At 33.3% G+C, this 72,089-nt stretch overlaps 2 protein-coding genes and 2 pseudogenes across 2 annotated transcripts; 1 reads left to right on the forward strand and 3 right to left on the reverse strand.

Moving 5' to 3' along the window:
- Positions 1 to 15,332: 15,332 nt before the first annotated feature.
- LOC21387013 lies at positions 15,333 to 19,697 on the forward strand. The gene is made up of 6 exons (XM_010095987.2): positions 15,333 to 16,484; positions 16,583 to 16,803; positions 16,951 to 17,206; positions 17,914 to 17,999; positions 18,330 to 18,421; positions 19,394 to 19,697. The coding sequence occupies exons 1-6, from the start codon at positions 16,395 to 16,397 to the stop codon at positions 19,633 to 19,635; spliced, it is 987 nt and encodes a 328-aa protein (XP_010094289.1). The 5' UTR covers positions 15,333 to 16,394; the 3' UTR covers positions 19,636 to 19,697.
- Positions 19,698 to 36,700: 17,003 nt separating this feature from the next.
- On the reverse strand, positions 36,701 to 38,342 carry LOC21387014 (xanthohumol 4'-O-methyltransferase). The gene is made up of 2 exons (XM_024164201.1): positions 37,549 to 38,342; positions 36,701 to 37,181 (listed from the first exon to the last, which is right to left on the reverse strand). The coding sequence occupies exons 1-2, from the start codon at positions 38,323 to 38,325 to the stop codon at positions 36,882 to 36,884; spliced, it is 1,077 nt and encodes a 358-aa protein (XP_024019969.1). The 5' UTR covers positions 38,326 to 38,342; the 3' UTR covers positions 36,701 to 36,881.
- Positions 38,343 to 49,263: 10,921 nt separating this feature from the next.
- Positions 49,264 to 50,808, reverse strand: LOC21387015 (annotated as a pseudogene).
- Positions 50,809 to 64,027: 13,219 nt separating this feature from the next.
- Positions 64,028 to 65,605, reverse strand: LOC21411090 (annotated as a pseudogene).
- Positions 65,606 to 72,089: the final 6,484 nt, after the last annotated feature.

Raw genomic sequence — 72,089 nt, forward strand, 5'->3', positions numbered from 1 at the left:
CCGTCAATCTGATTATGACCCAAATCCATTTATAGTAATCCTAAACTCGCTAACTTTATACATGTTTCGAATTGTGTCATCGTATTGTTACTTAGATTGTTAACCTTAGAAACAGTCATCTAACAAGGTGCTCTTTAAAAATAATAAAAATAATAATAATAATAAAAAAGAACAGATTCGATTGCTTTTATGGATAATTGATAAAACTCGGGCTTTAACAGCGGAAATTATTAGGAGCTGGAGTTTCTTTAGTCAGCAATTATAAATGAGTAAATCATGGGTTAGAGACATGACATGGAAAGAATTGACCACTACTGTTCTTGGAAATGTCTTGCAATGCCCTTTTGCCCACAGATTTTGTCGAAATTAAAGGAAGGAAACGGAGAAGTTGTGGAAAAAACAACGTGGGTTTCGTCTTTTTGACTCTCAAAATTTGATCTAATCCGCAACACAAATTACGTAGTGCATTGTAAAAATTCAAAATGATAACCTTGATTGACTTCTATACATATATTTTATCATCATAATTGTCATAATCTAGTTATCCAAAATGATCCATTTCCGAAACTACTCGAAAATGTCCGAATCTACTTCAAGGACTAAGTCGGCCTAACTTTGTGAGTTACCAATTTCTCTTTCATGGAAGGAAATTCGCGAACCATTAATATGATTAGGCCTCCTTATCCAAAAGTGGACTTCTATGCCAAAATTTTGTGTGTATGTATGTATGTGTATATATAAATATAAATATATATATATATATATAAGATGTAGATGGTGAAATCTACAATTAAATTTCTTAAGAGGTCAATGAATTCAGATAATTAAAGCGTTAGTATCTTGATCGCAGAAAAAATAAACGAATAAACAGAAAATAAAAATAGCGAGACACAAAAATTTATAATAGTTCTATTGATAACCCATAGTACGTCTATTGTAGGGTACTCAGGATATTCCTCTATGATATTGATGAAGAATACAATGAAGATCTTCATAAATGTTAGGAGAATATGTGGTAAATACAACATAATGTCTAGAAAATTGCTGAAAAGCTTCTAGGAAAATATTATTTCTAGCAGCCGATTTCGTGATTTAGTCTCAATCTCCGAGACATATGAGGATACGTGTATGATGAAAAATGAGGAATGAAATTTGACCTTAGATGAAAACTTTTATGCTTTGGTTGTGTATTTGAAGTAAATCCAACATGGAATCAAGTAACATAGAGACATAGCCATAAGGAATATGTGTACAAACTTTATTGATTTTATTTCCTTTGATTTTATTTCCTTTTTCTCCAAGTGTATTGACTAACCAAGAAAGAATTCCATAAATCAAGGAACCTTCAAAGTCTTTTCTTTCCTTCCGCAATAACTTGGTTTAAATTTCATGTTTCCTTATTCTTGGACATGCCATTTGAGCTTCGGCAGCCCCTATTTTGAGCTTGGCACCCCTTTAATTGTGGGTTGAATATTGTACCCTTTTTTAATTTTTTAAAAGGCAATTTCGGCTTGACATTTCACATTAATAGGCCTCGTCTAGCTTAGACTCCGGTCTCTCTACTCTTGAAGGAACTTGACCAAATATTGAACGACAAATCGCTTGGGATGTTCTTGCCGAAACCATAAGCATATTCCTGTTCATTGAAATTTTGGAATTAATTGCACAATTATGCTTTTAAGTCTATCTTTTCATTTTCTTACCATTTTCATTCACTTAGCGGAATTACAATATATGTTTACTTATAATATTGAAAGATATTCTACCTACAGGGCTATATGTTGAGTGATACGAGTGACATAAATTCTAATCCACTACCTAATTCTCTAAGGTGGCTTGGCTTTCTGGTTAAGTATTATTTTTTTTATAACGAGCTATCAACATTCAACCTACGTCATTTCCTTGTGACGTTTTGTTGAACACGCTTTTTCTATTGCATGCAATATGCCAACACGTTTAGTTTTTTTTACAGGAATAAGCTTCTCTTCTCAGTACAAAAAATTCCATTAAATTTATATCTTTTTGCATCAAATTGATCTTCTTATACGCATGACGGGCGATGATTTTTTTTTTTTTTTTTATAAAAAATTAGGAGTTAACCGGTTTGACAGAACAATTGAGGGTTCTCCAATTTCAAAATTTTTTTCATTCATGAAGTGTATAAAGAGTTCAATTCAATGCAAAAAGATCATAATTATCCTTATCAAACACTCACACTGAAGATACCATCTAAATTTTTAATTCCGTTTTTAATTTGACCAACATTGTAAAAAATTTTAAAATTTAAGAAGTAAATTGCCAAGAAAAAATGTTAAGGGACCAATTTATCAAACTCGTAAAGTTTAGGGAGTGCCCATACAAAAAAGCCATTAAAATCACTTGCTCATGTTTAAGCTTCATTCGTCTCACCGTTTAAATCACAACTCAAACTTTTTATTATAATGTTTTCTTTCTAAAAAATTTAAATTCAATCTTTTCTATTACAATGTTTTTTCTTGAATTATAAATTCACTTTTCACTTTTAAGTTCTCAACTTAAAAAAGCGTAACAAAAGGGTCATATCACAATACAGTCTAGTCCATATATATATATATATTTTTTTTTTCTTTTTTAGGGTAAGAGCCCCACAACTACTATTCTCAATCTTGATTTAAATCAGACGATGTTATAAAGCGGGTGTAATCTTTCAACTCAAGGAATTCTTTCTCTTACCCCAAATAACAAACAACATGTACCACCATTTCATTTGACTCTCACGGCTACAATTAATAATTTCCCTTGAGGGCGTCCTATTGTAAATCACCCATATATGTGTTTAGATATTTAAAAAAAGGCGTGTATTTTAATCATCAGCTATTCAACTAAACTTTTATGCGGCTGCCCTACTATAAACTGCTTGTTGGCATGTTTGTTCCAAATGCAATTTAGAGTTGAATATTCTTTTTTTCCTTTTCTAAAAAAAAAAAAAAAAAAACTGCTCAGTTGATATATATATATATATATATCTGTGTAATTGGACTTTAATTTCTTTTTGGCAATGCCAATAGCCGGATAGAAGAATCAAGAAACACGAAGCAATTAATTAATGGGATTATAATAAAAACCTTCCATAATGGAAAATAACACCGTGTATTTTTAAAAAAATTATCAATCTATTTTCCTAATTAGGCACAAATCACGCTTTTTTTTTTTCCGTAATCATGCAAAATCGACCTCTGTCATGTTATTTAGGCAAAATTAGTTCTGAAAATATACAGTTACATTTAATAAAAGAAATAGTAGTTCTCTAAGAGCAAAATCCTAAAGCCAATACTTTAATCTTTGATTTTTTGGAATTTAAGAATTATTAACTTTGCATTCTTTTTTTTAAAGAAGTTTCATCCATTAAATTTATATCTTTTTGCATCAATTGATCTTCTTTTACGCATGAATGGGGGATGATTTTTTTTTTTTTTTTATAAAAAATTAGGAGTTAACCGGTTTGACAGAACAATTGAGGGTTCTCCAATTTCAAAATTTTTTTCATTCATGAAGTGTATAAAGAGTTCAATTCAATGCAAAAAGATCATAATTATCCTTATCAAACACTCACACTGAAGATACCATCTAAATTTTTAATTCCGTTTTTAATTTGACCAACATTGTAAAAAATTTTAAAATTTAAGAAGTAAATTGCCAAGAAAAAATGTTAAGGGACCAATTTATCAAACTCGTAAAGTTTAGGGAGTGCCCATACAAAAAAGCCATTAAAATCACTTGCTCATGTTTAAGCTTCATTCGTCTCACCGTTTAAATCACAACTCAAACTTTTTATTATAATGTTTTCTTTCTAAAAAATTTAAATTCAATCTTTTCTATTACAATGTTTTTTCTTGAATTATAAATTCACTTTTCACTTTTAAGTTCTCAACTTAAAAAAGCGTAACAAAAGGGTCATATCACAATACAGTCTAGTCCATATATATATATATATATTTTTTTTTTCTTTTTTAGGGTAAGAGCCCCACAACTACTATTCTCAATCTTGATTTAAATCAGACGATGTTATAAAGCGGGTGTAATCTTTCAACTCAAGGAATTCTTTCTCTTACCCCAAATAACAAACAACATGTACCACCATTTCATTTGACTCTCACGGCTACAATTAATAATTTCCCTTTAGAGCGTCCTATTGTAAATCACCCATATATGTGTTTAGATATTTAAAAAAAGGCGTGTATTTTAATCATCAGCTATTCAACTAAACTTTTATGCGGCTGCCCTACTATAAACTGCTTGTTGGCATGTTTGTTCCAAATGCAATTTAGAGTTGAATATTCTTTTTTTCCTTTTCTAAAAAAAAAAAAAAGAAAAACTGCTCAGTTGATATATATATATATATATATCTGTGTAATTGGACTTTAATTTCTTTTTGGCAATGCCAATAGCCGGATAGAAGAATCAAGAAACACGAAGCAATTAATTAATGGGATTATAATAAAAACCTTCCATAATGGAAAATAACACCGTGTATTTTTAAAAAAATTATCAATCTATTTTCCTAATTAGGCACAAATCACGCTTTTTTTTTTCCGTAATCATGCAAAATCGACCTCTGTCATGTTATTTAGGCAAAATTAGTTCTGAAAATATACAGTTACATTTAATAAAAGAAATAGTAGTTCTCTAAGAGCAAAATCCTAAAGCCAATACTTTAATCTTTGATTTTTTGGAATTTAAGAATTATTAACTTTGCATTCTTTTTTTTAAAGAAGTTTCATTTTGTTGATGCTACAAGGTTATTGTCTTAAAACTTAAATGCAGAGCTTCTTTTATGCTGAGCAAAAAAAAAAAAAAAAAAAAGTCTCTTAGAGTTGTTAATTTATCTAAAGCTGAAACTAAATGTGATTAATCTTTGTAGTTTTGAAAACATTATATTCTTACATCTATATCTATATCTATATCTATATCTATATTATCCTACAAAAGGGGAATGAGTTTCTCCTTTAGTGCCTAACGAAATCTCTCATTAGTTTTTTGTTTTTTGTTTTTTCCTCCTTCTTACCTTTTTCTTCCAATGGTATTTTTGGAATTAGATTTTATAGTTTTCTCGATACTTGTTTACCTCACTTAGTTCCAATTATTATTTTTTTTCTTTTCTTTCTTTTTTCTCTGTGCTTGTTCTCTTTCCCTTTATTCGTTATTGTTTTTATATTCATTGTGGAATCTTATATTTTGATTTTGAAAGGTGTATCATCAAAATACATCTCATATCTTTATTTTGAAATGTCAAATGTGTATCCTCCAATACTTTTTTTCAAATGTATGATCGTCCACACATTTTATTCTTACAGGTAAACTTTTTTCTAAAATGTGATCCTGCTCGTAGTTGTTTTTTTCTTTAATTTTCCTGTTGAAATAATTTATTCTAAAATATGACTCTATCTAAACATTTTTTTTTTCTTTAAACACTCTCAACTACTTTTTTTTTCTTTTGTACCGAACAAATAATTTAATGCATAATTTGTCGCAATAAACCTTTATTTTTTCCTTTCGGATACGCTCTGCTGAATTCTTTTACTAAATTAAACTCTTGAGAGAATAATAATCAAGAAAAACAACATAAACTTTTGAAGAAATTTTAGATTTTCTTATTAAAAATTTGATAAATCGAATATGTATGCGCATATAGCTTGCTTCCAACTAGTTTCAATTAAACGAATGTTTTTTTTTTTTTTTTTTTTTTCACTATCCCTTTTAGTTAGTTGGATTTCAAAATTAGAATAACCTTTTATGTGATTTGAGATCGTAATGCACAGTTGAAGTCATAAAATGAATACCAAGAACCAAGGACGGAGCTAGGATTTTATTTCAGTTGGGCACTCACAAATTTTTTTTTTATTTCTTACCATTTTTATTTTTTTCTTTATAGTTACTAACAATTTTCTTTAAGAAATAAATTTTAAAATCAAAACTAATCTCCAAGATTAAAAAGTAAAATTCACACATAATTAATCAACACAAACTTATTATGTTAAAATAGTATTAAATCAAAATCAAACAAAGCTTTTTATAAAAGCATGGAAGAAAAAAAGTGGATAATAAAAAAGAGATTAAATATTGTCTAAGATTATTCAACCAAAAGAATAATGGCATTCTAGGAGATTAAGTAAGAAAACCAATTTAATAATTTAAAATAGTGGGATAGGTTCAAGAAAAAAAAAAAAACAGGATCACTTTTTATAAAAAAAATATATATTTTGATGGCGGCACATTTGTAAAATTATATAAAATTATAAGTAAAAATTAAGGTTCCGTTCATTTTGCTGATTCGAGTTTAGAATTTGAGTTGAGATGTGATTTTATGTGAGTGCTTTTTACTGTAGCAAAAAAGTTAGATGTGACTGTTTCTGAGAGCTTTTTACTGTAGTAAAATTCAAATTGTAAACTCAAATTAGCGAAATGAACGGGGCCTAAATAGATAAAAAAGTGAGTGGCAATACAGGCCCTCATGTAGCTCGGTCCATGGTGAAAACATGTCGGTTTGACAGTTGATTTTTTTTTTTTTTTTTGTGGGGTAGAAGTTTGACATTTGAATGCTTAAAAAAATATGACCCAATGAATTGGGAGTTGGCTCTCCAACAAGAAACAATTACCTATACACTTCACTTATAAATGAAGGTACTGTACTGTCTCTTTTCTAAAATCCCCTACCACAGCTTACCACATAAGCATCTTTAATTTTAATGCATGAATAGATACATATCAAATAAATAATGAGCATCTTTAATTTTAATGCATGAATAGATACATAACATAATGTCCAATTTCCCCTCATAATTATCTAGTAATTAAGATGGGCCCCCGCAATTCTCGGAGCTTGACTTTTAACCAGAGTGTTCTGATAATTAAGGGGGAGTGAGTCAGTGAGGCAACATGGCAAATGGATAGTGGGAGCATTGTCATTTCTCATCTCTCCTTCTTTTGTTTTTCTATTCTGTTAGATTATTAATTATTTCCGTGGGATTTCTTTTAGGCGTTTAGATTTGATGCCTATGCAACTAAACACCAAAGTCACACTTCATTAAAAAAAAAAAAAAAAAAAAACAAACAAACAATGTTACACTTTCACTCTTTCAAAACTTGAACTAGTAAAGATGATTTTTTTTTTTTCCCCTTTTCACAAGGTACATGCAAAAACAACCCCTTATATCATTGTTCCCTTGTAAAATCTCGAGATAGATGATTTACTTCGGAAACACGGAAAACGTGTTGTGGGCCTATTCTGAAAACAATACACAATGCAGGCCTCACAATGCATTTTCGGTACTTGAAAAGCTACCAAACAAGTCTCTTCCTGAATTTCCTTGGTGATGAATTGTGATCCTTATGGCATGTTTACCTACGCGTAATCGGAATGAGCATGAATCGGAGTGAGTAGCATTCGGAGTGGGTAGGATTCGGAGTGAGAAATCAGAGTCAAAATAAGATGTTTATTTAGTGATAGGATTCAGAATCGGAGTCATTCCAAATCTCATTCATACGTTTACTTACACCCATAAATGGAATAAAAAAGTGTAAAAGTATTAATATGCCCTTTAAATCAATTTGATATTTTCAATTTAAAAAATATATTGTGTACTTTTCAGAATCGGAGTCATTCCAAATCTCATTCATACGTTTACTTACACCCATAAATGGAATAAAAAAGTGTAAAAGTATTAATATGCCCTTTAAATCAATTTGATATTTTCAATTTAAAAAATATATTGTGTACTTATTATATTAAAATTAATCATAATTAAAATATTTAGTGTAATAATTAGGTACTAAAATAATAAATAAAAATTGTACAACTATTTAAAATATAAAAATAAATTTTAAAAAATTTAAATAAAATAAATAAATAAATAAATAGTGTTAAAAAATAAAATATATTATTAATTTATGAAAAAATAAAGTACATATTTATTAAATTAAAGTTAACAATAATTATGCTAATATTATAATATTAGACAAATAAAATAATAAATATATGTTGCATTTACTATTTTTTGAATTTTATTTTTAATTGTGTATTTATAAGTAAAATAAGGGTATAATAGTAAATTGATATTAATATTAGGAATGAGAGTCTCAATCCCAAAGGGGGCATGGGAATGCCAATCCCATTCCTCAATCCCAAATTTGAGTAGGACCCACCAATCTTACTCCCATTTCAGGATAAAAAAGAGCAAGTAAACATGAGACTGACTCATATTCCCTACTCCCATTCTTCAATCCTGGTAAGTAAACATGCCATTAGTATGTTTGGTAGGAAAGAAAAGTAGAAGGAAGGAAGAAGGTGGAGGGATTTTGGGAGGGAAAATGAAAATGTAGGTTGTTTGGTAGGAGAGAAAAGAGAAAGGAAGAGAAAATGGAGTGAAAAATAATACATGTGGGTCCCACCATTTTTTTTCTTTCCACAAGTGGGCAGAAAATGGGGACAACTCATTAAAGTGAGCAAAGTTACTAAACTACCATTTTCTTCATCAACATCTAAGCAAAAAATTTAAGGGTATAAAAGTAATTTACGAGTAAGATTTTTTCTTTACTCTCAATTTAACTTTTAATACCAAACAAGTGAATGTAAGCTTATTTTCTTTTCATTTTCTCATACCAAACAACATAAAAGAAAATCAATTTCCTTTCCATCATTGCTATTTTTCATCACTTTCATATTTTCTTTCTATCTTATTTTCTTTCCTTCCTACCAAACATAGCATTAACCCTTTTCACACTCATTTCCAAACCTACTGAACTGCATTTTGTTTTGAATATGGTATTTTAAACATCAAGTGTTGAACGGGGGTGGAGTCGCATCTTGCGAGAGTAGATGGCTACCCACCTGAATTTTCTTTTTTTCTTTTAACTTTGTATGTATATTTTATTAAAATTTGTGTAGTTTTACTCTCTTAAAAATCTGAAAATCATATACATAGTCTTTTTTAGGGATGATATTTCTTACTCATAGATATAAGTACCTGGAGGTATTCGTCTCTAATAGTATGGTAGTGGAGCAAGTATGGGGGCAAAAATTTCGATTTGAAGGCGGAATGGGGGTAGGGGTAGCTCCCTCGTCCCCACTCCCATCTGATTACATATACTTTTACACATATTCGAATTTGGATTTAGTTTTGAGACTTTAGTTTAATATTGTTAGAATTTAGATTTAGCATTAAGATTTTAATTTATTTCCATGAGAAATTAGTAGTTGTGTTGTTAAATTTTCTAATTGATTTAATGAATTTTTTTAAGGTTTGACAATATTGCAAACAGTTTTTAAACTCTTAATGAGTAAATAAGTAGGGTATGAAGATAGTTTGTATGATAGAATTTCCTAATCCCATCTTAAATTAGGTGGGTGCGAAAGCGGGTATTAGAGTAAAACGGGAGTAGAGTATAGAGCGGGAGAAGTATACCCGCCCAGTCCTATTGTCATCCCAATCCTTCTTCAACATATGATACAATTATTAGTTAGTTCGCTGATTCGAGTTGAGATGTGACTTATGTGAGAGCTTTTTACTGTAGTAAAAAAAATTAAATGTGATTGTTTCTGAGAGCTTTTTACTATAACAAAACTCAAATTATAAACTTGAATCGGTGAAATGAACGGGACCTATATATCTCTTTCTTTTCAATTATTTTTCGGACTCCACCCCTGTAATGAGATCAACAAGGTGGGGCAAAGTTCGATATAGTACTTCCTCGAGTAGACGAACTTCTAATAATATAGCAAAATATCGCAACCGAAAGGTAGTTATCTACTTAGGAGGTTAATTATTTTTTTTCTTTTTCATGGGACAGAGGGTATATTTTAGAACGTAAAACCTCCAATATGGTACAATTGGATAAGTTCGAGTCATTCAGTACCATAGCATTCATTTTAGCACACATATATCATGACTTGGTGTCCGACCTTTTATTATCATTTATTATCACCTTCAATGGAAAAATAACTATAGTACATGTTCTTTACGTTGTTGTACTAAAATGAAGCTCTAAAACTTCCCCACTTCAGTTCAAGCTTTCACTATACCATCTAGAGAAGTTTAAAAATAATAATAATAAACTTGTATGGATACACACACACACACACACTATATATATATATATATATATATATACATGTTTAACATATTCACCTTAGCTCCAGCCAAAAGGGAAGTGAAATGGAAAAACCAATATTGGCCTTACAAAATTAGAGAAGAAAAGTTTTACCGTTACGAATTTTAGGTTTTTTTTTTTTTAGTTGAGCATGTTACACATCAAAAGTGCTGTCCTTCTTGCAATAATTAAGAAAGTGATTCATCAGAAATCCGATATAATATCCCTAAACCTATCTTAATTAATGTAAACTTTGATTTTTTCTTTTTTCCGTTTAACTCGCTTTTAGATAAGAACAAGGTAGATAACAAATAAGCAACGTGTAAGGCATGAAACATGTATGAAAATGACGTATCCACCAAATTTCTACTAAACAATTGCAAGTTTTGGCTCCAACGAACTGATGAAAAAAATTAGCATATGTTATAAAAGCTAAGAAAATATAAAATTAAGAAAAAAAATTTGAGAGAGAGAGAGTTTTATTAATCTTGTGAATGCATATAAAATAAAGAGTTTTAAAATTCTATTTATAAGAAAATTTTAACACTATTCACGATAATAATTTTGATTAATTTACATAATAACTTTAATAAGAGTAAAGATATATATGTAATCCATGTTTGTTTCTTATATGATGCAAAACTATGTTGTTTTTATAGTCTTGGAAGAATATGATATCTCCAGCCCACTTGTTACTATAAGTATTATCACCTGCACAAACCTGCACAACTATTGGTCAAATCAAGGGACCCCACATTGGAATGGAATTCTAGAATCGAGCCCAAGTCGCTACTTTTTTTGTCCTTTTCATCTTAACTATCGTGGGCCATCCCTTACTGGATAAACCACGTGTTTTTTCCTGGCTAACAAATCTAAGCCCCGTTCACTTTATAGGTTTAAAGTGTGTGGTTTTAAACTTCTGAGTTTGAACTTATTCGAGTTTTATGAAATTCAAACTAGAGTTTAATTCTATGTTTGATAGGAAGGAAAGAAAATAGGATAGAAAAGAAATTAATTTTTTTTTATATTATTTAGTATGAGAAGATGAAAAGAACATGGGTTTATCTTCACTTATATGGTATTAGAAGTTAAATTGAAAGAAAAGAAAAAATCTTACTCGTAAATTACTTTTATACCCTTAAATTTTTTACTTGGATGTTGATGGAGAAAATGGTAGTTTAGTAATTTTGCTCACTTTATTAAGTTGTCCTTATTTTTCATCCCATTTTCTGCCCACTTGTAGAAAGAAAAAAAATAGTGGGGCCCACATGTATTATTTTTCACTTCATTTTCTCTTCCTTTCTCTTTTCTCTCCTACCAAACAACCTACATTTTCATTTTCCCTCCCAAAATTCCTCCACCTTCTTCCCTCCTTCTACTTTTCTTTCCTACCAAACATACTCTAAAAGTGTAAAGTTTAAATTGAAAATTTAACATCATATTAGAGAATAAAAGTTTGAGTTGGTGTTTAGTTTGTGAGAATTATGAATAAATTAGAAATAGAGTTACGGTTTTAAACTTGAAATATTATAGCCAAACCCATGAGAACTTATCTACTGGGACAGAGATATTCGTTAGAGAATTGAGATCGAAAAAAAGTCTTTTGGTAGGCGATTTTTCTCTTAATGTATCGAAAAGTCTGTGTAGTGGATATAGTTCATATAAAGAAAAAGGGGGTTAAGTTCTCTAAAACCCATGATTTTGGGTTCTCAACCACATTCGTGGTTCAAACCCTCTATAATGATTCAAATCCTTCGTAACCCTTTGAACGAAATAGCTCACTAATGACGAAGGTTTTTTTTTTTTTTTTTTTTTTTTTTTTTTTTTTTTTTTTTTTTAAAAAAACCCCCCATTTTTTTTTTTTTTTTTTTTTTCTTTTTAATAAATACCCCACGAATTTTACTTGTTTGGCAATTTAGTCTCTAAATTAAAAAACGTGGCAATCAATCCATCTGCTATACTGAGAGTCCTTTTAATAACGTCTCTCAAATTATGAATGGATTTTGACATGTGATTTGCACGTGGCCCTCTATTTAAGCTTTTGCTAGGAGGATTTTTTTAGAAAAAATCTTGAAGTGGCATTTAATCTGGATGAATTTCTTAGTAAACAACTTAATCGTATAACAACAAGAAGAAGAATGAGTAAGGACAATAAAGACTCCACATTCATCCTTGGCTCGTTCATCCATTTAATATTTCTGATTTTGCGTGTTCTTCTAAACTTTTGTTCATTTTGGTATAAAAATGACAACCAATGCCCCCTAAAAGTGGCCATGTGCCAATCACGTGTCAAAATTAATTCACAATCTGATATACGTAATTAAAAGGTGTCAAAATTAATTCATAATCTAACTACGTAATACCCCTAAAAGTGGCCATGTGCCAATCACGTGTCAAAATTAATTCACAATCTAATATACGTAATTAAAAGGTGTCAAAATTAATTCATAATCTAACTACGTAATTAAAAGCGATCGTCAATAAATGCAATGAAATTTGAAGTTGAAAGGGTTAATGGCCGCGATTTTTAATTCAAAGAGTAAATTAAACATGTAAATTTCAGGGAGTAATCATTAAAAAAAATGAACAATGAACTAATCCAATTAATAAATTACAAACAATAAATGTTATTCGGCACCATAACTCATATACATGTGATTCATGTGAGAACTATCGAATACCACTCATAATATTCCAAAAATCCAAAACCTTACGTAGCAAGTTTTTCAAACATTTTTTTTTCCTTCTTCTTCTTCTTTTTTTTTGTTTTTTTAAATAAAAAAGCTATAAAATTTATTTATTATTGTTGTCTATTTCCTAGTAAATAGCACGTCTCGTATTAGCACGCATATTGCAACAAAATGTTCCCACTTTGACGTTCACGCTGTTTAGCAAATGTCAAGCTTTTCCTTTCCTTTTGTCCCCAACGCTACGAAAAACAGAAAATAAATATCAACTCAAAATAAACCGCTTCCTCTCTTTGGGTCCCAAAACTAACAAGACTCCTTCATAATTTGTTTGATAGGTTTGAAGTGCAATTCAAAATTTTTTACTATAATATTTTTCTCTTATAAGAATTTAAATTTCTATTTAAATCTATGAATAAGTTAGAGTTTATTAGCCCTTACGTTTGTCCAATTGTAAAATCCCCTTATGGACAAAGTTTTGGACTCGAATTGCAAAAAAGTAAATTAGAAGAGATTGATATCTTGATCAATAATAAGCACACAAATTTTCATTTTTTTTTAATTTTTTTTAATTTTTTTTAATTGAATTTACAGAAGAGAATGCTATTTTGTTTGACCAATAGAAACTGTGTTTTAAACTAGAATAATTAAGGCAATTGAATATTTGTAAGCCATCCTTTGACATTCATCCTATGGTAAGCGGTCTAAACATGATGTTTAAGAATGATCATCTATTGCGGGGCGAATATTTACACACTTGTTTTAGCGTCACAAATTTAGACCTCGTTTATTTCGTTGATTCGAGTTTTACTACAGTAAAAAATTTTTAAAAATAATTACATTTAACTTTTTTATTACAATAAAAAATTTTCACACAACATCACATTTTAACTCAAATTAAAAACTTAAATTAACGAATCAAACGGCCATTAAATTTCGTATGTGTTCTACAAATGCTTTGTAGACTTGTACGTGGACATGGATCAACAGTACACTACTATGGTAATATTTTGGATCATTTTAGGACACTTTTAGAAGTACGCATGGACATCTTAGCTTTTGCAGCTTTTGGACTGCATATTCAATAATTATGGGCATAGCGCGCAGTCTAGTAACGGATGACTATTTATGTTATTTTGTCGTCAAAGTTGTAACCCGTATCTATGATAGTCAACTGCAAATGAATGGAATTCAGGAAAAATTAAAAAAAAAATGATAAGCCTACAAATGAATGTAATATTCATTTTTAAAGTAAATTTGATTTATTGGTCTATGACTGATTTTTCATTTGGGGCAATGCATCATATTCAATCCATTTTTGTTTTGTGTGCTTACTACTGTTTAAGATGAAGCAATTTTATAGTGAGAAATACTTTTTTTTCCTACAGTTAAATAATGTTATTTTAACTATTAAATTAATTTTTTAACTATGATAAAAATTTAAAATAACTATGCAAAATTGTTTTCAATTGTAGATTTAACCGTTGAAATATTAACATAACAATTAAAAAACAATTCGTACCGGTAGGATAAAAAAAAGCTTCCGTTACCAAAAAAAATTGTCCTAAGATATCAATCTTTCCTCTTAGACTTTTTGCATCTTCAGATTTAGCGACTGGACAAATGAAAGGACTAGCAAACGCAATGAATCTATAATCTATTAGTCTGGGACCAACTTGTAAATGGTTTTAAATTGAGAATCTTAGTATGAAGAGTTTAAGGTATAAATTTTTACAGTTAAAAATTCTTAGAAAATGTTACATCTAACTTTTTTATTATAATTAAAAATATTTAAAAAATATTACATATCAACTCGAATTGAAAACTCAGATCCGCGAACGAACGAGGTAAGAGTTTAGGAAGAGAATGAGAAATGCTGGTATTCATACTTGAGAAAGTTCCAAATTAGATGGCTTCTTATCAATATACTTCCTTTTTACTTGTTAGATATATGGAGAATAAAATCACATTTCTTAAAGGAAAAAAATCAATGATTTAAAAATGGAATTGCCACTTTTTTATATTTTGTCATTTACTTTTAAGTTCAAGCCAGGAAATATATATAGTAATGATAGATGAGATTGCCAATTAAAAGTTCAAATGTTAAGCATCTTATTAGCCTTTTTCTTAATAATTAGTTACTATAAACGAAAGCAAAAGTATAATTCTTTTTACCCGTAATTTGAGTATAGAATTTTATATACTATCTTGTCCTATCATATTCAACTAGTGATTTGGGATGCCCGAAAGGTTCGTAAGTTGCTTTTTAGTGCATCACTACGATATAAAGAAAAATTCTCCAAAGATACGAATTTATTTTGTCAAGTAAACTTATTTACATTTTCTTTTCCTTCCTTACAATAAAAAGAAATGAAATTTGTCCACACCTCTATTTTTTTTTTTTTTTTGGAAATTTCATTTGCATCATAATCTGATTTCTTTAGAAAGACTTGAACGATTTGGACCGATTCCAACTAATTTTGTCGATTATTATAAATGTGGTTATTAAAACTGAAAACGATGAATGAATAGGAAGAAACACAATAGGAGAAAAAAGAAATTGTGCTTTGTGCTTCAAAGGCAAGACCTTGATAGAGACGGATGAGTCCAATAGATGATAAATCTGGTATTCTGATCCCTCGATTATAATTTTTTCCAAAATCCCTCGCTCTCTCTCTTTTCCTCGCATCACACGCAGTTTCTCTCTCTAGCTTTCCCCCTTTACGGTCACTACTGGTTGTTCTTTCAAGAATCGAAAACTCTCTGTTTCCCTTTTCTTTTCAATTGGAGAATTCTGATTTTTCTTCTCTCTTTTTCTCTCCGTTTGTTTTATCTCTGGTTTTTCTCGATTCCGAAGCTGAAATTTTCCATCAAATCAATCAATTACAGAATCTAGAATTATCTCTTTCGAAACAGGGAAAAGACACTTCTTTCCTCCCCATTTTCTCTTTCTTTCTTTCTTTCTTTTTTTTTTTCCGTCGGAAAAATTGGCTTGATTGGTGGGCTTGATTTAGCTTCAAGACTTAAACTTTGGATCACCTATTTTTCTTGAAAACGGAACAAAGCAGAGAGAAGAAGGACGGATTGAGTTTTCTTTAAGTTTAGTGAATTTATTTTAAAGAACTAGAAAAGAAAACAATTTGTTTCTTTCTCGGAGCATTGGTCGGAGCTAGAATTCTCTGTTTGGACTTGGACAACATTTGCCAACGAAGACTTTCTGTGAAGCGAAAAACAGAGAAGAAACGAGACGCAAGATTTTTTTCCCCCCCTTTTTTTTTCTTCTCTCTTTCAAGCCTGCCCGTGAAATTTGCTGTACAAACGTCGAAAAATAGGAGTCTTTGCAATAAAACCCACATCGCATCTCTCTTTCTATCTAAAAGGGAAATCAAATCCCGTCAATATCTCTCTCTTTCTTCCCTTATTTCTCTCTCTCTCTCTCTCTCTCTCTACATCCTCTTTCTTTTTTTCCTCTGTTTTTCGGTCTTCTTTTCTTCGCCTTCCTCTGTTTCAGGGGTTGGTGAGAGAAACTTAATTTCCCTCCCTTCCTCCCTCTCTTTCTCTCTCCTCTTTCTCTCTCTAAACATGATTTTGGACAAAGGGTCAATGCAATCAAACCTTGATTGCTTCCTCCATTGCACAACACCGGTCGTTCAATCCCAATTCCTCCCCAAGGTTTGCTCTTTTCCTTCTCTCTTTTCCTCCCCTGTTTCTCACAATTCTCTCTCTAAAAATCTCAATTCTCTCTCCTTTTTATTTTTGTCATTTTGCAGAGCGAAATTCGGAACCTTAATCGTCTATGGCACCCATGGGAGAGAGAAAAGGTCGAGTATTTCACCCTCAGCGATCTCTGGAATTGCTACGACGAACTCAGCGCCTACGGAGCCGGCGTCCCCATTTCCCTCGACCACGGCGAAACCCTTGTTCAGTACTACGTCCCTTACCTCTCCGCCATTCAGATTTTCACCAGCAATTCCTCCATTAACAGCTTCAGGTCTTTGAATCACAATTTAACTTTTTTCTTTAGCGTTTTCTCAAAAAAAAAAAAAAAACATTTATTTTTTATTTAAGTTTTCAACTCGAATTCGTTTTTAAAAACGGGGCCTAATTAAATTTAAACGTTTTCTTTTTGTGTGGTCAGAGACGAGGCAGATTCTGGTGAGTGTGAGACGAGGGATTCGTACAGTGATTCACTAAGCGATGACAGCGAGAGCGATAAGTTATGGAGATGGGACGGTTGTTCCTCGGAAGAAGGAGGGTTTGAGCAAGACAATAACAACAAAAACAACAACAATAACAATAATAACGTTTTGCATCCAAACGACAGATTGGGTTTTCTTTACTTTCAGTACTTTGAGAGATCAACTCCTTATGGAAGAGTCCCTCTAATGGATAAGGTAATATTCCTCTTCACCAAAGCCTAACTAGTAGATTTCTAATATCTATAATCTACGTATCTTTTTTTTTTTCTTTAAAAGAAAAGAAAATGTTGTTTTGGTTGATTAGCGAGTGGAATAATCTGGCTTGGTTTATCTGTTTTAGTTTCCCCACAAATCAAGCCTCAAGAAGCATGAAAGGACATATGGGATTTGTTAGAATCAGTGCACACTTTTTCCTGCCAGGCATCTTTTAAAGATATAATCAAAGAATTCATCTTTTTTGACTTTTTCAATAATCCCTTGTCTTTTTTTTTTTTTTTCTGCATACTTATTTTATTCTTATTGAAGAATTTTACTACAAACTTTAAAAAAATACTAAAAAAAATTTAATTAAATTCTAATATAGAATTTGGAAAACAAAAACTATCAGCAATAGAGGTAGACAATAAAATCGTACGGGTAATTATTATGCATTTTCATATTGTTATTTTTGGAGAGGGTAATTATTATTGGTCATTGAACATATATTCTCGTCTTTATTATTTTTTGTCTTTTTGACTCTCTTTTCACTGTTGTTTCCGTGAAGAAAATATTGTGATTAAAGCATCCCAAAATCAGCTTCTATCATCATATTCGAAGTTGTTTTGTGTGACTCAGAAAATGCTAATTAAAGTGTGGATTCCATAATTGATATTACATATTTGGTTCTTTTGCTTTCATTTCAGATCAATGCATTGGCTCAAAGATACCCTGGCTTGTTGTCACTCAGGAGTGTTGATCTCTCACCAGCTAGCTGGATGGCAGTTGCATGGTCTCTCTCTCTCTCTCTCTCTCTATCTATCTCTCTCTCTCTCTATCCTTCTATCTCTCTCTCTCTCTCTCTATATCTCTCTCTCTCCATATGAATTCATAATTACTTACATATGTTTAGACACTTGACATTAATAAAAACATGAAAATAATAATATTTCTTGACCATGCCTCGCATATATATTATATCTATATTTTTCTTTTTGAGCACTGATTATTGCTCATTTAACAAATTAAAAAATGGACCATATAATAGCACGTGCATGATCACATATCATAAAGCAAACGAGGATTAATTATATATTCACTCTTGGATTACATGTACATTCAGGTACCCAATATATCACATCCCAATGGGCAGGACCATAAAGGACTTGTCAACTTGCTTCCTCACTTATCATACTCTTTCATCTTCTTTCCAAGGTACTATTTGTTTTATTATTATTATATAAAATAGTTTATTAGTTTCATTTTTAACTTTTTATAGTGAGAAAATCATTTTGGTACTTTTTTGTTACTCTAAAAAATCATTTTATTTATTTTTTAAAAAAAAATCATTTTGATTCCATATGTTTTTTTGTTAGATTAAAAAGGTATTTGACTTTTAAAAAAAAAAAGCCACTTTAATACCTTGAGTAAGGATGGATATAGGGTGGGGTGAGAGGATGATTTCTCGTCGTCCTCATCCCCGCCCCTATCCTCAGTTAAGGAGTGAATGGGTTAGGATTCAGGAACCTTAATCTTGTCATTCCCCACTCCCCATCTAATATAACAATGCATTGTAAAAATTCACTATGAAATTAAATTGAATATCAAATTCTAAACGTATGCACATCAAATCTCAATAATAAATCCTAAAAAGGACTAAGAATATTTAAAAGGTTAAAATTATGTAGATTTTTTTTATCATATATTTATATAAATATATCGAAACAGAGGCGGAACATGGAGTTTTTCTCCTGTCCCTGCCCCATTACAATTCGGGGACAAGATTTTGTCTGCATCCCGTCTCTATCCCTAATTATTATCCCTCATCCTTCCTGTGCGAAACATTAACGTCTCTGAGATTTTTATAAGACATAAAAATGTTTAAACTACCTTTCTTATTTTTTTAACAGTTTGATTCTCTTTTTTCTTTCCTAATTTTTAAATGATTTCAAATACTTTCATAAATATTTTAAAATTTTTAAATTTTATGAACTGATGAGATTGGTAATTTAGAAATTTATGTCCCTAAAAAAGGGTCTTTAAGATATTAAAAATGGTGTTTTTAATAACATTAAGATGCCGTAAAATACAAGATATCAAAGTGATATTTTGGAATAGCACAACACGTTAATATATAATGTGTGTGTGTGTGTGTGCGCGCTCTAATAATTTTATATTCTGAAACAGACATGGACATTGAAGACGACATTGACAATGTGGAGAGGAAGAGAAAGGAAGGGGACGGCATCTCTTTGCCTCCATTTGGTTTGGCCACTTACAAGATGCAAGGAAATGTGTGGGTGTCAGGCAATTGTGGAAGGGACCAAGAGAGGCTTTTGTCACTTTTGAGCGTGGCCGATTCATGGCTAAAGCAACTTCGGGTGCAACATCATGATTTCAATTACTTCACAGGCATTCGAAGATGCTAGGGAAAAAAGAAAGCCACACTACTTTTTTCTTTTTTTTTTTCAAAAATTCACTCTGAGGAAATGGGGGAAAAAAAACCATATGAAAGGGATTGTAACTAAAGAAAAAAAAAAACTTTTTTTTTGGGATATTTAGGTTTGGGACCTTTTGTGCTGCCTAAAATATGTTTTGACCTTTTTTTTTTTTTTTTTTTTTTTTCCTTTCAATCAAGAGGGTGAGTGGAGTTGTTGAGTTGACTCTCTTTCTTTTTAACTTGTTTTAGCTGCCTTGTTGAGCGGTGAATGGTCTTACTTTACATGTAGAGAGAGACGTGGATGAGTTTGAGAAAGGCTCTTGAATGTATAGAGTTTGTACATGGTTTGTGCAACTTCTTTTTCTCTTACTATCAATAGCCATGGGAGATGAGGAAATTCAATTCCTACTAATTTTTCCACTCTTTTCACTTTTTGGTGTTTTTTTTTTTTTTTTTTTTTTTTTTTTTTTTTTTTTTCCTTTCTCATGAAAGATTTTCTTTAGAGTAGAAGAAAGAAAGAAAATGTTATAATTATTTATATATGTGGTAACAAAAGAAAGGAGAGAAAAATTGCAAAACTACTCTTTTATAGTAGTTATCTGTTTATTATTGACCTTTTAATCATATATCGTAAGGAATGAACTTAAATAAATTAAGAATGAAAGGAGACATTAATTTTCAAGGGCCAATTTTAGGGGGAAAAAAAAAAGAAGGGAAAGAAAACTTTATGGATAATCTAATCCAAAACAAGAAAAATTGGAAAAGTAGTGGAAAAAACTTGGGTCCGCGATGTTGAAAAGGCGTACTAGCTGTTGAGCAAGGAATAATCAACCTAAACTTTTCTAATTTTCTTTTATTTATTTATTTATTTTGGGAGTGGGGAACAACTGCTGCTTCACTATAAACTCGTTTTCTGATTTCCAAAACCAACCAATACACTTTTTTTGCCTTCTTTGACGTAATGAATGGCTTGACTTTGTTTATATCTAAATTTCCATGAGCCGTCCCACAGCGTTAAGTTTCTGCATTAATCACTGAAGTTTTAGTGGACTTGGTTGTGTAAGAAAGTTGGTTTTATACTTCTTTCTATTTACGAGGCAATCCATCATTTTTTTGTGGCGGAAGATGATGGCTAAGTAATAACCATATCTAAAAATGTGTCGTTTGTTAGTGGATTACAATTGGAACGTTCTCTTTTATTGCATCAATATATATTTTTGGGATGAATATAGAAAGGTGCGAGTCCCACATAGAAAACTCATACCCAATTAATTAATTATACAATTAAATAAAATCACACCCCACAAATTGTGTGATCATGATTTTTTTTTTTTTTTGTGTGTGCTTGAAGTGTGATCATGATTAGTATCGTTTTAGTTTCTTTTGGGAAAAAAGAGAACTTGAGCTGTAATTTCCTTTCTATTTTTCTCCTGATGTTATAGAGCTTTTGTAGCTTGTTTGTGGTTATGCTTCAGATTTAGAATTAGATAAACGTAAAGAAAAAGGATATTCTCTTTCTTGAAGGTTTAAATTTTTTATAGGCTAGTTAGGCAACCCTATTTCAATATTAATCTGAATTTAAGTTTTACCTTTAGTCACTCAAAAAATGTCAAATATCTTTTTTGATCAGCATCCAATTATAGTCCTGATCAGAAGCCATATTTGTTGTCCCCCCATCTCTCTCTCTCTCTCTATATACATACATATATAATATAATTTGGGAAGAAATTGGAGTTCTTTTTATCCTTCAAGTGACGCTTATTTATCTTAATTATATGCTATACATAAACTAAAGTCAAGCATACATTTAGCTTGGGATTGGTTTCTGATATATAAGCTTGAATTCTCACATGGAGCAAAATTTTGTCCAACAACAAAAGCATACTCTCAAACTAATAATTCGAATCAAATTAACACTTGAATTAAAAATGTGAGAGTAACACTTGATGAACACAAAGTACACCAATAAACAAACATGTAACAAAGCAAAGGGTGCTGCCATGGTACCGGCCGAGAGCATTTTAATGTTTAAGCCAACAAATTTGTTTTGTAAAAGAGTGCGAACCTTGATCTCTCAACTAGGAGAAACCTATAAAAAATTGGAAATAACTATTAATGAATGACTAATTTAATGAGGATTTATTTTCTTTTGAATATCAATAAAATGCACCATCTATTAATATAAATTAAGGCGATTTGGCAATATTTATCTCTCTCAATAATTAGTGACGAGTTAATTAACACGTTGTGTGATGTTAAGAGTTAACTTCAGCCTAGGATTTTCCTAGCTGACGGTAGCCATGGATGAGGGCTAATATATATTCGGACATATTGAGTAGTGAGGTCAAAGTTAAAGGGCTTTAAGTTTTTAAATTATTACAAAAATACATATAATCCTTTTTTTAGCATATTTTAATCCTGTATTTTTTTTTCCTCTTTTTTCTATTTTCTATATAATACGAGATTAAATATGCGCCTTATAACATTCATCCTACCCCATTTTATTTCATGTTGTTTGATTTTGTGGTCATTTACTTCTCCTTTCTACATCTACTTCTAGTACTCTCCAAAACATAAACCTCTTGTTGTATAAATTATGGCTAGGAAATTATGCATGCTCCAAGGCTAATGCGTAATTTTATTAATTAGTGACAAAAAAAGTTTGTAAGTGGAGGCTGGACAATCTATCTCCACAAACCAGCTTCTTGATTTGTGATTTAATTATTATAGCAAAAAAGTGTAGCATGGGACGTCTATGCTGCCCATTAGCGCTTCATAGCTTATCTTCTTTCAATCTCATCCAACTATATTGGGACATTACCTAATTGTTAACACCAGCGTTCCAAGTCGGACCAACTGTTATCATTCCAAACTCATGAACTGATCAGGTTTTGGATTACGTATTTTATTTTCCAAAAGCATGTGCACGGCACATGCACCATGTTTTGTGGTTCCTAGCTAGCTTCTAAGGGCAAAGTCCTTATTTGACTTGGAGAGACTCTCTTTTGAGTGCAAATAACACTATTATCCACTTGAGAGTTAGTCCTAAAGGTAACTCAAATTCACTAATCTTAACCACACAAAAAAAAAAAAAAAAAGGGTGGAGAAAAACGAAATTTGGTTTTTGATCTGAGAAAGCGCACCCACTAGTTATACATGTCATTAATGAAACAGAAAAAAAAAAAAAAGTGACATGAATTTGGAGTCCAACCACCAACTAACACAATTTGCATCACACACATGGGCATTGACCATTGGGGCTCCTTTGATCTGTGACGCATGGTCATATTGGCTGTATGGCACTTTGGATTACACTAAGCACTCATTTATTTGATACAATGTACACACCAATTATGCACGCCAATTTGTCATCATGTACAAGAGCTCGGATGTTTGTTATTATGTTATTAGAAACTCTCAAGTTATTTTGCACATATATGGCCCGTGTAAAATGCTCATATTGATTTTGGGGAAGTTAATTCAATGGCTATTGTTGTTTGGATGGGTGTCAAAGTTGAAAGGTATGAGTGGGCACATGTACACCTTGTATTAGTTGCGAAGAAAAATATAGTTGAAGATGCTATTGTGACAATTCCAATGCCTTGGTCGAAGCCGTTAGTAAGATGTTCTATTAGGGGGGGGGAAAAAAAGGGAAGTAGTGAGACGGAGAAAGATGAAAAGAAAAAAGAAAAAGAAAAGTAAGTTATATGCAGGATCTACAATATCTAATGAAGGTAATTATATGTGAAGATTGATAATCAATAACGTTATCTCGCAATGGTAAAACCCGTAGTGCTATTTGGGGCCAAAACAGGTAAAGAAAAGGGAGAAAGGGAGAAATATGTCAAGACTTGAGATGAATTAAAATTAATAGGTTAATAGTTTACATAAGTTAATAAATATGCTAAATTACTATTTTTGTCCATAACTTGTCTAATTATGAACCATAACTTGACAAGTTATTGTCCATAATTCACGGTTTTTGTTAATAACTTGTCTGGTTATGAACCATAACTTGACAAGTTTGTCCATAATTTGTCTGGTTATGAACCATAACTTGACAAGTTATGGCCTATTAATTTCTATAACTAAAAATTGACCTATATACTTTCTTAAGCTTTTCATATTGGCATATTTTATACTATTTTCGTAAAGAAAATCATGCAAGATTAAACCCAAAATGGATAATATCATACTTAATACAAGCGAATTACAAATAATATTAGAGCTATAACTTAGCCGAAAGTATGTCATTTTAATAATCACAATCCCCTAAAGCTAAATTTGCATGAGCCTAGAAAATGGCATGATTGTCTAAGAAAAGAAAGGCTAATTAAGAGAGAGCTCATAAATGAAGGTGCATTATCTCCGAATTAATGACGAGGCCTTTCAGGTTAAAACCTTAGAACAAAAATGTGAGGGTTTAGACTTAAAATTAATAATATAATTTTAAGTGCGGGGACGTGGGTATTATAACAAAGGTTATATGTCTATGATATGATGCTTTATAATTTAATCACTTATAGACACCAAAAAAGAGTAGGGGACATTGATAGAGAATGAGTAGAAAATGTAGAGCTAGAACATCGAAAAAGAGAGAATGTAGAGAGAGAATGAGGTGAGAAAACATGACTGAGAATAAGCAAAGGGAAAGTTAGAGAAAGGGTGTACAAAAATATAGCGAAGAGAGAGAATGACGAGATACAAGGTACAAGAGAGCGAATGCATAAAGAAAATATGAGGACAGAGATAGTGAAGAGAGAGAGAGAACAAGCATAGAGAATTAAGAGAGAGAAAATCAAATGAATAGAGAGAATGACCACACAAAAAAACTGGTATAGCAAAAACATACTATAATCCTCAACAGTATAATATTGAAGAAGGATGTAAATAATGTTTTTTTATTTTTTTTTATTTTTTATTTTTTATTTTAATGTGGAATGAATATGCATACTGAAAATTTTGAATAAATTAGTAAATAGCTGTAAATTCGGGATTTATTGATTTCCCTGTTGATCAATTTTGATTTACCCAGATTTTACCCCCCAATATAGGATTTATCCGATTTACTCTTATGAGTCCTCAAATTAAAACATTTTATCAATATTTACTAATTTTTGGTTTAGTAATCTTATAATTTTTTTGTTATTAATAAACATGTTTTTACCCTTAAAACTACACTTTTAAAGTTTAAAATGATATTTATTAACAATTATAGTATATACTATTTACTAGTACATAAAGATTCCAAAACTAGGCTGTTAGTTACAATTTCTTTAATATTTGTGTAAAAACTGTTCAAATGAGAAATCTTTTAGAAAAATAGTTTGTAATTCTTATTATAAAAATAAAAAAATATGTTTAGAACAAATAACGCCAAACGAAATTGTTAATGAAAGAAACAAATAAGAAACCATTCCATCGATTTTATATTTTGGCTGGAAATTATGTCGATGAAATTTACTCTATCGATGTCCGGTAGGTTTTTGGGTTAACGAGACATCAATATCATGCACTATATATATATATATATATATATATATTGACGTATAATCTCACGCACTACTTGTAGGCTTAAGATATTGTACTGTAAGAACAATTGTGGTAATATCTTTTAGCTATTCAACCATGTTTAACAAGCAAATATGAGCAAAGTAGCTAAACAAATTTCAACTTAATGGCCAGTTAAAAAATAAATCTACTAATTGACAAACCACACATTCAGAAGCAAAGCCCAAACATGGGAAATGAAAATGACATGACAACAATGTTTATAGATATGTGACGGAAAAAAGACCGCTTTTATTTATTTATGTATTTATTTATATTTATATTTTTTTTAATTAGAAGGGAATCCATTAGCAAAGATTTACACCATCAAAATATGGAGTTATGGACTATATCTCAAGCCTAATCCATCTCCGAACAAGAAAGCTGGCAGGGCAGTACTTCCCATGCCAGTTCCCGTGCGTGATCGGACGTGGCCAGGCCTATATACATGTGGTCGTGCCCTATATAATTTGAGTTTTTCAATAGCGTGAAACTACTTTCACCGAATTTATTAGGTGTTTGGTATGAGAATTCGTGTCATGATTCGAATTATAGTTTGTGGCTCGTTATAATATTTTTTCTCACAAAAAACATATATAAATCGAAAATGATTCTGAATCATGGTTCTGAATCCATGATTCAAAATTAATGTTCGTTAATTTTTTATGGGATTTAGGTGACGCTTTTTGTTTCTTGTTTAAGAGCATTAGAATACAATGCTATAATTGATGTGTCAATTATAAATTTAAAATTTAAGTGTAAAAAATACTCTTTAATGCAATGTTATTTATAATACTAAATTTTTCATATCCTATATACTTAGTAGCAAACTTCTCACCGAGTATAACATATGAGAAATTCGACATTTGATTGTTATTGATTGAAATGTTTACTTTTTCATGTAATCATTGTAACTTTTACATTTTCTAATTATTTTAAAATAGACTTTCTCTGGTGTTCTCTCTTTTTTAGGAACATCGGTATTCTCTGTTTATCAGCCTTTAGATCTATATTAAATCTGGTCAAAAGTCAAATCAAATTGAAAAAATAATACAGATCCGACGGTTGATAGGGAACACCAATGTTCTCAAAAAAGAGGGAACACCAGAAAAATTTTCATTTTAAAAATTAATGTTTACTTTTACAACTTTCAAAGTTTAACGATTATGAGAAAAAGTAGAAAAAATAAAAATAACATATTATATCATATTTTTTTATGCTAAATATACATTTAGTGTTAGTATTTACATTAGAGATGATCTAAGTAGCTATAACTTAATAGTCAAAACTCAATAGTCAATGCGGACAGGGTTTGTGATTCTACATATAGCTTTAGTCACATCGTAAAGGAGAAGTTACAGTTGGAAGTCAGAGGCCTCGTTCACTTTGCGGATTCGAGTTTTCAATTCGAACTGAGGTGTGACATTTTCAGAGAGCTTTTCACTGTAGCAAAAAAGTTAGATATGACATTTTCTGAGAGCTTTTTACTGTAGAAACCTAAAATTGAAAACTCGAGTCGGTGAAATGAATGAGGCCTTGAAGTCCCTCTCCATACTCTTCATCTTCTCGTAAATGGGAAGTTACAGCTGGAAGCTGCTCTTTCTTCTCATAAACGGGTAGTTACAACTGAAAGCTACTCCTTCCTGTATTTTTCTCAAAAAACTCGTTTAGACTATGTACCAATTTGAGCATCCTTCAGTGTAGAAAGATTAAAGGAGATGAAGTGCAACAAGAGTGTAGTAAAGAATTCTTGTATTGACTTTGCGAGAGTATTTTCGGTCAATGGAGGAGCCACCTTAGGCTGAGAGGGGGATTCCCGCCCCCACTGGTCCAAAGTGGCCCATTTAATATTGTCCTAACTTAAAAAAAAAAAAAAAAAAAAAAAAAAAATTTCCCTTTATCGCCTCTTGAATTTTTTTCATTTATGACATTTATATGAAATGTTCAAAATCATATCAATTACACCTTACAGTTTTATCTTTTTAGAATTTATATTTCAAACCTAAATCACGAAATAAATCAATAACAAATGACACTTTAGACCTTTAAAAGTGAATTAAGCTTAATTAAAAGGTTGAATCACTTGGATCAAAAAACTTAAAAATACTAAAATAAAATAATAATTGTACTATTATTTTAATTTAAAATTTTAGTTTCACTCTCTCCCCTACTGAAAAGTTCGCCACTGATTTCATGGCCGTGGGCCTTCTTATAAGCAATGACGTCGTTTCTAACACTGTGGCTGAGTTGATGCCACATTGCAATGAGTTGAGACGAATTCTCCACTAGTATAACGGGCGCAAGGCTTGTCTCTGACCCCTAGAGCAGCCATTTAGAATACTTGGGTCACCCCATATAGAGTCTCTCCGTAGCCGTCCGATGGGTGATGTACGGTGAAGATCTTTTTGTGGACTAGGGATCTCATGATGCGCTCAAGATAGGAGGTATATTTTGGAGATGTTGAGCTAGAAATGGAGGAAGCTCTTTGAGACAAAGTGACAGGGCCACCATGAGAATGAATAATGTCAGCAATACAGAGCTCCATTGCGCATTTCAGTGTGCCATGGGGATGGGATTGTTTGGTTGGAAGATTCAAGAAGTTTAAACACATGTCAGGTTCAAACAAGTATTTGTTTATAAAAAATAAAACTGAATTTGAACTTGATGTGACATTTAAATCTTTAAAATAAAAGAATTTCTAAACTCACATCCTCTTTCAAGATTTGAACCCAGTTTCAAACACCACGGTTTAAAACCCATATAGTTCAATAAGGTTCAAATTTATCCTAATTTAAACCCCTTTAACAAATGAACTAGGGGTGTAAATCGGCCGGGTAGGGTCGGGTTGAGCTGAAAAATTGAGCCGACCCGATCAGTGCGGGTTGAGACAACTTTAGGCCGCGACACTCTCTTAAGTCAACAAACCCGCAACCTTTTGGGTGACCTCGGGTAGGGTCGGGTGACTCGGGTTGGTGAAAACTAATTTTAATATATGACTTCGTACCTCTTTTAACAGTCCAAAAACATAAACAACAAGGAGGTGAAATAAAATCTTGAGAAGCAAAATAGTCCATATAAAATAAACAGTTTAATCTAGAATAAATAGTCCATATAAAGATAAATAATCCATATAAAGATAATCGCAAAATAGAAAATTTAGTCAACTCCAAACTGTTTAATCCAGAATAATAGCACCTTCATTCCCAACTTGTCCCTCATGTGTTACAACAGAATTTGACAAATCTTAAGAAGAAAACATAACAAAAAAAAATCATCAGAATCAAGTTTAAGACAACAAAATAAACAACAAGGAGATGAAATAAATTTTTAAAAAAATAAGTAAAACGTAAAAAGATTACCCGACTCAATATCTTCATATTCATTAAAGTCTTCCACATCAATAAGGTTGATGTGCTCACGACTACGCAGCTAATTTTGTGTACAAATCAATGCCTCCACCATCTTAGGGCTTAATGAGTTCTTAAAGGGATCGAGGATGCAGCCTCCGGTACTAAAAGCAGATTCTGAGGCTACCATTGAAACAAGAATGACAAGAATGTCTCTTGCAACTAGTGAGAGAACCTTGTAATTAGTTGCATTATTCCTCTACCAATCTAAAACATCAAAATTTGACCGAGTTTGATCCTCCATAGGGTCTGTCAAGTATCTGTCCACATCATTTTTGTACTTATTCACATTCTTCTCCTTCATTTTCCTAACAAAAGAGCTCCACAAACACCCTTTTCCTTCTACTTATGTTTTTCCCTCCGTTGTACTTGTTGTTGCCGCCTCCCCACTACTTTCATTAGCCACAGATCCACCCTTGTCCCCATTATAAACCTCATGCAACCGGTACATAGTATCCTTCACATTCTTTACTAATGTTTCAGAAGTGCAAGAGTCATACACTATAGAGAAACAATATGTCAAATAATCCATTTTGTACCTAGGATGAAGTACAACAGCCACAAAGAGAAGACAATTTATATTCTCAACATTTACCCAATACTTATCATACTTCTTTTTCATACTCACAGCCATGGATGAAAGCATTGAATCCTCTTGTTTTCTTAATTCAGATAGCTAGTTTTGCATCTCACAAAGCTCATGAAAGTAAGAATTTGAAGTGACATTCAAAGTGGCATTAAACTTCAAAGTTATATCATAAAAAGTCTTCAGAAATTTCACAAACACCTTAACATTCTCCCAATCATCATCAAGTGGCGGGCCAATCTTCCGTTTCCCCCCTCATCTTCCCGAAAATAAGACACAAACTTGTCATCTTCCTCATCATATCTTTCAAATGCTTTTTGAAACTTAATGGCTGCATCTAACATCATATAGGTGGAGTTCTATCTAGTAGGGACATCTAGGCATACGAGACCTTTGTATTCAATTTTCTCTCGCTCCACACATGACTTGAATTTCAACAACCTAGCCGAAGAAGACCTCACATATCTCACAACATTACGAATGACAGCTATGGAATTATGTAGGTCTTTTAAACCTTCATTGACAATCAAGTTCACTATATGGGCACAACACCTAACATGCAGAAATTTCCCACCTAAAACAACCCCTTTCCACCCCGTAATCTTCCTTCTCAAGTAGGTAATCATGGAGTCATTTGAGGAGGCATTATCAACAGTCATAGTGAAGACTCTCTCAATACCCTAAGCATGCAAACATGAATCAATGACTTTACCAACACTCTCTCCCTTGTGGCTTGAAATTTGATAAAAGTTTATAATCCTTTTTTTGCAAAGTCCACTCACTATCAACGTAATGTGCTGTTAAACATAAATAATTAATATTTTGAAAGGATGTCCAACAATTAGTTGTTAGGCAAATCCTTTGACTGCCCTTACTAAATTCAGCCCTTAGTTTCTTCCTCTCTTCTAAAAAAGTTGGTAAATGTCCTTAGCAATCGTAACACGGGAGGGGATAGAGAACCTAGGCTGCGTCACTTGATAAAAATTCTTAAATTCTTCACCTTCAACAAACCTAAATGAAAGCTCATCTACAATCACCATTTTTGCTAACGTTTTTCTACAATGCTCCTTGTTAAAGCCTATAGCAACAAGATTACTACCAGTTTCAGTGTTTGTTTGGAAACTCAAAGTTTTTTGCTTTTTATCTTGGATCCTATATGGGTATTTCTTGCATTGCTTTTCTATGTAAACCTTCATACTACTGGTGTCATGTCTCCTACTATCACACGCATATGTTGCCCCACAATATATGCACTTACACCTAGGCTCATTTGGATCCTCACCCTGTATGATTTTGAAATGATCCCAAACAGGAGACTTTTTTGTGACTTCTTCCTCTTTTTACTATCTCCCTCCTCTTTAGGCACAGGGGTAGGGCTGGGTGTGGGAGTGGGCAAGGTAATGGGCTCTTTAGGCATAGAGACAGAGGTTAGATTTTTGGTCTGGCATTGGTCACTTTCTATTTCAGCAGAGGACTTGCAAGTGCTTTTAGAAGTTTGTGTCGGGTGGATGATAAATTTTTCCATCTAGCACACAAATTAACCTAAAAACAGATAACATATGATTGAGACTAACCTTAATGAAAAACATAATATTTCCTAGAAAATAAAAAATAGAAAAAAAAACTAACATTTATGTTTCAGCCTTGCCTTCAATGAAGATTGCAGTATTCTCTTCACTCTTCTTCCTCGACTGGCCTGGAAATAATAATGATTGTCGTGAGATATATTTTTTTTATTTTCCACTACGAGCCCGAAGTTCGTTAAATGTGTTTTTTTCTTCTCATGCCATTTGTTCAATTTTCACCTCAATATATTCAATCCTGTCAATTTATCCCACAAAGAAATGACAATTTTCATCTCTTAATGTCAAATCACACAAGGCAAATGATAATAAGTTAAGTATAATGTCTAAGAAGGAGAACTGTTAAGCATAATAGCATATCAAGGAATTACATTGTTAGTCAACTTAATGCTTACCACCACTCAACTTCAGGAATTGGTTCCTTTGGTTTTTCTTTAGTTATAACTCTCTCAACTTAATGAGACATCATCATGAAATATATAGAAGAAATGACAGCTAAAGTTGCTCCAATACACCTTCTTTGTCAATACACCCCAAAATCCTTTCTTGTGGGGTAGTTTTAAAAGCAATAACATTTTATGAAATCTATTCTTAAAAGGTAACAATACGAATGAAAGCTTAAAATATTTCCTAAAATTATCCCTTTTTCAATAAAAAAGACACATGAAGTAACTCCCCCAAATCATTTCTTGAGATAGTTTTAAAAGCAGCAGCAAACTTTGACAAAATTTATCCACCAAAAACTAACAAGAGCTCAGCAAGGTCATAAGCCACTCACCCCCCACACAAGTCGTGGGTTTGAGCTCGGACCGTTGTGGTGGTCAGGGTATGTAATGCAAGGGAAGGGCTTTAGAACTAGAAGATTTCTAAAATAAAATAAAATAAAATGAGAAATTCCAGTAAAAGAAATCAACTTATGCAATATATATGTGTACTAGTACATCGATCATCGATGACATTAACACAAACTGAAGCTACAAGTTAAATCACCAAATGAAAACATGCTCAAGTAATGACATGATTTCTTCTATTTTCACTAGGAGGGAAAAAAGACTTAATGATTAGTAAACCTTTTCAACAACATTTGAGTTGTCCAAACCAAACACAAGGACATTAATCCAAATCTGATCAAACCCAAAACCCACAGGGCAAACAAGTATGCCACATTACCACCACTAGAAAATCAAAGTTACCAAAAAGGGAAAAATCGGGGTAGTAAAAAAAAAAACCCAAAACATAGCTAAAAATCATACGTCTAAAAGGTCATATTTTTTGCTCACTAACACACAATCCGGTGATAACACACATCAATCAAGAAAAAAAACACTTACGGTGAAAAAAAAACATTGAGGGGGTAAGGGAGGCGAGAATCGAGATTGAGGCGTTTGGGAGAGGCGAGGGAGGCTTGAAGTGAGGAAGGATTTAGGACTCAGGCGGAGGCGAGATTGAGGTGACTCAGGCTTAGGAGGCGAGCGAGGGAGGCTTGAAGTGAAACCGGAGTGGACTCACGGCAGGGGAGGCTGCGTGCGGTGTGTGTGAAGGCTGGGAGTCTGGGACTGGGTGGGAGGAAGGAAAATTGGAAAACTTAGGGTTACTTACACGGACAGGTCGGGGCAACTCGGGTGAAAAGTTTCCCGGCCCGCGGCTTAACCCGCAAATTGCGGGTTGGGCCTATTTAAATCCAAAATTTTAAAAAAATATATATAACCCTATATGTTTGGGTCGGGTCGGACGTGTTAGTCGGGTTCGGGTTCAATTCTTACACCCCTAAAATGAACCCTTAACATGCGTGACTTATTTTCTTTCTATTTATTATGTTTTTAATTAGCTTTCCTATTTGAGAAGCTATAAATCTATCCTAATTTAAACCCCTTTAACAAACGAACCCTTAACATGCGTGATTTATTTTCTTTCCATTTATTATGTTTTTAATTAGTTTTCCTATTTGAGAATATATATATAAATATATATATATATATGTATATATATATTCTCTCCTTAAAAAAGAAAATGAGTTTCTCGTGGGGGGCGTTTCGTTGCGCCCCCACATTTTGTTCCGCCTCCATATTTTTAGCCTTTTTTTAATTTTTTTTAAGTTTTTTTTTCCGTTCTTTTTTCTTCCTTATTTTTTTATTGCATTTTTATCTTTAATTTTTATATATTTTTGAAAGTATCTCCTTTAAATACTTTTCTCACAGTTATTTATAATATTATTTTTTATAATTATTCTGTTAAATTAATTTACTCTTAAATGTGTTTCTTCATAAACATTTTTTGTCTTTGATTCTCATAAATTTTAATTTCAGTCACGAAAATTCACAAAATTTTTTTCCTTTAGTGTTGTACAGTGATTTAATTGTTTTTCAGGTTGCAGGATGTTGTTTCCAAAACATTTGTTATTTCCCAGATTATATATCGCTTTACGTTCACTATCATTCTGATGTTGGCGGTTTAATAGTTTTATGTTGTTTTTGTATATTGAGTTTTCACAGTCGTCGTCGTTTTAGAAATATAATGTCGTTTATATATTTTGTAAGTTTTGCGGTTTCAATACTTCTTTGCCGTTTTATATTTTTGTTGATGACTTATGTCGTTTTGTAGTTTACTGTCGCTGTTACATGATGTCGTTTTAGAATTGTTCTGTTGTTTTCTGTAAATTTTTTTTTTTTTTTTTTTTTTTAAGATTTGCGTCGTGTCATAGTTTCTGTCGTTTAAAACCTGTTATCGTTTTAATGTGTTCTTTCTTTCCTTTTGTTTTGTTTTATTTTGTTCTTTTTTTTTTTCCTTCAGCTTTATCCATTTACAAGACCGATATATACATATATACCAATTAGTATCCCCAGCCTTTATGTACCTTCGGCATCTGGTGGTAGAGGTGTCAAACGGGAGTGGTCAAAGAGTGAACTTTACATTGAAGAGCTATGCGGAAGTATATGCGCAAGAGAAGATTCTGAGTACTGTAAAAAAAAGTGACTCTTTTCGTTATAATGTCTTACTGCAGGATTAGTTTTTTTGACCGTATTATTAAATTTGATTAAAATTATATGAAATTAAAAAAATATACAGAGTGCATAATTTTTAATGTAGATTTAATGATTAAAAAAATAAAATTACTGTTAGTTTTATTTTTTTATTCTTACGGAAGAAACTCTAAAAAGGAAACAAAACAAAAAAAGTGAGAGAGAGGATTATTAGGAATCTTTTGCGTGACGCAGACCCACAATGAGATGTCACGAAGGATGATTAAAAAAAAATAATAATAATAACGTCCATTCGAAAGGGCTTAAAGAGGCATTAATGCATGAAATATTCATGAAGGAAAAGAACGACTACTTACAAAAGTTTTAAGAAAATCAAAATACCAAAATGACGCTTATTATATTTGAATTCGAAGCAGCCAGAAAAAAATAGTTGAATTCGAAGCAAATGTGCGGCGCAAAGCTCTAATATATACTTGTTCATTGACGACTCCTGAATTTCTATCCCTCAACATATAGGCTGTCAAAGCAAATCAGTCTTGTTGGAACGAACAAGTATTTGATAGAGATTTAAGAAGTCTAGAGTTCTAGAGAAAGTAAAAAGACCGGAAAAACTCAACCTGTTTGTTTCCGTATTCATACTTAAAAATTCAATCTAAGTGGTAAATCAAGTTTAAATTCGTATTTAAATAGCGCGCAATTTAAATTATATTCTAGCCTAATTTTAAAGTGGGTCAACTTATAAGAATATAGCTCTCCATAAAAACCGTTCAAACCAACGAAACGGGGTGAAGATTTTGTTTTTGCTTATAAGTATAGTACGGCACTTGTTAGTTGTAAAGTTAAATAAATGTATAACTTGTATCAATAAAAATTTCAAGATTAGGAAAATTAATGAAAAATAAAAATAAAAATAAAAAATCGCGCGACGACTTAGTGGCTCCTCCACTATTAGTCTTTAGTCTTTCTAAACCAAAGGAAAACACGTATCCGACAATATATATACAGCTGCTCTGCTTATTTTTAGAATTATAAGAATTAAGAATTGTATTGTAGTACTGTTGCAGAATTTTAATAGCAAAAACCACGCATAAAGAGATCGAGTAGTTGAATAAAAAGTGAACTCCCAATCTGAAACTTAAAATGACAGTATTACTATGGTATGAAAAACCGAACAAGTAGGTCATATGTAATTAGCAATCTAACAAAGTGCATGTTCAATATATATAGCTGCTGATATACGCATATATATATATATATATATATACATACGTATATGTGTGCGTACACATCTATATATATATATATATTTAATATGGAACGAGACGATATATGTGTGCTGATTCAGTGAACCGATAAGATCAGACGGTCCTCCTTTCTTTTTCTTTTCTTTTTTTTTTTTTCTTTGGGTGAGGATCACCGAAATTAGGTCAGATGTCCACTCATAATATTTTTCAATTTGTTGGACAAAATCCTACGATATAATATGTGGGGGAGCCAGGCACATGCATTGCTCTCAGAATGGGACACGAGATTTTTGGAAATTTCTTTTAAATGTAAATTTTTGAGGAATTTTAATTGTGCGCCCAATGAGTTAGGAAAATTATATACGTGTGGTTCCACTCAAAAAAAAAAAAAAAAAAAAAAAAATTGATGTCTCCCTACTATCCAATAGAGATTCCAACATACCTTAACTTATATTTTTTATGTTCTCATGTATTCGGCCTCTAGTAAAAACATTCCTGGCTGCGCGATTGGACATACCACGATCAGGTTTTTCAATTCAGAAGTGATGCTTAAAATAATTAATAAAAATAAGATGTATATGTCTATAAATCTGTTAGTTCCTAAAATAGAAGCATGGTGTCATTTTGATTCTTAAATTTGTAATTTTGATAAATTAGTCTCTTAGTCTCTAACAAAAAAAATTGACGAAAATTTCTTAAATTTGATGTAGAGAATCATGTTCCGGCCGTATAATAAAATTCATATTGAAATAGTTACCATCTTTAAAAATTACCATCTATAAAAAATATTATCTTCAGTGTTATCCTTTAAAAAACAGAACATTTTACATTTGAGGAAACTATATTCAAAAAAATTTCAGTTATTATGTGATTAGAGTGCGACTACCTCTGAGAAATTTCAATACTCATTCTTCAATTTTAGTATCAGGATTACAACTGCCAAAAAATCAAACTTTTGGGGACCAAAACGACGGGATGCTCACACACACACACACACACACACACATATATATATATATATATATATATGTAGTTACAAGGGAAAAACTACTCTATTTTAGCAAAGACCCTGACCTAGCATGACCGAATAATTTGGAAGGCTCTGAAGATCGATGCCCTACTATTGTTAATTGGGTCCCGAAAACAACAACCTGTTTGCCCTGGCAAACTTAGAGCCATTTATTAATAGATATTCTTATGCTCTTATATATATACCCTACATAATGATCAAATAATACTATTTGATGCATCATAGATCCTCTTTCATAATCTAAGCACAGTACTTTAAGTTGTCTCAACTCGATCCATCATTGATGTGAAATAATTATTTTATTCCAAGTCGTTATTACATATGTCAACTGATGAAGAGCCTGCCTCCAACACTCTTCTTTCACCTTTAAAAACTTTTAAAAGGGGAAAATTTTTAGTACTAATGTACTTTACCATTGATCATATAGTTATAATATATAATAATGATTAACAATAACAAAGTAACTACAAGAATTGACGTGTGTATATACTTTCAAAATATTCTTTCCATTAATGTCTTCAAGCCAATATTTGATTGACCAGCTAATTCATCGCTGCATGAAATGCTTTGCCTCTCTCTCTCTCTCTCTCTCTCTCTCTCGCTCAAGATGTAGACATATGAATTTGGTTGATCCCCAGACTGGTGTGCCAAATGAAATATAAACATACCCTTTTATAAATAGTAAAATCCATCGAAACATGCAAGTCCCATACAGTCAAATCATGTGCGAGAATTGTAATAAATTATACGATGAAAAAAAAAAAAAAAAGCAAACGACAGCTTATTATTCATCGAGTACCCCACATTACAGCTAGCCACGAAATTATGTTTGACGCAAATTTTATGAAGGACGTTCACTGTGGATATGCCTCAATGATGGATGTTAGGGCAGGGATTTTGGTGACTTTGTAACGCGGAAAACCTCCTTCTTTCAATATGTTTTTCCACTCATTCTCAGTCCTCTCCTTACCACCAGAGGTGTGTGCAACCATAACAAGGTCAAACACCAAACCTGTCTCATCAAACACCCCAGTTCCTTCTGGCTCCAAAACTATGTCCACTATAATAACTTTCCCGCTTTTCTCCGGTATCGCTTTCCGGCAATTCTTCAAGATCTTCACACAATCTTCATCGCTCCACTCGTGCATTATCCACTGCTTACATTTAGAAGATGGTTAAAAATCATCACAACACTTTATATATAATATATCAATATATATGTACGCGCTCTTATTTAATATAACATAGAATATACATTTGTCGATGTTTAGTTCATAAATTCAGAATTATTCTCGATTTACGTGTATTTTTTTGTGAGAAAAAATACTGTAACGAATCAAAAATCATGATTCGAATCATGGTACGAATCCTCATACCAAACACCCCATAAAGATTCCATCTCATCTTCTTGGATCTGAAATACAACTCTTATTTTATAATATTTGTCATATTAAAACAAAATTGTTTGTTTTTTCTTTTTAAAAGGGAGTACAAGTACGGATGGTGAGTATCTTAGCTTGCCTTCATGAAAATTGCGTCAGCATTTGGAACGCTCTTAAACATGTCTCCCCCAACATGGGAAACTCCTGGATGCTCCGGTGCCTTGGCGACCACATCTGGCAGATCAAAGTTGATGCTCTTGATGATGTGCGGACAGGATTTAACGATCTGAGCCACGTCACCACCGGTCCCACCTCCAACGTCCAGCAACGATCCCAAACAACCGAATCCATCTTTGTAGTATTCCGACAGGACCGCCCTCATCACGATCCGGGACGCACACTCCATGCCCCGATTGAACATCTTGTTGAACTCGCCGTTCCCGGTGACGAAGTCCCATATCTCGGGCCCATGGGCCTTCTCCAAGGGAAGCCCACCATCTTTGACGCACTGGCTGAAGCAGTGCCACGGCGCCATCAGCAACGGATGGTTCTCTAGCAGGAGCATCGGTGCCAGAGTCAGCTGATCATCTGACGTGTCACGCAGAAGCCACCTCGACGACTGTGTCAGGCCGTAGAGAGTGGCGCTGTCTCCGGAGCCGTCTGATGATTGACGGGCGGTGAAGATCTTTAGGCGGACCAGGAGGCGCATGATGCGCGAGAGGCAGGAGATGTCTGGAGAAGAAGCCCTTGGAAAGGCGGCGACTATTTCAGCCAAACTCATCGGGCCGCCGTTGGACTTTATGATGTCGGGTATTCGGAGCTCCACCGCGCATTTCACGGCCATGGAATCCGCGAAGCTGAACATGTACTTCCATACCTCTGCTTGGCCTCTCAGACTTGCCTCGTCAAGTTTCATTTCTAATATTATTCAATTTTTTCTCTCCAACTAGATAGATAATCTCTTTGTAAAAAGCTAGAATGGTTATTATGCTCTTGCATCTTGTACTTATTTATAGTGGTGAGTGACATAAAAGTAAAAAGATAGTTTGTTTTATAAATGTTTATATTATTCAGTACGGTGAATATTCTATATGTTCTTTAAACCCTAATTAGTATAAGAGTACGTTTTTATTATCTTTATGTATTAACTAGAAACGCAAGTAAGTGCCAAAGAACGAATTAAGTTCCCTGCCCCATTTGTTTATTTATTTTTTGTTAGGTAACAACTCCATCTATAATGCAATACTGACGTCTTGTTGGAAATGAGTAGGACAAGTGATGAGATAATATAATTGCTTAGTTGGAATATGAGTAGGAAAAGTACAGGAGATGTGATTATATATTAACAAGTAGAAGTGCCCCATTTCTGGTCTATAATTAGAAATGAGACCTAAATTAATCTTCCCAGCTTTCGCTCACTACAAGAATTTGAATTTTTTGTTACCAAAAATTTGGTAACCAAAAGCCCTATTTTTAGTAGCAAAATGTTTTTATTACTAAAAAATTTTGGTAGTAGAAAGTGGGTAGCAGAAAGTATTAGTTACCAAAATTACTATTTGCTACCAAAAAATTTTTTAGTAACAAAATGTATTTGGTAACAAAATATATGATATTCGGGGATTAAAAATTTTGGTAACAAAAAGCTTTTGGTAGTGAAAAGTGTGAGCTTTAGGACCCTAAAATTTTGATAGCAAAAAGTACGCCATTCAGTCACCAAATATTTGGTAATAAAAGGTATTTGGTAGCAAAAATTATGAAATTTAGGGACTAAATATTTAGTATCAAGTTGTATTTGGTAGCAAAATGTATGAGATTTGGTGACCAAATATTCGGTCGTAAAAGGTATTTGATAGCGAAAAATATGAGATTTAAGGACCAAATTTTTTATAGCAAAATGTAGTTGGTAACGAAAAAAAGAATCAGGTACCAAATATTTAGTAGCAAATAACTAATTTGTTGCTACAAATTTTTTTTTTGTCACAAAAACTAATAGATTTATATACTTGTATTTTTTGAAAAAATATATAAATAAAATATCAAATATTAATTTAAAAATCTATAAATATTTCAATACATATTAGAATTCAAAGAAAATACTAAGGGTGTGTTCACTTCGTGGGTTAACTCAAATTGGGCCAATTAGAGTTGAAACTCTGACTCAAGTTCGCGTTCGGAAAGGAGAGTCACGATTGTAACTCGAATTGAAACTCGAGTTAAATGCCCGAATTGGGAATTCAACCCCCCTTTGTAGTCCATTAACTCCAACCCATGGCTACAGTAAAAGCCATCTGCCACAACTCTCAGCTTTTACCTCACAACTCTTATCCTCATTACCGTTGCTCTGCCTCCTTTCTGAGCTCCATCGACAGGTCTCTCCACCCGTCATCCACAGGAGAGATTCACTGCAAATATCTTGAATCGAGAGTCTTCCCTTCTCTCACGTGCTGGAGTTCTACAGATTTTGAGCGAGGATCCATTTCCTCCTTATCGTTGCTCTACCTCCTTTCCTATTCCCACCGACCGGTCTCTCCACGCGTGCGATTCCCATCATCCACAGGAGAGTTTCACGTATAATATCTTAAATCGAGAGTCTTCCCATGTTTCTGTCGTGCTGGAGTTCAAAATATTTACCTTCTTTTGAGCGAGGATCCCTTTCCTCGGCCATCCCTGCTTTGCCCAAAACGGAGAAAATAGCGCGACCTAAAGGCTCTCGGCAAACTCCGTTGGCCGTTCTTTTGGGTAGATGTAGCCACAACTGGCGACGCCAATCTCTGCAGCGTCGTCTTCATCTGAGCTTTTTTTGCGGTCGGTATCGCAGGTGGAGAAATTCCGGTAGGGAATCGACATCACGGTTGGGGTTTTTGTTGGAGGAGCAAACACATTCGTCGACTGGATCCAACTCAGTAAAGCAGTTCACCCTTTACCTTTGTTTTCCATTTCATTCACCATTTTTCTGCTGAACCTGAAATAGAGGCCATCGAAAATAATTTTTGATTGATTCCTGGCTACCACGAAAACATGTGTCTGCTGAGAAATGCATCTCTGTCATATACCACCATGTTTAATCCCTTGTTTCTGCCGATGGTCATCTTTTAGAGTGAAAGACATAAGTATAATTCACCCATGATCGATAAAATGTAGTTAATTTGCTTTAGTTTCTGTCATTTGAGAATGTTTAATCCCTTGTTTCTACCGATGGTCATGTTTTAGAGTTAAAGACTTAAGTATAACTCACCCATGATTCATAAGTAGTTATTTTGCTTACTTTCATTCACTTGAGGATGTTTAACCCCTTTGTTTCTGCCGATGGTCATGTTTTAGAGTGAAAGACATAAGTATAATTCACTCATGATTGATAAGATGTAGTTAATTTACTTTAGTTTCTGTCATTTGAGGATGTTCAATCCTTTGTTTCTGCCGATGTTCATGTTTTAGAATTAAAGACTTAAGTATAACTCACCCATGATTCATAAGTAGTTATTTTGCTTACTTTCATTCACTTGAGGATGTTTAACCCCTTTGTTTCTGCCGCTGGTTATGTTTTAGAGTGCAAGACTTAAGTACAATTTACCCATGAGTTTACGCATGGCATTGTTGTGCAGATGAACTCTTTGTTCTTATTGGATTTAATACTTTAGCAGTGATGATTTTTTTTGGCATATCAGTTTTGTTGTAGTGATATCCTTTTAGTTTCTGGCATTTATCAGTTGCTACTGCATGTAATTAGGTTATGTTGGATTGAATGTCATGTGTTGTAATTTTTTATTGCATTATGACCTATGCATTTAAATCCCTGGCCTATTACAATGTGGTTTGGTAGCATAAGTGTCATTCCAGGAGGATAATGCTCCGAAACTGAAATGATATGATTATAACCAAATCTGAGCCAATCAAAAGATTATGTACTTTAATCCTCTTTCTTCTTTGTTGTCGCATATGTCGCTTTGTTCTCGTGGTTGGTGGTCTTGCTTGTATCTATTAGATGCCGCGACGGAGTGAGGATGACGTGACCTTCTATTGGTCCGAGACACAAAAAACTGCAGTTTTGAAGCAACTTGCGAACTACAATAAAAACAATAGGGGCTGTCAACCTGAATCGGCGGATTGGGAACGATGGGCGAAAGACTTGTCCCCACTTTTTTCATCACCTATTCCTCCATGGCGCGTTAAAGAGGCAAAAGAACAACTGAAGAAAAAATTCAATGCGGAGGTCGCCCTCCGCACAAATACCGGACTAGGATGGGATCCAATCAAGAATACCCCAACTTGCACTGATGAATATTGAAATGATTTCTACGACGTTAAGATATGGCATATGCTTTTTTGTTATATGTTTTTTTGTTCATGACATTTAACATGAGTTGAGGGACAAAGAACTGAACAATGAGGGGTGCTAGGGGGCTGGGGGCCTTAGGGGCAAGGGGGCCTCAGAGGGGCAGGGGGGGGCCTTAGAGGGGCTGGGTCCTTGTCAATGCTGATGTGGCTTTAATAATCTACTTCAAGAAAATGGATCTTGTGTTTTGCATTTTATACTCGTTTGTGGCCATTAGAGATTGCTTTATTTGTTTATCTCTTCAACAGACGCACAAGTGAGCGAAGCGTGCACGTAAAGATCCCCTCAAGAACTATGAGCTCTACTACGAAATGTTTGCTAGTAGGCGGGCCCGCGGTGCATTTGAAGAAAGTTTGGAAGAGAATGATGAGGAAGGTGACGTGTCTGAACCGAGTAAGGGAGCGTGATGTTGATGGCGGCAATTCGCAACATTTGGAAGGTGATAAAGCATTTGTCAACACAATGAGAGGGGCATTAAACTCATCAACTCGTCCCTTACACATGGGCTCGTCAGCGCAGTAGCCGAAGTGGAGCCTGAGGTGTGGATCCCGAGGCAAAATATATTATAAAAAGTATTGCAACTACGTTGAATCAGCGACAGAATAGTCGAGGTACAAGTTCAGGTGCTTCTCAGCGTGTGGAATCCCAGCGAACAACCTTCCAGAAGTGTCAGGCAGTTATTAGTGAGATGTTGTTGGACGATGAACAAAGCGTGTTGTTGATGGAGTACATAAATTAGAACCATAATTGTCAAGAGATGTTCTTGGGCATGAACAAGAGTCAAAGGTTGTTTTACGCATTGAGAACATTGAAAAGCATACCAAAAAATGCCAGACCCAACGTGCAGCAACAATATCCATATTATACAAACCCCACTCCATCATATATGGGTTCACCTGCACATTTTCACCCACCGGTCCAAAACTTCTCACAACAACAGCCTCATTTTCCCTAAGTACCCCATAACTTTAACCCACCACAACCTTCTTTCCAACAACCTACTCCTACTGGCCAACAACCCCTTCCTAACTTCCAAAATTTCACACCATTCTTCGTGAACCCCCAATTCTCACCCCCACCCGGCCCTTTTGGAGGAACCGGAAGTGATGAGATTTAAGTTGAGTGTTCATTTTTCAAGCGTGATTTCTTTTTCCATTTGATTGTGATGTAGTATCTTTGTTTCTTAGCTGGAACGATTGTTTTTCATTTCAATTTGAGACTGGCTTTAGATAGCGTGTTAACTTTGTGAGTGTGTTTCAGGTTGCATTGTAGACTTTGATTTAAAATGTTGATTTCATGTTATGCATAATTGATTATGTACCATTGTTCATTCTTTTCATTTCAAATATTGGTTCGTATATTATGAATGTATTGGCAGACAGAATGTGGAGTGGCGGACCATCAAACGCGGGAAACAATGGTCCACCCGAATATGACTCTGATGATGACTACATTCTTGGGGCAACCGCTGCTGCGGTATTCTATATGGCGTACTTGGAACATCCACTTCCGACTCTTCGGAATAATAGCCACTACACAGGTACGCAGCGTCTAAGTGATTTATTAAATGGACACGAGATGGTAATATACAATAAGATTATGATGGGCAGCGATTGCTTTAGGTGACTGAGTTGGTTACTCGAGCAAAAGAATTTATTGAGGAGTACTAGAAATATGAGCGTTGATGAGCAATTAATCATTTTCTTGACAATTGTTTGCCAAAGTGAAAGTAATAGAGAGACACAACATCAATGGCAACACTCGGAGGCTACAATTTCAAAGTACTTCATGGTAGTGTTGAAGGCCATATATCGTCTGCGGCATGATTTTATTAAGCCACTTGACTTTAACCGCATCGATCCACTTATTGAGGCAAGTGGGAACAAGTACAGACCTTGGTTCGATGTAAGGCATACCTCTTTTTTTTTCTTGTTCGTATTTAACATTATGATAACACAATATTTTGAGATTCATAATAACGTTTATTCTATTTGTCACAAAACTGTGTTGGCGCGCTCAACGGGACACGTTCCATGTGTACCGTCGCCAGAAAATGCAGAGGTATGGAGAAATAGGAAGGGATTCAACTCACAAAATATTTTGAGAGTGTGTTCCTTCGACATGAAGTTCACGTATATGCTTGCCGAGTGGGAGGGTTCCGTGCACGACGCATGAGTTCTTGAATAAACACTTGAAACGCGAGCAAAGAAATTCCACGTCCTTCCACCAAGTACACACAAATATTAAAATAGATAATAATTTGAGTTTGAATCTGTGTGGGTTTAAAAAGTTCATACAAGTATGCTAAAACACGTTTTGGTTCCCACCATGTAGGAAAATTTTATTTAGTAAACTCCGGTTACGCAAACACTTGTAGGAGTTATTTAACTATACTCATTCATCGCTAAGGAATTGTATCGAGCGGACGTTCGGGGTGTGGAAAGTGAGGTTCCGCATTCTAAAGATAATCAAGAATTAACCGATGAAGAAACAAGCGAGAATACATATTGCTTGCGCTGTGATACATAACTTCATACACATGTATCAACATGATGATAGCTTCATAAATCAATACTTACAAGATGGGGTACCTATAAGTGAAATTGACCCCCTGAACGTGGATGAGAATGTCAATCAAAATCATAACCCAGATCGGAGTACGGAATAGCCAAGAAATACCGCAAGTCGAAAGGAAATGGGTCTTATGAGGGATGAAATAACGAGAACTATGTGGCAGGCTAATGGTAGAAATATCAATCGCTAAATAAACACGCATCAGTTACCATGTCTGAAATATTTATTTTGTAACAGGTAAATCAAGCCATTTGAGGCAATGTCTATTTTCTCATTTTTTCCTATTTTCAAAATTTTTTTTTGGTTGTGACAAGTAATTTCCTCTTTCATTAATTAGTTACATATATTAACCTATGAATATGACATTTTAAAAAAAAATTAGAAACATGGAATGTTCTTTAATTTGAATAACGGAAGTTTTTTTTTTCTTCATTTTATCATATAAATGGAAGATAATTGAGATGATAGTTGGAATAATGAATCTGTGAAATGAACACATCACAGCTCGAATTGTGGGTCAAACTTGTAGCTCAAATGGACTCCTAAAACACTAACTCCAATTCCAATTACAATTCTAATCTAGATTATAACTCTAATCATAGCTTTAACTCAAATTGTAAAACTTTGATCGGTGAAGTGAACACGCCCTAAAATAGTCATATTTAAGCAAACTCAAACACTTTTGCAAATATTATACTAGTAAAATCTTAATATTACAAAAATTAAACGCTCTAACAAACTGAGACCGGTGATGGCGGTGGCGCAAGATCTTCTCTTCTTGGGACGAAAAGTCCAGGATAATCTGATGGCGAATTTATCTGTTAAAGTAGCTTTTGAATAAGCTCCTGTTGTTGCTTCATTAGAATTTTCATATCCGAATACGACGTTTGTTTTCTTGAATTTCATTTTCAAGCTTTTCATATCTTGGCCCTCTAAATTTGTGAGCTTGTGGCGATTTTTCTTAGTACAGGACCTATGCCACGCTTGAAACCATATTTTTCATACCTCTCACTTGACAAAACTTGAGAGTAAATTTCTTCCTCTGCATCAGAGTCAAGTTCTGACCCCTTTGGTACTTCACTTAAACGAGCATCGCAGATCTTAATCATTTGTTCATACATTAGGCGAAGTGTTATAAACTTTCAAGTTAGAGTAAAAAAAAAAAAAAAGAATACAAAATCAAACGAAATGATAAAGTGTTTAGTAATTCTTACATAATCTTCCTTTGCTCTCATACGCAAAAACTACGGCTCCATGCCAATGAAAGATTGTTCATATCTATTTCTGTTTTGACTTTAGAAGAAATTTCATACTGCAACAAATAAAAGAATGTAAACAAGGAAGCCCTATCAGTTTGGAGTTACTCAAGTTATCCTTGCACCAATAACTGGCTGTTGAGAGTCTGAGACATCAAATATCTATGCCTGAGTCTCAGTAGTGAGCTTGCCAGATCAAGTAACACACTACAAAGATTATGATACACATATAAAGAAAGATTAAAAAGAATGATAAGTTCAAGAAAACTTACCATTCTTCGATCAATCATTGAGCATCCATTGGCACAAAGTAAAGTTGGGAATGTATCAAATCTAGATAATTACTATATCAAGCTATAAAGGTGTTTAAAATCACACTACCAAATAAAATGGCCTAAACATGCAAGACAAAGGAATCCTAGCCTTACTCCGACCAACCCAATTTTTTAACATAAATAGGACAACCTCAAAATTCTCTTGGCTCTGGATAAGTCTTCTCTTAACTAGCATTTTCTATTTTTTAATTTTTCTTCAAGTTCATGAAGAATCATAACTAACACAACACAAGACAAGAATACAAGAATGGGAGTCAGTAGAGATGTCAAACGTGCCGTGTCGGGCCAGCACGGCACGCTTGACCCCTGGGCCTGGTACAGGGCCGTGCCTGGGCCCGGCCTGAGAAGAAAAACTCAGGCCCGGTCCAGGCCTAAGGGCCAGGGCCGGGCCTGGGCCCAGGCCCTTCACAGGCCGACCCCGACCCTTGTATTTTTTTTTAAATTTAATTAAAAAATATATCATATGCCCTAAAAGATGTGATTTTATTGAATTGACGTAATAGGAGTACACATAAATGACTGCCTCGTTAAAAACCTTGCTAAGTAAAACCCGTGGGGCGATCGGAACAAAACCTTAGCGAAGGAAAAAAGAATGCAGTAGCTAGAAATAGTAAATTATAAACCTAAGTGCTTCCAGAAGATTCTGTTATTTCTAAGTTAGAAAAATATTCTTGCATCGAATCATCTGTGTATTGTTGTTTTCGTCTTCTGGCATCTTCCCAGTCTTTAACGCACATTAGTCCTTCCAAGATATTTGGATGCATTCTGTTTCTCTTCTCGTCAAGAATTTGGTTGCTTGCGCTAAAAGCTTGCTCCGATGCTACCGTTGACACTGGAGTTGTCAGAATGTCACGAGTTATTATGGACAGTGTTGAAAAACGATCTGTCTTGTTCTTCCACCACTAGAAGATGTCTAGTTTGTCGTCATCGATTACAAAATTTACTTCAAAATATTTAACTAGCTCCGTAGACGCTTGTCTTGAGGACGATCTTGCCGTTTTCTCTTTTTTCTTCAAGAAACTCCACGACGATCCTTTAGGCCCCGAACTGGTAGTTGACAACGAAGTTCCCTGTTCTTTTTGACATGTGCTATATTTTGCTTCATACAACTAAAAACGTTTTCTAACATTTTCTTAGCGTTAGTAATACTTAGTTGCATATCTATTTTTAAATTCTCTGCGGTAACAATCATCAATGATTCAGTTTCATCAACTTCGCACCTAGAATCTAAAATGGTTGCCAATGCATATAACATAGGACAACCTGACCAATAACTTTTAAATTTATTTTCCATTATTTTAACTATATTTCTAAAAAATTTTGTATCCCTATAATAAGAAAATGTTTCTAAAATATTAAATAGTTGATGTAAAGCTAAATGTGCAGTAGGATAATAAACTCCAGAAAATAATTCAGTAGCATTGTAAAAAACTTTTAAAAATTTAAAAAAATACTCAGCAATCTGCCAATCAAGATCGAAAATTAAAATTTGATCGTTCTTACTGTTTACGTATGTCGTGATAAACTGTGAATCCGGGAGTGTTGCCTTCAACATTAAATATGTTGAATTTCACCTATGTCTCACGTCAATTGAAAACATTCTTGGGCGCATCTGGCTGTTCCTGCAATATTATTTGAATTCTTATAGCCGAGCTCCAGAACTAGATATGAAGGATAATGATTCTCTAATATTTGTAAGATTAAATGAGATATGTTCAATTCCTGCCTGAACTACTAAATTAATTATGTGACATGCACACCGTTAATGAAAATTTTTTCCTTCAAATGCTGGTTTCAAACTACGTTTAAACAGATTAATTGCAGCTGTATTAGCCGACGCATTATTAAAATTAATTATTAAAACTTTATCTTCTATCCCATAAAACCCAAAAATTTCTATTATTGTACTAAAAATAGCTGTTACGTTATGAGGATATGGACCTAAACGAAAACCAATTATTTTTTTTTGTAAAACTCAATCGTCATCAACGTAGTGTGCTGTGACACATAAATATCTAGTTTTATTACACCCCTCCCACAGATCAGAAGTGCAAGACACAATAGCATTAAAAGTCCTAAAATTATAAACAAGAGATTGTCTCATTGCATAAAAAACTTTCATGCAATCAGAACGAGTTGTGTTTCTACTTACCCGTTTAAATTGTGGGCAAAAAGCTGTCTGAATGATTCATCGAATGAGGCATCTGTAAAAGAAATAGGCAATTCGGTACTAACTAGAAATTTAGCTACTGCCTCACGAGCACGTTGTGCATCGTATGCAAAATTTTGTAACCCATGTGATGTGAGTGATAGTGTTTGTTGGTAGGAGTTCACACTCCCACTTTGGTGCAACGGTAGACATACTTTCTAATGTCTATCCAGATGACTAGTACTCCCACCTTTTTTATTAGAAAAATACTTTTTACAATATTTACATACCGCACGAATTTTCATCTCACTTGTTTTTGGATTTGGTCGGGGCTTCTCGGTGAAATGCTGTCATGCCAGAGAAGTTCGCGGTCTTTTTCCTCTGCCGCGTTCTCCAGCTTCCTCGTTATATACTGAAGCATTATCTACCGGAGCATTTTCTGGTTCAGTAGGGGTGGGGTTGAAAGGCATCATTTCTTTCTCAAAAAATGTCTCCTCACCAAGCTCAGGAAGAGCAGTGAAATCAGAGAAGTTTGATGATGCCATTTTCTGAAAATTGATAGAACTTGATTGAACTTTGTAAATGAAAGAGCTAGAAAATGAATGCATGCGAGAAAAAAGCTTAGAATCAAAATCAAAGAGACAAGTTGAGAGATAGAATGAGAATGAGATAAGAAGATGAGAGTGAATTATTGTGTGTGATTTATAGTGAAATTAAGGGGTATTTATAGGGAATTTTAGGGTTGAAATTCAGTTTTTTTCCGTTAGGCTCTTCGCGGGCCCAACGTGCGGCACGTGACGGGCCTCCCGTTTGGCCCATCACGTGCCAAATGGGAGGCACATGACGGGCCAAACGGGAGGCCCGTCACGTGCCGAACGTTGGGCCCGCGAAGGGCCCACTGGACCAAATGAAATGGGCTTCTTCATGGGCCGTTTCGCGGGCTTGGGCCGGGCCAAATCAGGACTTGGGCCGGGCCGAATAAGGGTCGTGCCGCGGGCCTCCACGTGATTGGGCTGCGGGCTGAGAAGTTGAGGCCCAGCCCTAGTCCATTACACGTGCCGTGCCGGCACAGCCCGTAACAATAATGAACCGGGCCGTGCCGAATCAGGCACTATTACGGGCTGGGCCGGGCCGTCCATGGACGGCCCGGCCCATTTGACACCTCTAGGAGTGGGGGTGGGGCATATAGATTTTGAGATGGTACAATCTAAGTTGGTTCATCACGAAGAAATTGCGATAAGTAACTACTTAAGGTAAGTACCTTGAAAGTGGTATCTGGCAAGTTTGAGTAGGATGCCTGTCCATGCAAATATGTTAGCAAAAATTTATGAAAAAGACAAGCTTTAACAAAGCAAAATTAATTATGAACCTTAAGAGATACCAAGTATTCTGTCTCATGGTGGCGGATGACGCTGGCTATGCTAATTGCAGATTCTTCGGCAGCCTGAAACATAATAAGACATATCAATCATAGAGAACGGATTAACACTGAAAGATGTATCAAGTGGTAACCAAACAAGAAATATTTCAGTAACAAAATGATGTAATATTAGCCGACCTGAATGATAGTTGAATCTTTGCATTCGTGTTTAGCATCTAGCTGCACATTCCCCTCCTCAAAATAATGGGCACCCACCTGAAAGAAGAAAGTACCAAATATATGACTAAGATGAAAAATAATTAACTCTCACTTGATTTTGGATATGATGTTATCCCTGTTGCATACAAATTTATATTGAGAGACAGAGCAGTCACTTATTACGAAAAACCAGCAATTTTCCCTTTAAATCAACAACTTGTATGTCATCTTTGAACTCAATGTTCCATACCGAACGCCAGCTACCATTGCTATCCATTATGTCAAAAAGAATTTTGTCAAAAAATGAAATCTGCTCTAAGATAATATGTATTAGAATTTGTAACTGGTGAGCTAAAATGTAAAACTAAAAAGGTATATATACACTTCAACAAGCAAGAATTGACCAGGAGACAGATCCTACTCAAACGACAATCCTGCATCAACAACGGAAACAGAAAAAGTTCCTTTAAAAATTGCATTCTTTTAACTAGTATCACACCAGAAGTTTTGTGGACTGTGCCTAGAACAGATATCACCACCACAAGTTCAAAGTCAGATCCGGGACCCTCCACATCTTTTCCGCTCCCACAGTAAATCGAGCAGACACCTTTAGCATAAGCTTCAGCAATGTATTTAAGAACTTCTGCATCCAGAGCATATCTGCCAAAACAATGGCATTACTAACTGAAGGATTCCCCGTTTGCCGAGTAAATACATCCCCAGCCAGAAAACTTTAGAAGCATACCTAAATTCCTCGACATATGGGGACGGAAGTTCCTCATCCAATGTAGGTCTTACCTCTGTACAAGCCTGAACCAATTTTAGCAATTTTGATGAAATAATGGCTAAAATGCCTAACAAACTTCTTAGATTTTAAAAAAAAAAATACGTGAAGCTTCCTCAAAGAGAGATACAATAACCAAAAAATAGAGATGCAAAATAAAATAAAAAATTAAACAAATAAGGCTACATTCAATATGCCACAACCCTATATTCTTTACCAAATTTGTTTGCTCACCATTTTTAGAAGTAACTGGAAATCAAAATCGATAAAAGTATCTCCGTAGTCGTAAATGGACCAAAAGTTCATACAAAAAAAGTTGGAATCACATAATCTACTTGATTTATGCCAGTCATTGGCTTCAAAACCGACACCGAAAGCAAAATTGGCATTCTCGCAACAACAAAAGCTGATTTTTTTTTGCTCCTCGTACAGTTCGTCGTCCAAAATTGCCTTCACATCTACCATGGAAACGAGCAGAATTCAAAATGCGCCGAAAGAACAAGAAACGAATTTCACGGAGAGATAGAGACAGAAATTGAGAAAATTCACCTTTGGAAACGTATTGGAATTCGCCAGGAGGAGAGTTGAGGAGGAACCATTTCGCAATCTCCTTCTTTTGCGTCTCGCTTAGCTGTGCTTCTTCTTTGTCCCCCCTCTCTCTCTCTCTCTCTCTCTCTCTCTCTCTCTCTCTCTTCTGTGATTCGAATGGAAGTGAACACTCGGGGAAGAGGAGAGAGAGAGAGAGCAATGTAAATGAATCTCCGTTCTTGATGTACACCGAACGACGGTGAAAGCGAGAATCGGAGTCGGCGACGGCGAGAATCATCGGCAAGAGAGAGAATGCGCGAGAGAGAGATCTAGAGCGAGAGAGAATTTTTTACGGGTGGTGTGTGTGTTTTAAATTTTTAGGGAGTGAAGAATCAAATGTTTTTCCCACAAAAATTTTGTGTTTTTTGTAACAAACATTTAAATCTCGTTCACTTTGTGAATTTAAGTTTTCACTTCGAGCTAAAATGTGACATTTTTTAAGAGTTTTTTACTATAATAGAATAAGTTAGATGTGACATTTTCTGAAAGTTTTTTACTGTAAGAACTTAAAACTGAAAACACGAATCGGTAAAATGAACGAAACCTCAGGATGCATATGGAATTCGTTTTCAAATAATTTTGTTTTTTTCTATAAAAATATAAATAAAAATATTTTCAATCTCAGATAAAAATAATTTTCAAAAATACGTTTACTAGTTTTATTAAGATATTGTTTTCAATATAAAAAAATTCATTAATATATTTCTCTCTACTCGATAGAGGAAAAAACGAAAACAAAAAATGAAAAATAAGGTTGTGTTTGGAGTTGTTTTTGTTTTTGTTTTTCACGTTTTTTGAGAGAGAAGAATAAAAAACGGGAGATAAACGACGTTTGACACAATTAAAGATAAAAAAAGAAATGAAAACGATTTTTTGATTTAGTATAAAATGAGATACAAATGAAAAACAACTTTTCTAGTAACATTATAACAAAAAATATAATTTTGAAATTGAAATACATTATTCTGTGTTAAAAAAATCAAATAGTAAAATTATATACTACTCTATGTGGAATATATACTTAATTGACAAGATCACATATATATATACACATGAATATGTCTCTTGTTACACATACACAAAAGCACAAAATAGAAGTTTTAAAGTTTTTATATGATTTGCTACCAAACACAACTTTTAGTAGCAAAAAATGCATTTTTGCCACCAAAATATGAATTTGGTAGCAAAATCATGTTTTCTGCTACCAAAATTAGGTACCAGAAAATTATATTTTTTGTTACCAAACATTATTTTGGCAGCCAAAAGCTTATTTTTTGGTGCTAAATATTAATTTGGTACCAGAAAGACATATATTAAAAATTAAAAAAAACACATTTTAATAAGAAAAATTATTTTAGAATCATTGCTCTAATAACATTATAACAAAAAAAAATAGTTTTGAAATTGAAATACATTATTCTATGTTAAAAAGTAATCAAATAGCAAGATTATATACTACTATATGCGAAACATATACTAAATTAACAAAATCATATATATAAAACATGAACATGTCTCTTCTTACACCTATACAAAACAACTAAATTATCAAATACATATTATACAAAATATACTAGGATGATTGTTAAACTTAATTTAGGGCATATTCATGGAAAACTAAAACAAAAGAAAAATAAAAGCACAAAATATAAGTTTTAAAGTTTTTATATGATTTGCTACCAAACAGAACTTTTGGTAGCAAAAAACGCCTTTTCACCACCAAAATATGAATTTGGTAGCAGAATCATGTTTTCTGCTACTAAAATTAGGTACCAGAAAATTATGTTTTTTGTTACCAAACATTATTTTGGTAGTCAAAAGTATATTTTTATGCTACCAAATATTAATTTGGTACGAGAAAGACATATTAAAAATTAAAAAAAAAACATTTTAATGAGAAAAGTTATTTTAGAATCATTAGTCTAGTAACATTATAACAAAAAATATAGTTTTGAAATTGAAATATATTATTCTATGTTAAAAAGTAATCAAATAGGAAGATTATATACCACTCTATGTGGAACATATACTTAATTAACAAGTTCATTTATATATAACATGAACAAGTCTCTTGTTACACCTACACAAAATAACTAAATTATTAAACACTTGTTACACAAAATTTACTAGGATGATTGTTAAAACTTAATATATGACATATTTTTGAAAAACAAAGAGCAATACATGCACAAAATGTAAGTTTTAAAGTTTTTATATGATTTGCTACCAAACACAACTTTTTGTAGTAAAAAACGCCTTTTTGTCACCAAAATAAGAATTTTGTACTAGAATCATGTTTTATGCTACCAAAATTTGGTAGTAGAAACTTATGTTTTTTGTTACCAAACTTTATTTTGATAGCTAAAAGCATATTTTTTGCTACCAAATATGAATTTGGTACCAGAAATACGTGTATTAAAAATAAAAAAAAACATTTTAATGACAAAAATTATTTTAGAATCATTGTTCTAATAACATTATAACAAAAAAATGTAGTTTTGAAATTGAAATACATTATTAAAAGTTAAAAATCGATCAAATAGTGAGATTATATACTACTCTATGTGGAACATATACCTAATTAACAAGATTACATATGTGTACACATGAACATGTCTCTTGTTGCACCTACACAAAATAACTAAATTATCAAATAATTAGTATACAAAATATACTAGGATGATTGTTAAAACTTAATATATGACATATTCATAGAAAACTGAATAAAAAAATACAAGCATAAAATATAAATTTTAAAGTTTTTATATGATTTGCTACCAAACACAACTTTTGGTAGCAAAAAACATCTTTTTGCAACCAAAATATGAATTTGGCAGCAAAATTTTGTTTTCTGCTACCAAAATTTGGTAGTAAAAAATTATGTTTTTTCGTAGCAAAAACTTGATTTTTCGCTACCAAATTTTTGTAGCAGATAGTTATATTTTGCTTCCAACACTTGGTAGCAAATGTTATTTGTTTGGCTACCAAAAATAATTTGGTAGCAAATACCTTGGGCGGGAAAAAATCTTGCTTGCCGCCAAAATTTTGTTACCAAAACATGTTTGGTAGCAAAAAAGTAATATTTTGCTACCAAATTTTGGTGGTAGAATCTTATGCTTTTGTTACCAAATATTGTTTTGGTAGCAAAAACCTATTGGCGGGAACCAAATTTCATTTTCCGCCATGTTATTTGTTACCAAATTATATTTGGTAGCGGATAGTTTTGTTTTTACTACCAAATTTGGTAAATAAAGCCTTGATACTTTCAACTACCAAAGTTTGGTAGTAAAAAATGTGTTTTCTACTATCAAAAACTTTTTAGTACCAAAGAGTGTGGTCTCTTAAAGTGATTATTTTTATAGTGATTACAATATCCTCCATTGATTAACAATTTTCTCTTTTCCATCTGCAGCGATGGAGGCAAGTGGGGGCACATGAAGTTATGTATAAATTTTATTTAATATAATTTTTAAAAAACCCTACTTGTATTTGTATTTTTTTATTATTTTGACACCACACAAGCTGAATTAAAAACCCTCATATTTGTCTTTTCTCTCTCCACTTTGCTATTCTTCTCCATATAGTTGTTAAAGGACGGCGCGACCCAGCCCGTAATAGTGCCAAATTCAACACGGCCCGGTACAATACTATTACGGGCCGTACCGGCCTGGCACGTTTGATGGGCTAGGGCTGGGCTGTGGCTTCTCAGCCCCCGGTCCAAGCCCGACCCTAGCCCGTGAAGGCCTGACCCAAGCCTAGTTTGGCCCAAGCTTGAATTCGACCCGACTGAGGCCTACCAAGAAGCCCTCTAGCCTGTGAAGAATGTGACCGTTGTGCCCTTCGTGGACCCAATGGTCACAATCTGAAAAATCCCCTAAAATCCCTTAAAATCCCCTATAAATACCCCTTACTCCCATCATAAATCCCATACAACAATTCACTCTCAACTTCTTATCTCACTCTCATTATATCTCTCATCTTGTCTCTTTAATTTTGATTCTAAGTTTTTCTCTCACGATCACTCATTTTCTTGCTCTTTCATTTACAAAGTTTAAGTTCAATCAATTTTCAAAAACTGGCCGCATCAAACTTTCCTGATTTCACTGCTCTCCCTGAGCTTGGTGATGACACATTTTTTTAAGATGAAATGATGGATCAGAACCCCACCCCACTGAATCGGAAAATGCTCTGGTTGATAATGCTTTAGTGCACAATGAGGAAGCTGGAGAACGCAGCTGGGGAAAAATACCATGAACTTCTCCTGCGTGGCAGCATTTCACAGAGGAGCCCCAACCAAATCTAAAAACAGGTGAAATGAAAATTCATGCGATATGTAAGTATTGTAAAAAGCACTTTTCTAATAAAAATGGTGGGGGTACTGGTCATCTGGATAGACATTAGAAAGTATGTGTACCGTTGCACCAAGGTGAGAGTGTGGACTCCCGCCAACAAACACTATCACTCACATCACAAGGGTTGTAAAATTTTACATACGATACACAACGTGCTCGTAAGGCACTAGCTAAATTTCTAGCTAGTGCCGAATTACCTCTTTCTTTTGCAGATGATACGGTGTTCGAAGAATTCATACAGATGGCCTTATGCCCGCAATTTAAACGGGTAAGTAGAAACACAACTCGTTCTGATTGCATGAAAGTATTTTATGCAATGAGACAATCTCGAGTTGATAATTTTAGGTCTTTTAATGCTATTGTATCTTGTACTTCTGATCTATGGGAACGATGCAATAAAACTAGATATGTATGCATCACGACGTATTATATTGATAATGAATGGGTTTTACAAAAGGGAATAAGAGGTTTTCATTTATGTCCATATCCTCATAACGCAAATGTTATTTTTGGAACAATAATGGAAATTTTTGAGTTTTATGGGATAAAAAATAAAGTTTTAACCATTACTTTTGATAATGCATCAGCTAACACATCTATAATTAACATGTTTAAACGTAGTTTGAAACCAGTGTTTGGGGGAGAAATTTTTCATCTATGGTGTGCATGTCACATAATCAATTTAATAGCTCAGGCAAACATTGAACTTATTTCAGCTAATCTAACAAATATTAGAGAATCTTTATCCTTCATATCTAGTTCTGGAGCTCGGCTCTAAGAATTTAAACAATATTGCAGGAACAGTTAGATGCGCCCAAGAAGGTTCCCAACTGACGTGAGACATAGGTGGAATTCTACCTATTTAATGTTGAAGGTTGTACTCTCGTATCAACAGCTTATCACAACGTATGTAAACAGTAAGAATGATCAACTATTAATTTTCGATATAGATTGGCAGATTGGTGAGTATTTTTTCAAATTTCTAAAAGTTTTCTACAATGCTACTGAATTACTTTCCGGAGTTTATTATCCTACTATACATTTAACATTACATCAACTATTTAATATTTCAGAAATATTTTCTTATTATAGGGATACTGAACTTTTTAGAAACATAGTTAAGCTAATGGAAACTAAATTTAAAAGTTATTGGTCAGGTTGTTAGATGTTATATGCATTAACAACCATTTTAGATCCTAGGTACGGAGTAGATGTGACTAAATTTTTGATGACTGCTACAGTAGAAAATTTAGGTATTGATATGCTACTAACTATTACTGACGCTAGGAAAATGTTAGAAAAGTTATTTGGTTTCTATCAAGCAAATACAATACGAGTAAAAAAGAACAGGAAACTTTGACGTCAACTAGCAGTTTGGGGCCTAAAGGCTCGTCATGGAGTTTCTTGAAGAAGAAAGAGAAAACGATAGGATCATCATCAACACAAGCGTCTACCGAACTAGTAAAATATTTTGAAGCAAATTTTGTAATCGATGATGACAAACTGGACATCTTACAGTGGTGGAAGAGCAAGATCGATCGTTTTCTAATATTGTCTGTAATAGCTCGTGACATTCTGATAACTCCAGTGTCAACGGTAGCATCAGAGCAAGCATTTAGTGCAAGCAACTGAATTCTTGACGAGAAGAAGAGCATATTGCATCTAAATATCTCGGAGGGGCTAATGTGCATTAAAGATTGAGAAGATGCTAGCAGACGAAAATAACAATATACGGATGATTCGATGCAAGACTATTTTGCTAACTTAGAAATAACATAATCTTTTGGAAGCACTTAGGTTTTATAATTTACTTATCCTATACTGCACTCTTTTTTCCTTTGCTAAGGTTTTGTCCCGATCTCCCCACGGGTTTTACTTAGCAAGGGTTTTAACGAGGCAGTCATTTATGTGTACTTATTCGCATTATCTCAATTCAATAAAATCACATCTTTTGGGGGCATATGATATATTTTCTTTTTTTAATTAAATTTTGTAAAAACAATTACAAGGGCCAGGGCCGGCCCGTGAAGGGTCTGGGCCCAGGCCCAGCCCTGGCCCTTATGGACTAAGGCCACAGGCCTGGGCCGGGCCTGAGCATTTCTCCTCAGGCCCGGCCCTGGCACGACCCTGAACTATGCAGGGCCGTACTAGGCACGACTCAGGCTCGTCACGGACTTGGGGTCGGACGTGTCGTGCCAGCCCGGCACGGCACGTTTGGCAACTCTATTTCTCGCAACAAGCAATGTCTGCTTGAGGATTGGAGGACTGAAGCTGGCCCACCACACCCACTACTACTCAGGTTTCTCTTCTCTTCCTTTACTTATTTTGTGTTTTGTGCCCAGTTCCTTTACCGAAAAGTTAAAGAGTTTTCTCTCTCTTTTTTTTTTTAATTTTTTTTAAAGATCCATGGACATTTGAGGTTTTGTCTGTAGCTCATAAAAGCTTTGTAGATAATGTGTCTTTTATCTTTACTACGTTTACAGTATAAGCTTTGAAGATTCATGCTTGTGGTAATGGTCTGTCTACTTTATAAATTATAACCTACAATTTTATTTATTGATAATGAAGTTATTATGCAACGTTTTCAAAATATGAAAACTCAACGAGAGCAATTATAATATATTTTATAGTTATTAAGAAATACTATGGTAATATTTTTTATATTTATTGTTGTTCTATTTATTTATTGTAAAATATTATTTATACTCCTACCGGAATTTTATCCTGGCTCCGCCACTGTCAGTCTGCTCTGTCGAGTAGAGACTCGGGAGGATAACCACGTTCTACCGATGGGAAAGTATGTGCATTTTAGAAATCTCGAATATAAATTACTAAAGACAAAGTTTAACAAGGTGCATTTTATTGGTCATGAAATACCAACATGGTCAGGATATTAATAAGGTATGACAGCATATGTTAACAAGGTGCATTTTATTGGTCTTGAAATTTGCAAGTTGTGTTCATACATTTTCAGTTGTATATATTTTCGGATTTTGATGAACTTGTTATTTTTTACAAATTTAATAATCAGATAAAAGTAGTAGTTAAGATTATTAATAACAAATCTTAAGTTATGGATATAAAGAAGATATTATTTTAAGTTAAAGTCTAAATTAAATTCCCGAATGAGTAAAATTAACAAAGTTGGACTTTGTTTCTGATAAGATCGTTGTACTCCTTTTTTTTTTAATTTTGTTTTCTCCCCTAATTTTTGAAAAAAATTATGGTTTGGCTTTAATTTTTTAAAAATTTATCAAGAGGTCCCTTACTGATTTCTCAGCCTTTTTCCCTGGCTCACTGAGTTTACCCATGGAAAACTTATTGAAGACTCAAATCATTGAAAAGCTACGTCTAGACCCAAAATCCATTATTTACCCATTCTTCAAGATAACACATAAAAATTCCTTTTTTTATCTTTTATACAAAAAGCGAATTTTAGCCTAGGCAGACCAACACGGGACTTCTTCCCTCATTTCGTTCTTCTTTTTCTTCCCTTCCTTCTCTTTCTCTACTCGATTCATCCTCTCTCTTCTTGTCACCATGAAAACATAAAATACCTAGGAGAGATTGAAGTTTTTTGCCTATGATTTTTCATTATATAGGAGGGGTTCTTCTCCCATTTCAGGCCTTAAAACTCTAGAGTACCTTTTCAGTTTTTTTGGGCTTGTTCTTTTGAGTGAAAAATTTAAAAAAAGACAACTCGAGTTATAACTTTATTTGAGTTCATGTTCTTTTAAGTTTAAACTCGAGTTTATGACTAAAACTCGAGTTCAAGTTTCCCCTTCAACTCGAGTTCAGAAACTCAAACTCAAATTAATGAACAGTATTTTTTCTATTTCTAAAAATGCTATAACGTTTTCGTTTTAATTCTGATTGAGATGATTTTTTTTCTATGCGTTGACAACGAAAAGACGAATAAAACCCGACCCATATACCCTATTAAAATTTTTTATCAGCATTGAGTTTTTATTAAAATACTATCTAAATACAAATTCAAGTTTTGACTCACTTAAACACAAACTCAAAAAAATTCTTATCTCAAACCATAACTCAAATGTATACAATCAAACACAAACTCAAGTTACAAGTTCAACTCAAGTTATAACTCAAATTCAACTCAAGAATTATACTCAAGTTAAACTCCAAAAGAACAAACTCTTTGTTATTATCAAAGGCCGAGTTTGGTTCTTAATTAAATGGATTGAAAAACTAAAAAGAAGAGAGTTGTTAATTTGTTTGCTTGATCTGATCCCAGATAACCTCTTTACAATTTGTTTATTTAAGAGAAGTTTGGCTTTTAAAAGCTTGCGAGGAAATTGGATTAGAGATAGAAACAGCATTGGCAAGTCCTTAATTGTGGATCATTTTAAGGAGCTGTTCTCTACTTCTAATCCGGATTTTGATGAAGGGCTAGAGGAGTTATTTAATGAAAGGATTTCAGCTTTGGAAAAGGAAGATTTGTGAAGTGTGCCTACCTCTGCTGAGATCAAGGATGTGGTTTTTTTGTATGAACCCGCCGCATAAGGCTCCTGGGCCTGATGGAATGAATGGGTCCTTCTACAAACAGTATTGGGATATTGTCGGTAGCTCCATAGCTATCTCCTGAAATTTATGAACTCGGAACAGATCAATACATCGATCGGAAACAACTCACAATTAATTAAACAGTTAAACTAGCCTCAATTGAATTTTATTTCATTTTATTAATACAACGGAAAGTCTACTATGATATAACATTGTTATACAGCGGAAAGTCTACTATGATATAACATTATTATTATTATTATTATTATTATTATTAGTATTAGTATCATTATTATCATTATTATCATTATTATTATTATCATTATTATTATTATCATTATTATTATTATTATTATTATTGTTGACGGTGATTTATGGTCAATAAAAACGGGCCGGGTTACCTTTTGGTTTCCCTTTGGATTACCGGCCTATGTGTTGAATATGTGTGAAAATTTATTGTTCGGGGTGTATGGTGTGTATGGCTTGAGATGTGCACAAATAAAGAAGACAAGAAGTTTTATAGTGGTTCACTCTGTAAAATTAGAGTTACATCCACTGTGGTTGTATATTTCTTTTTGAAAGGATTACAATTTACATCAATTGCTATCTCTCACTCTCTTTTTTCTCTTCTTGGATCTGAACCCCCTCCTCGTAGGGGGTCTCCCTTCTTTTATACTGGGCTTCCTTCGCTGGGTGGGTTTCCCTCGTAAGCAGAAGCACTCAAGTGCTCTCCCTTTTTAGGCCCAGACGTAGCCCACTAATCAGCACTGTTCACTCAGCCAATTAGTCTTCTATTACGGCTATGTGCGTCCCTGTAACACTCTCATGTCCCCTGTGGGGCGGTTTAAGAGCTCGCAATTAATACCTGCAGACGTCCCCCACTTTTGTACGCAACTTGCCACGTCCTCCAGAGTACGTTCCCCTCGTCGCCAGCGACGCTTAGCCCAATCGTCCTTCTTGGTGGTTGATTCTGCGGTCGAGGGATCTTTGTGCCTTAACCTCGACGGCACGATCTGTCGTCGCTCTAAGTTGGACTTCGTGCTTGGGCTCTTTAGAGCTGTAGACGTCGAGGTTTGTTGCTTGGCAGGGAGTGGTTAAGGCCACGTGTCGTATTATCGTTCGTCCAGGTGTCCGTCACATTTTCCCACACAACAATTATTATTATTATTATTATTATTATTATTATTATTATTATTATTATTATTATTATCATTATCATTATTATTATTATTATCACTATCATTATCAGTATCATTATTATCATTATTATTGTTGTTATTATTGTTGTTATTATTGTTGTTGTTCTTATTATTATTATTATTATTATTATTATTATTTTGCTAGTGAACAAAAGGCGATTGGTGCTATCTGGCTTCTTATCCTCTTAGCAGGCAGTATTATTATTATTATTATTTTGCTAGTGAACAAAAAGCGATTGATGCTATCTCGCTTCTTATCCTCTTAGCACATGGGCAGTCTTAGGGTGCACCAAAGGAATGGAAGGACTAAACCCAATTCTACTTGAAGGATAGGAACAATATAACTCTGGCCTCCACCTACCCAATGCCGCACAACAAATATTTGTTAGACAAAGTATCTAAGTGAGACTTCAGAATATCAAACTCTAGTCGCCCTAAAAAGAAAAAGGAAAAAAAAAGAGGAGGTTTCTTACTGCTACACCGACTTGAAGATTGCCTCTTTAATTTATTGCTTTGCGACAAGTTTTTAAGATTTTCATACAATCGACGTGGCCCCAAGCTAGCATGCATTATATATCCACTGCGTGACAAAAGAAATATTATCGATCATGTCATTGTTTTTGGCCTTTTGCTTGTAAACGTACATATGCAAAAACATAAGGTGTGTTTAGAATTAATTTTTGCTTATTTTTTGTAACATTTTTGTATGTCTTTTAAGACATAAAAATGAAAACGGTCTATAAACCGTGTTTGTTTTACAAATGTTTTGAAAACGAAAATGAAATAAAAAAACAGTGAGAATAATTTTTGTGAAGGAATTAGAAAATGATTAAAAGCTGTTTTCTTTTTCTGTTTTCATTTTCTACTACTTATCAACAATATTATAATATATTAATTAATAATTATAACCAAACACGATTTTACTTTTTTATTATACTTAAAATAATTTCTTAAAAAACCAACTAAACACAATTTCAAAATCAGTTTCAGAATTATTCTCAAAACAATCTCACTTTTACTTTTATATTGAAAACAAAATCATTTTGAAAACGTTACCGAACGAAATGAAGTCTGCACATTAAGCTTTTCTGAATTCAGTTGCATACAACCAATTAATTGATCAAATTCCTTGAGATGTCGGCTTCTCCTAACCAACAAGATTCTATAAATGCATTTTCTTTATTTTTAGAAGTCAAGAAAATAAAATTAGCTAAGCTAGTGAGATCAACTCTCTTAATTTATTTAATTTATTCAGGGAAAAAATTTATCGGTATACATAATTTGTTTATTGACCAATAGATTCTTATAGTCTCGACTAAGACTACCTAAAAGTTTGAAGGGACTTAAAAAAGATAAAATCATTTGAAATAATATTTGTCAACATGGCTAAAATTTTAGGGTGTGCACGAAAATCAAAACAAGCAAACTATATATACAAATTTCATATAATTTTTTAATTTCATATCTTCAACTGTCAGCCTGCACAATTTCTTCCATTATCTCTTATAGTCCAATTTTGCTGACACATAACATAGTAAAATATTTGTACACACTTGGTTATAGAACACGGAATAGAGACCTAGAACGGCAACAAGATGTGTTCCTTACATCCTGATTAATAATATCATGAATTGATTAGTGAAATACATTTTGGTGTGTGATATTTTAGTACCCAAGAACATTAGGCTCTATAGTAACATGATCTTTAAAATTTAGAGTTTCAACTATTGAAATATATATTGCACATTGTAATAATCGAGTTTAGTGAGTGCCGACAATGATAGAGGCAAAAATTGAAAGAGATCATGAAAGAAAGAAAAGGGGAGAGAGAGAGCACGAACAATTAATCTATCAATCAAACAATCCATTCATATTTTTTCTCTACTTCTTATATCTTTACTGCTCTGATAAATAATTAGAACAAATTAATTAAATATTGTACGTATGAATGTGCAAAAGCAACTTTAGTAAAATATTGGTTTAGAGCTTCCCTTGTTAAATATGAAAATTTTTAAGGGAGTTTATTGTGGTGCTTGGGAGCTAATAATGGACTTATAAAATTATATTTGCAAAAGGTCAAAAGAAACAGCTCATAAAAAATCACAAAAGAATCAAGACAACGTTGAACCGATACGATGGCACATTATCAATCAAAGTGGAGTCACTATACTTTGTGACGTAACAATATGTTTGTTAATTTGTCCAAATTTCTTAATTTATATGGCAATGGCATTATTTGCCTGTCCTTAAAAGAAGGATATTTGCTACAGCATTTCGCTTCTTATTTTTTGAAATCACACCACCAAAACTTAGAATACAATTCAGTCTTTTTTAATTCAATTCTTTTCAAATACACCTTAGAATTAGCACATATCCTGACTTTAACATGACAGAGCACAAGAATAAGAATGGAAGATAAAACACACAAAAAAATAAACAAATTTACTCTTGGTTAAACACACTTTAAACTAAAAAATACTTAAATTAACTCTAATTTCTAGAGTTATCAATATCCGTGTTGTTGACGAATGGTACTCCATTTATTTATTTTTAATAGGAGTAATCAACTCGTGCTACATGATTTTTTCACTGCATACCTTCTTTTTCGCTTTGTCATGTCTCTCTTTCAAACGTTGAATTATGCGACCAAAATGAAGACTTATGAGAGGGACTAATTACTGTAGATCACCCCTCTCTCTGACCAACTATTTACAAACATTATGTAAACTAAACACAATTAATTAGTTAACCACGCACTTTGAGACGGATCCAACATTATATTTCAACACGCACGCACAAATAAAAATTAAAAACAAAGTTAATGATAACAAGTAGGACCCACGGATTAGTCCTTAATAGAATACATATGATATCGTATTGGAGACACCAATAATATGTCTAGACAAATTAAAGTTTGGTACTTTGACCAAAATGTGACGAACTGATCACTCTGGATAAGCCTCAATTATGGATGTTAAGGAAGGAATTTTGATGATTTTATAGCGAGGAAAACCTCCTTCTATTAAGATTTTCTTCCACTGGTTCTCAGTTCTCTCCTTTCCACCCGAGGCATAGGCAACCATTACAAGGTCCCAAATTAAGCTCATGTCATCAAATAGGGTATTGCCTTCTGGGTTCAAAACTAAATCTACTATAATAACTTTCCCACTTTTCTCCGGTATCGCTTTTCGACAATTTTTCAAGATCTTCACGCAGTCTTCGTCGCCCCAATCATGCATAATCCACTGCATGTAAAGAATTAATGAGTATGTATGTCATGCTTTTCGTTTTTTTTTTTTTTTTTTTTTTTGTGTAAAGTTGATAATTTTTTAAAGTACGAACGGGCACTTTACATAATATGTATATTATTAAAAAATGAATTTCTTATGAAGGGTGCTGGGTGTATAATTAAGGAAGGAAAAATATGATACGCTTTTTGAAACTACACTTTTCGTTTCATGTACTGATGTTTTGAACTATGTATTTGGAGAGTGGCTAGTTTACGTGTAAAAAACATGAACAACAAAACAGCATTGTTTTCTCGGAACATCAAACAAACAACATTGTTTTGAGCTAGGTAAAGTTCAGTAGTGGTTATAACGTAATTTTATCTCTATCTATCAAAAGAGCATTGAAAAAAAAACAAAACAAAACAAAAAGAAAAACAGAGCAATATTAATAAAACCGTTGAAAGTTGATTAAGATCAGTAGCTAAGCTTGCCTTCATGAAGACAGCATCAGCATTTGGGATGCTCTCAAACATGTCACCTCCGACATGGGACACTCCGGGGTACACCGGTGCCTTCGCGACGACATGCGGTAGATCAAAGTTGATTCCATTGATGTGCGGATGAGATTTCACGATTTCTGACAGGGCCCTACCGGTCCCACCACCCACATCAATCAACGACCCCAAACTACTGAACCCATCTCTATACTCTGACAAGATCGCCTTCAAAATGATCCTGGCCGTGCATTCCATTCCGTCGTTGAAGAGCTTATTGAACTCTGGATTCTCGGATGCGAAATCCCATATCTCACGTCCATGGGCCTTCTGGAAGGCACTCCCACCTTCTTTGACACACCGGCTAAAGCAGTGCCACGGAGCCATCAGCCACGGATGGGTCTGCATCAGAAATAAAGGAGCCAGAGTTAGTTGATCGTCAGAAGTGTCACTCAAGAGCCATCTGGACGAGTGGGTCAGACCGTAGAGAGTGGTGCTGCCGCCGGAGCCGTCTATGATTGATGTGCGGTGAAAATGTTTCGGTGGACGAGGAGACGCATGATGCGCGTGAGGCAGGAGATGTCTGGAGAAGAAGTGTCGGGAATGGCGGCGGCTATTTGGGCCAAACTCATTGGGCCGCCGTGGGAGTTAATAATGTCGGGTATTCGGAGCTCCACGGCGCATTTGATGGCCATGGAATCCGCGTGGTTGAGCATGTACTTCCATATCTCCTCTTGGTCTCTCAGACTTGCCTCGTTTGATTCCATAGTGCTTATTTCCGTTCTTTCCCTGTTGCTATGCGCTGGGATTATAGTAGAACATGCTTGGCTTCGTATCCCGGCCGTGTAAACATTTATAGAACTTATCAAATGGTGTTGCTACCAAAAACATTAAAAAAAAAAAAAAGGCTAGCTCGTTGGTCTATATCTAACTACATTAATTAGCAACGTTGCCGGCCAATCCAATTAATTAATAAAATTCCGCGAGATGTATGCTTCTCCTAAACCAACGTCCAAATAGATTATTAGATACGTTATCTTCATTTATAAAAGTAAACATAAGAAAAATCTGTCAGAATCATCAAATCTTTTTTTTTATTTCTGTTACGGAAGAAATTTATGGATCTACATTATTTGTTTTTTGACCGACATATTCTTATAATCTCATAGAGACTACCTTACTTTAGGAGGGACTAAAAAAAGGAAACCATTTGAAACAATATTAAACAGAGATTTTATATGTCAACATGGCTAATTTTTTAGATTCGTGGCAGGTAATGAACGTGGAAAAGTAGAGCAACCCAACTATAAATATTCTCTCTCTCTATCTCTCTGTTTTTTTTTTTTTTTTGAGATATTCGTATCTTCAACCAAAGCCAGCAAAATTTGTCCATTAATTTAATAGTCAAATTTTGCTGATACATCAAATAGTACATTAAGGCTGTTTTTGGAGTTATTTTTATTTTTGTTTTTCACATTTTTTGAAAAAAAAAATGAAAACAGGTGAGAAACGACATTTGATACAATTAAAGATAAAAAAACATAAATGAAAACGATTTTTTAGTTTAGTGTGAAATGTGAGAGAAATGAAAAATGACTTTTAGTCGTTTTTCATTTTTTCTTTCCATTTTCTTCTCTCTCGAGTGGAAAGAGAGAGACATTAATGGATTTTTTTATACTGAAAATAATGTTTTGATAAAACTATTAAACGCATTTTTAAAAATAATTTCTGTTTGAAATTAAAAATATTTTCATATAAAAAAAATTATTTTAAAACGAGTTTCAAACGAACACTAAATATTTATACTTGTTTTTAGAAAAGTTGGAAACCCAGAAAAACTACAGGAGCACGGAAGAGAGACGTAGAACGCCAACAAGATGTGTCCTTTACATCCCAATGATCTCATTTTGGTGTGTGATTTACCCAATAAATTAAAAATTAGCTCTCCAGTAACATAATATTCAACTGTATGTAGTAATTAGTATACCTCATTTGCGAGCACTGAAATTTTCCACGTTTTAAACGAGTTTAGTGACCACCGGTCACCATAGAGACAAAAATTGAAAGAGCTAAAGAAGAAGGTGAAAGAAAGGCAAATTCGCCTCCAACAATTAACCATCAATCAAACAATCTACTCATAATTTTTGTCTCTAGTTCTTTTATAGGTTTTCTCCAATAAGTTAAAACAAATGATGAGATACACTCAATCTACAAAAGCAAATACTTCAGTGAAATGTCGTTTTAGATCTCTCCTGTGAAATATGAAAAAGAAAAACTTTATAACTATATAAGGGAGTCAAATGAGATGCTTTGGATCTAATACAGGTCCCATAAAATTATATGTGCAGAAGGGCAAAAGAAAGGCGCCCATAGAAAATACTAAAAAAAAGAAAAAAAAAATCAATACAAGGTTGAACCGATAAGATGGCAAGCAAATTATCTTTGTAATCAAAAGTGGAGTCCACTATATTAGTGATGTAACACTAGTTGTTAATTTACACAAATTTCTTATATTATATTATATGGAAGGCTTTATTGATCATTAGCAAGAAGGATATTCGTGTAATTGTCGAAGAATAAGAAGGGTATTCGTGATTATATGATTTTTTCATTGCAACGTTTTTATTTATTTATTTTTTTTTGCCATCTCTCTCCCACGCGTTAGAAATGAGTGCCCAGCTCGGAATGAGAGGGATGCGATCACACACTCTCTTTTTGCAGAGGCTCAAGGATGGAGCTTCTCAACTATTTTATAAATTCGTGTAAAGACTAGGGTCGTGTTTACTTCGCACGAGGAAAAAAAAAAGTTACTGAGTACTGATTTTTTTTTATTTAATAAAATGTTTATTTACAAAATCAGTAATGAAGAGATAATGAACCCAACATTTGTATCATAAAAAAGAAAAATATCAATTCATGCATCTCCTTGGTTGGTATTGATATCCTGTTAAAAGGAATTAATGTTAAATTTATTTATTTATCATTAATTAATTACTATATAGTCAACTATTAACATTTAATTGTATAAAAGTGTTGGGATATATGCTCATAAATCAAATAAGATGTAAATATTTTGCTGATTATCAATGAAATGAGGAATATTTTTAATATTATTTTGCATACATGTGATGTTTTATAAATATCAAAATCCCTAGATTATTTTTTATGTAACTTTAAACATTGTATATAATTGTCATATGCAAAGGATAATGTTTGAAATAAAATAATCTAAACTTGTCCGTAATTATAAATTAAAGTTGGGATCTTTAATTTAAAATTACTAATGCGGTTCATTACATTCTGAATGAAACAATCTTATCCTAGATTGTTAATAATGAGATTATTAGAATAAAAACATTTTATGTAATATGATTACATAGGACCGGAACGCGATTAATTATGAATCTCTAATAAATTCCGTTATTAAATAGAGTATTCAATATTAATCAATGATGGTCATATTTGTATTAATCTTAATTCTGAGTAATTAATAAACTCATATTTATGATATTATGTTATTTGACATATTAAGTAATAACACATGTGAATAGTGTCAAAGTCTTGGTATATTGGGAGCATAGTAAAATAAATAGCCGGGAATATTAATTTACAAGATAAAATCCATTCTTTCTTAATGAAGTAGATGGACGGTTCCCATAAGTGTTGATTCGGGACTTGAATAATAAGAGTGCTCAATTTTATGATTGGATCATTAAAAATATTATTCATTAGAGGATCAATGGTACTTATGGAGAAAGATATAATTAAAGAGGTTAACGAAAAATACCTAACTTTAATTATGAACCGTTTATGGAGGATTAATTCGTATGTAGTGACTATATCAATGGACAACACAAATTCCGTGAACATAATTATTTTTATTATTTTAAGAGTGCAATTCCAAATTTATAGTGGAGTAATTTGGAATTAATAATTTTGATATATTAATTAAAGTGTTAATTAATTGTCAAAATTATTAGAGCTTAAAGTAATAATGTCCATAGTTCCTCTTAATGGCTCCATAAGATTAATGTGAACTGAATATATCATATTGGGATATGATTATTAATTTAGAATTAAGAATTCTAAATACACATATATTAATTAATTTGATTAATTAATATTAAAATTAATTTAAAATTGTTTTAAATTAATTTGAATGAATTTAATTATTTTTTTATAAAAAGGGAATTTTCTTTTACTCTGCACGTTTCCTCCCTTTTCACTCTCCCTGTTAATGTGTATATATATATATATATATATAAGAGGAAAAAAAAGGGAGAGTGGGAGGAAACGTGCTGTTGCACGTTTCCTCACCATGAGGAAATGGAGTAAATGTGCGGCTGCACATTTACTCAAAAACGGGAATGAGTTCTGGTTTTTCTCAGAGGAACAAAAAAGTTTTTTTTCCAGAGAAAAGAAAAAAAGAAAAGGAAAGAACGGGAGAACAAATGAAAAACCAAAGAAAATTTTTTGAGTGCCATCATATACTTTTGAGAAAAGTGAGTGATAACTATAGGTGGCTTCCCTATTCATCCATCTCATGTGTTGAGAAACCCATTAGAACGCCCACAAGTTCGAATTCACGTTAATCAGGAGATACATTAAGAAAGAATCATGGTGTTCTTGGAATTTAATAGCTCAAGACGGTGTTGGAGGAGTTCAAGATTTTTGTCCTAATCGAACGACGGTCAAATCATCATTCTTTTCTTTAATATCTTTGTAGTTAAATTAACATGAAATAATGATCGCATTAAATTTTGATTTTTGTGATTCGATCGATACCACGCTTCCGCACAATTTGTTTGAAAATTTAGTTTGAAAAACCAACAAAAAGAACATATTAATGATTACATTGATAATATTATTATTCTTAATTGTTGTAAACACTAAAAGGAATGTGATTACATTCTATTACACAATTTAATAATCAAGTAAATACTTAAAAGAAAATCAATGTTCCTTATTCTTTTTACTTTGTTTTATTTTCTAATCCTAGAAAATCCCATTACCTTGCCCTAATACTTTTTTTACGATTTAGTAAACACGCATTAATGACATGTTTGTTTGACCATATAAGAACACCGTATTGTGTAATAATACAATAATACACTATTTGGTGTGACTAAGGTATTGTATAAACTAATACGGATGATCAATTAATACGGTCTATGTCATATTATTGAATACAACTCATTTTTAGCATATTGTGTTGTATTATTTTATAGTGGATCAATAATTCATGTCGGGGTTGGGTACAATTAGAGGTCGGGTCAGGTTGACATAGGGTCATGCCGGAGCCTATAATTGTTGAAAAATTTAAGAGACACAATGCAAATTTTATATTTATTAAAAATTACATATTGACCCTAAAACTTTTACAAAATTACATTTTGACCCTAAAACTTTTTTAAAATTATACTTTGATCATAAAATTTTAATAAAATTTCATTTTTATCCCAAAACTTTTTGAAAAATTATATTTTGGCCCTAACATTTTTAAAAAAAATGCATTTTGACCCCTAAATTATTAAAATTTTTCATTTTAACCCTCAAATTATTAAAATTTACATTTTGACCCCTTATACAATACGTCATGACACCAAACAACGTATTACATTATGATAATACAACACAATACAATACAATACAAGTTACCAAACATTGCCTAAAAGTAAACACAATTTATTAGTGAGCCGACACTCTTAGTGCCGGGATTCAATTATTTTAATGTGGCACAAGTGAAATAAAAACTAGAACTAAGATGATATAACAAGTAGGACCAACTAACACTATCCAACATTAACAGGCCGATCATAATGGAGACACCAATAATATTATGGTGAGAGGCCATTGTGAAGGAGAGGAGAGGAGAATTAGATGCAGTGAAGGTTGTTGAAGTGGTGATGGTGAAGGCAAACTGTGTCCCAACTGTTAAATTTTATAATATTGTGGTGAGAGGCCATTGTGAAGGAGGCAAATCAGCATGTGTTATTGGGTACTTAAAAAAGATGGCTAAGCAAATGGGTTGTGTTGCTGACGAGGAAACTTATGGTGTTTTAGTTGATGGGATGTGCCGTGAGGGCAAATTGAAGCTGACGACTCAATATGAAGCTGTGATGTGGCTAGAGGAGATGATTAGCCAGGGTAAGTTACTACAACATTCTGTGTGGAACACATACAACTGGGCATCAGGATCTTGCTGCTGTGGTAGCTACATCAAAGATGTAGACAACACAACCAATATTGTTTTCCAAATATTATACTTCCTAATAATCTCCATCTGCCACAAGCTCTATAGTTTTTTTAATCTGCCTAAAATGTGGCATTGTTGGGTTCCTTAATTGTCAGCAATATAGAATAGTAACTTCCTCCTTATCCTTCTAGATGATTTGCATACCTCTTATTGTCCTAAACTTCATTGCAGATGGACTTGTTAACAAAGGAACTCGAGGAGATAGATGTTCACTTTCACTAGCAAGGTTTCGACTAATACAATTGCATCAAAGTAAACAAACATTAGAAACAATAGAAGAAAACATTTCATTATTTGCTTTCGCTTGAACAATTTCCTCAGAAGCAACTACCAAATTCACTCAACAAGCCTAGTGAACTTTCTAAAATCGAATAAATTACAAATTTCCTTCACTCTCGCATTCGTTTTTTTTTTCTGCGGTTTTCTCAAGCTAAACAAAATCACGCCAACTCACATGGAAAATTTCTCCCTTATCATCTATAGAAAAGTGCCACTCAGGAAAAAAAAAACGGTCCACTTTATCATCTCAAGAGTAGAAAACAGAAATGCACAGCTGATAGTATATCAGGAAAAAAATGCACAGCTGATAGTATATCACTTCCACAACTTAACTATAAGCTTCAAACGCTTTCAATCCCAATATTAGGGGCCAAGACATATTCGTAATGGAGTCAAAAATCAAATGGCAAGCAAAAGTGGGAGAGTATTTACCGTGTTTGATCCTGTAGATGACACCGGATGCTCTACTTCGATAACGCCCAAACGCGACCCCGACGGATCTGCTAAAGAAGTTCGCCAACGGCAACGACAATGGAAACACTTGTACCAGAGACAACGGCTACGCACTCGAAAATGACGTCTCACACTACATCGACTCAATATTACGGCCAATTGAAGACGCCGCTTCACTCTATTCGGACCAATTGTCTCCGTTTTGAAAACTGACGAAGACGGGGAAGACGAGGGAATGGATCTGGGTTTGTTCTTTGGCTCAGAATCTGGAATAGGGGTGGTCTTTGAGGGATTT

The sequence above is a fragment of the Morus notabilis genome, unplaced genomic scaffold (assembly GCF_000414095.1).
Source record: "Morus notabilis unplaced genomic scaffold, ASM41409v2 Scaffold1467, whole genome shotgun sequence".
Classification (NCBI taxonomy): domain Eukaryota; kingdom Viridiplantae; phylum Streptophyta; class Magnoliopsida; order Rosales; family Moraceae; genus Morus; species Morus notabilis.

Coding starts and splice junctions, on each gene's coding strand:
- LOC21387013 (XM_010095987.2), top strand. CDS start 16,395: ATGATTTTGGACAAAGGGTCAATGCAATCAAACCTTGATTGCTTCCTC. Junction 18,000..18,329: donor AGCTGGATGGCAGTTGCATG/GTCTCTCTCTCT, acceptor ATGTACATTCAG/GTACCCAATATATCACATCC. Junction 18,422..19,393: donor TCTTTCATCTTCTTTCCAAG/GTACTATTTGTT, acceptor ATTCTGAAACAG/ACATGGACATTGAAGACGAC.
- LOC21387014 (XM_024164201.1), bottom strand. CDS start 38,325: ATGAAACTTGACGAGGCAAGTCTGAGAGGCCAAGCAGAGGTATGGAAG. Junction 37,182..37,548: donor CTGACGCAATTTTCATGAAG/GCAAGCTAAGAT, acceptor AAATGTAAGCAG/TGGATAATGCACGAGTGGAG.